Here is a 69,022-nt window from a genome sequence, read left to right on the forward strand (position 1 = left end):
TCCGCCCTAGGGCCGAGGCCATTGGCTGTGGCAGCAACACTGACCTACTGCAATAGACAATGCAGATGAACATTCCTGCATGTTCAGCACACGATGAGCAATTGAGTAATAGATTGCCTCTTACCGCAGTACTTGTGCAGAAAATCCAAGCATAGCTTTCCTATAAAATGGAATGCAGACAAAAGGTTTCAGTGAATCGCTAAACTACAACAGAACATTTAATACAGACTATTGAAACCGCAATATTGTTGATCAACAAAGTAGTGACAGCCTTGCCTAATGTCACGCGTGGTCACTGAATACACGTACTGCTACAGAGGAGGGGCACTTTTCTTTGCTGCATTTATCGACTCCAAATTTGAACATTTGGGAATGACCCGCAATACTTTCAATCAATTTCAGCTTATCCATCAGATGGAAGAGCAGTGAGATTTTCTTAGGCAATGAGGGAGATGCAACCACTCCCCTCAGCGAGAGATTGTTTGAAGTGAAGAAAGACAATAAACTTACATATTGCTGTGTAGCTTCTCATATTCTTCATTTGATTTATCAGTTCTTGCTGTAGATGAATTCATCAAAACATGTATGAGTATTAGCTATAGCCTTGACGGAAATCACACAACAGTGAATTAACATTATTTAATAACTTTAATAACATTAAACGTCATGCGTGCTAAACGCAGTAAATGCAAGAGAGATCACATAATAGCATTTCTCAAACACACTCCAATAGGAAATACCATAGGAAACACCATCTACATTCCATCTGTACATATCCAGAATGTTTAATAGAATTTATGTCAGCTACAAATATTTCCAGTAATTCAGCCACAAACCCCCATGGAAGACTGGCAGTGCCACTGGAGTAATGTGACATGCGTACATGTCTTCCGTGCTGGCCTGTCATTGCTCTCATTAGTCCCCATACAAAGGCTCTACTCGCGTGGAAATGGTCTGGCTTTGCCCACTTGACCTCATTAATGACTTATAACTCCCTGGTATGATGCCTACTCTTCTGCTTTAACACTAGTGCACCTGAGAGCTGTGGATATGACACATCCTGTGAGCATACTCTTACAGTGAAACAAACTTACGGGACAAAAAGCATAATTCATTATTTTTTCTTTTCTTTTTTTTTTCTGAAACACTTCTGCAGGAGACCTTCCATTAAGGAGAGACACATTACATTGTGTATGGTGCTTTACACATCCTGCACAAAGGTTGATCATTTTAATTATTCTCATCTCGTTCTTAGAAAATATTATTATAAGATGTGAAATATATTGAGAGAAAAAAATGACCTACTCACTTCCCCTGAAGCAAACTGGGATGAGCATGAATGAGAGCTGCATGTGGGAATGGAAGGGAATGAACAGCGTAGATCCCGAGGTGATAAATTAACCGAAAATTGATGCATTCATAAAACTTCTGATTATGCATCTGGCAGATAATGACTTGTAATGTAATCAGGCTAGATTTCTTTGAAATCTCTTAGCTTGTGGCAATGTTGAAAAGATTTCACAGGTTGGGGGAAACCTTTACGAGGAAACCTTTATGCAGGATACAGCATGTGTATCATTGTTTGTATTTCAAGGAAAGTAAGCAGCTGTGCGTGTGTGTTTGTAGCTACAGTTCAAACCTGAACACGCGACTGTGTATTATGGTCGGACTGAAAGTAGGTACTTTCACAGGAGTCCAGCATCTTTCAGATACTGCGCGCGCTGTTTTTTCTCTCCGTATAAAAACTCGTCTTTATTCTTGCAACCAGGAAAATCACCGCACGAGCCGCATTCTCCACACAGTAGCCGCTACTGCAAGTATACTGTTAAATACATCATTCTAATCATCAAATAGGTGAGTATACCACTATATACTGACAAGTGAACAAGTGGCAGCAGGGATTAACAGGCAGACTGGTTAAAAGAGCTGGTTTTCCGAATAGATTCGGAAGCATCGAAGCGCATTAAAGGTAACGACATTGACCTGCAATTTAAAGCCAATGATTTAAGAAGAATCAGAAAAAAAAATACAATAAAAGCACAATGCTGATGGACTTCAGAAATACCAGTCAGGGTACTCCAAGAGAATCCTAATTAAGGTGAAGTCAAGCGATTTTTTGAATGAATGTAAGAATAATTCGATGCAGCCTAATCGTTACGTGAGAGGATATTTTGAAAGAAACATTCAAGATGGTATATCATTACAATTTTTTTTTCTTCTAACTTCCAATACAACAGTAACCTACTTTTTCATTTCAAACCTTGACACCATGTGCTGCGTTCGCAAAAGTGTGCTTGGAATATTAAATGACGAATAATTACCAAGGTCGAAAGCAATGAGAATTACATCTTTATTATTATTATTATTATTATTATTATTATTATTATTATTATTATTATTATTATTTACACATCAATAATAAGCAGTTTTTTCCAGATGTTTAAGGACATTCCGAATGTTTACAATGTAACGAAGAAATATTCAAAGCGAGACGTAGCCTACATGAGAATATTACCTTGTACAGCACTTGTAGAACTGTGAGTGAGCAGTGGTCCTCTCAAAGCTGAGTTTTTTTTAAGCACACCAAATGGCAGAGCGGTGACTTGAAGGACAACTCTTCTTTATACATCCGACAAGCACCAGTTCGCGCGTTAAATATTAAATCCGACAACGCAGCAATAATATTCCCAGATATTTTCCAAACTCCGAAATAGGCATCTGTCAACGTAGTTGGAGGGTATTCCTTCCCTCTCTGGTTCTCTTGGTCCCCCGCATTGTGGCTAGTGCTTTCCTGACCGCCTCAAAGCCATGGGAACTATTGAGGCAAAATAACTTTCTGCGCCCCCTGTCGCCGCTTTCGTCCTATAAAATCGTTGTTGTGGAGAGTATCTGAAGGTCATGGTTTCGAATTTCTCAACAAAACATCTGTGCCAGACGCGATTACATTGAAGTGTGTTCGAGTCTGTCTTTTCGAATCCAAGCATCAGCGAGATACCCCTGCTTAGATTTATGAAAACCTAAGTATTGTAATCAAAGATAACTAAAGAGCTGGGACCGGGAGCTCCAAAAATTCCAACAGCCTGAGCCTTATGAAGAGGGGTCACCATTATGTAAGTCTTACAGTAACTCATACTTCCAGAGACAGTCTACAATATAACTACAAGGGAACTGAACTAGGCACCACTTGGCACACCTGATCCTTTTCATTGTGAACCATAGTTTCAGAAAATTTGCCATTGCATGCAGCTTCAGTAGCTGATTCTATAAACCACCGTTCCCAGAAAAATGTCCAGTAAGCAGCATGGGTGCTGACCACCTCTGCCACAACAGAACCCCTCATGGAAAGCACAGAGAAAGCATAAAGCACGGTAGCTGTGTCAAATGTAACGTAATGTAATCTAATATCTGATTGAATAATCCAATTGAAATGAGTTCACTGAGATGACTCATTGCAGATTTTTGTATGCGAGGTAAAAAAACTTTTTACATCGCACAAAATCTCACATTTGGGCTAGGTGAGCTTCATGTCCTCTACACACACCTTCAAGAAACAACAACCGTGACAGCACTGAAGTTGCTGTTGCATTAGTTAAATAAGTCAGAATAACCACTGCAGTTCCTTCGTCAAATGCATACAGCTACATTCACGGCTCATGATTCATGTTATGTGCAGATATATTTTACATAAAATGTTTCCAACACCCAGAGAGTGCTGAGGAACCACACAGGGATGGAAAGCCCTCTCACTGACCCAGGCAGTGCTCCAGGCAGTGGGCTAGCTTCACGGTGCAGTTTTCCACACTCTGACTGAGAGCGTTGTGTCAATTGAATGCCTCGCTCTGCTAGTAAAAGGGAAAAAAACTCCCGCTCTATTAAGTAAAAGAAAGGTTTTGTGAAGGGCCGTAGTGTTTTGTTATCCTTGGCTTGTGGAAGAGCCTAATTTGACTTGATGAATGAAGTCTGTGCTTGGCTGAGCAGGCACCAAATGGCTTACTCTGCAGCCTGCATGGGGGCTGCAGCCAAAGATTTAGCATTTTCCTTTTGAGGTATAGGAAGCTTGACCTTGGAGGTGCTGGAAATTAAATACACATTTGGCACATTTTAGGAAGTCCTAATGAATTGCAGTTCTGGGGAGCACATTCAAGCCACACAACACGCATTTCTGAGGGATTACCGGGACAGAATGTCAATGGACACATAACTGAAGCCATATGCACCGGTGTTGAGTTAACACTAAAGTTTAAAGTTATAACGTAATTCCATGCACAGGACTGAACTAAATTATGTGAAACTATAATATAGAAATATTGTATAGAAAAGAAATGCTGAGACCAAAACAATATCATTTAACTGCTTTAAACTACAGCAAGAGCTAAATTACACTACAGCAAACAGAGTGTTTGTCATTAGCTGATGCGCCATATGTAGATTCTTTCTTGACAGAGCTGAACACAGTGGACAAACAAACACAACCTTCACAACTGTGATATATCCTTGCACAATAAATCAATCGAAGAATCAACCTAAATAGAATCAGCAATATCCTCATACATACAAAGCATTTTGCCTGAATATGAACCAAACCTTCAAAAAACTGTGCAACAGAAAGATTAACACAGTTCAGTGAATTAGATCATCAATGGAATATATTTTCATTGATTTCTCCCCTGATAGATAATACCTCACTGGTATTATCTCACTAATAAGCTCTCTGAAGATGTGGGGCAGGTGTTCTGCCAGGCCCCCTCCCAATAGATATAATCCTGTTCTCTATAATCACAGTGTCCAAGCCCGTATTAATACAGCTAGCAATGCAGGAAGGACTAAAAGGACTAAGGACTCTGAGGACTAAGGACACTAGCCAGAAATAAGAGCTGGGGTTGTATATCATCAGATTGGCTGGGATGTAAGATTTAGGCAGCCCTGACCAAAAACGAACCCGGAGCAAATGGAGAGCACTCGGAAGGACAGACAGGAACCATTGTCATTAGCAGGCAGGAAGTACAAGTATAAACACTGGAAGTGAGTCCCTGGACATCCCCACATAAGCACATAAAATCTCTGTCCTGCAGCTGATCCCTTGTTAAAAGATAATACTCAGGCTAGGTTTGGACCAGAAAAAGACCAGAAAAAGATGCACAACGCTAGTCCTCCTTTGTGCTATGTGGACTGTGGATTTTTAAATAGTCACTGCCTCGCAAGCAAGTGCTTCAGCAAATGATAGACAAAGAATCATTTTGCCTGACAAACAACCTTGAACTAGATAGGATTCTTCTATGGAATCAGACAGGGTTCCTATTGGAGCCATGATGATGCCAGTTATTTCCAAGTAAAGACCTGTTAAAGAGCAGCAGACAGCATGGAGGAGCAGTCTGCATTCAATCTGTTTGGGGTGCCACACCCTGGAGGGGAGGGGTGGTAATGCAGGTAGTAGGTGACTCCGGTACGGTTCAGTTCTCTATCAAACATTAATGCAAGTTTTGTATTGTATGAGCCTACATCAATGGGGTTTTTTTTTTACTCTTGAAACATCACTTCTCCACTGATTGAACATTTCCCCAAAATAAATAAATAAACATCACCTCCTGCTACAGTAAAAAGACCGCCATCACTCTACAGATTCATATTTGTAACTGATTGACTAAAATGATTAATGAGATTAGATTATTTATTCAAATATACCACTGTATATTAAAAGAGTATTTTCCTCGATAAGAAAAACAAGACTTTAACTGGTTGGAGAATGACATTTCAGTTGCAGTTTTCATCTGAAGCAGAACTAAGAATGGCGAAATGGCTTATTAACACTAAAATTGCTCAGGATGACTTATGAACACTTGTATTATCCTCTACTCTACTGGTATTTTGTCTGAGTAGAAGGGAGCATAATGGGTCTTGACTGAAGCCTTTAAAATCTTTAAAGGGATTAATAAGGTTGAACACAGAGGCACTTTCAAGCTGAGTTCTGTCAGCAGAATAAGAGGCCACAGGTGGAAATTAGTTTAAAGAAAATTTCACACTGGCACACTGGTACTAGAAGGAATTTCCTCACACAGAGAGTTATTAATGCATGGCATAGCAAGTCAGAAGCTTGGCTCAATGCTGTAATATTTCTTATGTAAGTAAATTTAATCTGCCTTTTTACAAATAATAATAAGTGTAGTAGAATCAGTGTATTGCAATGAATTGTATCATTATTAACTAGCATATTAATGGATGAGAAAAGCAATGCAAATAAAGTTTGTTTATACACAAGAGGTAGCCATGGCAATGTTAGGGCAAAGTCTTGCAGGGCTATGCCCTGATCAAAATATATATCATACATAGATTGCACTGACCTGTCCTGATGCTGCAGAACCATATGTTGAAAAATGGCATAATTTTTCAGACTGGAGGATATGATTTGTGAAAGGATTAGTCTGTATGTGAGAGAGAAACATTACGTGAGGAAGGGTCACATGCATCAGTCCACACCACTGCACGCACTGTACTATGGGACCTGCACAGCTGCAACAGTACTGCTGGAAAGACATTATAATAATAGATTAAATGTGTTACCTAAACTATAATAGTTATAGAGTTATTTTGGTAAATACAGAATATGAGGTATGCAGCAGGGAACTGCTGTTCTTGCCGAGAATGGCTAGGAGGCAGAGAAGCAGTGACACAGCACGCAAAGTGAGACTGACATTTTACCAAGGGATCAAGAAGTTTCTAGAAGCTTATGAAATATGTTACTACAAACAGCCTTCTCGTCAGTCAGAGGTGGCCCTCAGTCTCCTGAAACTGTAACGATGACTTTAATTCATCCTGAGGGCTTCACAAGGACCCATGTCATAACAATTAGCACACCTGAAGGTGTCAAAATGGCTCACCTCTGAGAAGCTCTCACCAGGAGGGCAAAACTAATGGGACAGTGAGACCACAATGGTATTGTACAAAGTACACAAGGAAAATTCACAGTCCTGTGAAGAGAGCTGATCCTTTTGGCTTTTAAATGTTTTCTTTTAAAAAATAAATGTTGCATACATTAATAAAATGTGGCAACTCTAATTCAAACAGTTTTATGTTGAAGACATTATCAATTCACGATCATGCTATTAATTGAAAACAAGTCAAAGGACAGCTGAAAGCTGTACTAGGTTTACCTAACAAGAAAAAAAGACATAAGTCATTTCAGAGTGGAAAAAAGTGTTATGTGATTAGGTAATAATTTGTTGGCTGATAGTGTTCCTCGTCAAGTCTAAAACCATAATTGCCTTCACAAGGACACCATTGTGCAAGATAACAAACCTGATACCTTAATTGCAGCTCTCATTTCTCAGCACAATTATTCTATTAATTAAATGCTTCAGTGGATATAGCCCAAGAAAAGGGAAGAAGGAGAAATGAAATGTAAATGAGGGAGAGAGGGAGAGGGAGATAGAGAGACAGAGAGAGAGAGAGAGAGAGAGAGAGAGAGAATGAGCAATGTACTGTATACAAATGGAGTGAAAGGACAGGTGAGAAGCCTGAAGTTTATTTAACTGTCAGACACACATGCACACACGCAAGAGCGGGAATATTTACATTTTAAAGAACACCAAATCCAAGCATAACATTCCAATTTACGAACACTAACTTAGGCTAATACTAGTGCATACTACAACCACCAGAGCTTGAGTTTTATAGTAATTAAATGAAACTGTGCTGTTTTAAGAGGCAGCTACGGAAACAAGACTGGTCTTAAAATGACTTCAGTTGAGTATGAGAGAGGGATGGAAGCAAAGGAGGGCAATCCTGCAGGCCAAGACCAGCTAAAATGGTTAAAGACTCAGAGAACATTTTTGTGAAGAGTCAGCAAAATGTTGGTGAAACACTATCTAAGTGAAAACCTGGCTAGATTTGTTTGAAAAGTGAAAGTTTTCTAGTTAACTAGGATGTAGCCAGGCTATATCTGAGTAAAACCTGAGCTATTTCACGGTTACCCCAGTCCATTTTTGTCAGAACATCTCCCAGCCTATATTTCTACAGTTGCTGTTCAATTTGTGTTCTTCATATGTTGTGCGGGCAAAAGAGATCGCCATTCACCTGAATGACTAGGAATGACAGAGACACCCTGAATACCATAGCAGATGGTCTTTCCCATAAAATTCACTCTTCTAGGCAACCAGATGCATGAGCATGTACATGTCCATGGGCACATATGTGCTTGTCAATCAATTAAATATTCAAGGTCTACCATAACTCTAAATAAATTACTTCAAATACATTCATTCATAGATATGGAAAAATAACCTGCAGTGTAGTTAACTGCATTGGATTGTTGACTGTGGAATTGTGTTTCATGGAGCTAACTGTCTGTCCAGTTTCGAGATCACTTCATCAGCAGTCCCAAACAAGCTGAATGCGGAAGAATATGTGCAACTTCATCTCTGACGGAGGTGTTAGAGCAACCTTCTACATTTCCCCTGGGTGGATGTTACAAAATCAATGACAACAAAAATGAGCCATCAACATCAAACAGCGTTTCTGTTTGGATTGTTTTGACAGCTTTGGAGCTTTTCAACCTGACCAAATACAAGCAAATCACTTTCAGGTGGGATAGTAAATATCTCCATAGGTTCTTTTTTTTCCATGTCTTCATGGCATTCAAAAGTTCAAGCCACCTGGAGATTGATGGATTGTTGATCATGCCAAACAGAAACCACTAAATGTTATAGCAGAATAGTTATGACACTTTTTACTGCAGTAGGAACTGGGTCAGGTATCACTAATATTTGGATCCATCCAGGCTGCACGAAATAAAGGGGACATATAAACGAAATGGACAGAGTGAAAAAAAGATATAATATACATTGTAAAAATGTGAAAAGAAACCTAGGCAAATCCCTCAGAGAAGAATGGGGCAGAAAGCACAAACTGGAAGTGGAGGTGTTGCTGATTGTTTTCATATGGAGCTGGTCTTACTTGTTTGGTTTACTTAAGGCCGTCAGAGAATGATGACCAAGGACAACAGAGGAGCTATGCATCATTTACTGCAGCTGCTTTAGGAAATCTATTTCAGGGGACATAACCCCAGACCCCCAGTCCATCTAATAACTCTTCATTACCGTTCTTCACCCCATCTCCTTCAGCAAATAGAGGTTTCATCATATTTCCTTTCAAATAAAAAAAAAAAGATGACACATTTTTCCAGATTTTCTACAATACAGCACTGTACTGTAACGTAATGACCATTCTCAATGTGAATTTTTTGGTTTAACATCTGTTGCACTGTGAACCCTGCATTCCTGTTTCTGTTTCTATTGTAGACATTGACTGACAGCCCCTGAAAGATGAGCTTTTTTTAGTCCAGTGACCAATGGCTTCACCCTCTCATCAGAGATAGACCACCTAGCTGTTGCTTTGTTGCATCTACGGGCAGGAAAGACCCCCTGCAGGTTAATGAGGCCTTCCGTAAACCCAGGCAAGCACTTGTACACACACACACGCGCACACACACACACAAACACACACACACACACACACACGCTCACACATGCGCACACAGACTCACCAGTACTCTGTCACACACATATACATACTCACAAGCACTCTTTGTAACAAGACTGGCAGGACTGAGAGCAAGACACTGAATGCAACACAAATAACCTGTAGTCACAGATAGCCTCAGTAGGGACACATATTCATAATACTGATTCCTTAATCAGACAAAGTACTTGATAGCCAGCTTTACAGTGCTATATTAAATATTTCTTTCTACAGAGAGCAATTTCAGACAGACAGGCAATTTGTTCCAATGAACAGTGATAGTATATGAAAGGGTCTTTACCCATGGAGCATTTCAATTTGAATTGGATAAAAATCCTCTGCACTGGCTCTTGTGGAGTAATATAGGCTTAAAATAGCTGTATAAATATATTGTGGGATTGAGCTGTTACTTTATCTGCATGACTCTCACAGACATGGAGCCATTTTGGTTCATGAAAATAGAGAATAAATGAGAGTAATCCCAATGGAGAGGGAGCTTTAGCGTAATCTGAAATACCGTGTTCTGACAGGAGGTTCCTCCCTGATGACAGGACTAAGCCAGTGAGTGACAGAAGTCCCTTTTCTTAGCCGTGTCGCCAATGTGACGATGGGCCAGCAGCCAGGGACTTCTGCAGGAAAAGCAGAGCACAGGAGACCCCTGCAAACAGAGTAAAACCATATGTGAGGAAGAGGCTACGGAGGCCACTGTGTGGGAAAGCGCCCATTTGCCCAAGTGGATTTAGGTGGAATAAGGTAGGTATTAGGAAAAGTACTGATTTTTCATTATCAGCAACTCTCTTGCTTTTATCTTAATTCATGTTACAGATTGTTGTCGATGCTATGGCCATATTTAGACAATTGTGATTCAGTAGTAAAACACTTCTTTTTATATCCTCTGTGAAATGCGAGGAAAATATTTTGACGCTGACTAACATCATATTCCACAAGCAGCAAAGCCGCACAGGATAACAATGAAACCACTGCCCACATCAGGCTTCTACTGTGGTCTGAGGCGGCAGTGTTTGTAAAAGATGGCTGATCACTAGCACAGCAGAGACAGGTGAGATTTTCCAGATTTTTAAAAGCAACAGTTTTAAATCTCTGAAATATTGGCCGTCGTGGAGATGCTGTGCTTCTCTGCTTTGACGGAGACTATAGCAAGATCTGCAGACTGATTGAAAATGTTGTTGTTTTTTTATCCCTGATTCCCTGAAACCTCTGAGCTTGTTTGCAGTTTGCCTGTTCAGATGTAGAAAAGTAAGACTTCCTTTAATGACAATACCAATAAAACAGTCAGCCACAACTTCCTTCTCAGATAAATATCTAATCACCTACTGCTCCACATTGCCAACAGAAATGGTTTCAAAAATTGCCCTGCTTTGAAATAAGATCATATAGTGAGAAATAAGGCAGTAACACAAAGCAGTACTGTGGGTTTGCTCAGAATTATTCATGTCATGTTATAAGCACCACACCATGAAACAGATTGGGCTCCATCAGGCCCCTAAGGCAATTTTCAGTTGGCTGACGGATTTCACTATATTTAATAGAAATAGAAAATATAACTAAGTGGGCGAAAGACCGTATGTGTATCCCTTCACCAGCTGCTGTTGTTGATGAGTGGTGATGTTGTTGTTGATGAGTGGTGATGTTGTTGTTGATGAGTGGTGTGCTGTTGTTGATGAGTAGTGTACTGTTGTTGATGAGTGGTGTGATGCTGTTGATGAGTGGTGTGCTGTTGTTTGATGAGTGGTGTGATGCTGTTGATGAGTAGTGTGCTGTTGTTGATGAGTGGTGTGATGCTGTTGGTGAGTGGTATGCTGTTGTTTGATGAGTGGTGTGATGCTGTTGGTGAGTGGTGTGCTGTTGTTTGATGAGTGGTGTGATGTTGTTGGTGAGTGTTGTCCCCACATAGACCTGGTGCTTAATGGTGATGACTCTAACATGTAGACCCCTGATCTCCTGGGCGAGAATGTGACCTAGAGTCTGCTGTAAGCTCTGCGGCATTTTGTTTTCACCTTAAAACCAGCACATAATCCAGATCCAGGTAACCAGATGAAGAGACTTAACTGCAAAATAACTGCTGTAATTTATTAAGTGCAGAGCAACAACAACACCCAGAGGAGCCGGTGGCTCTCAAGCACCAGGGTTGCAGACTCCTATCGACTTGCTGGGAAACAAAATAAAATTCCTTTGTGCTACTATTTCAGATGATGGTGATGAGGATGACAGCACACATAACAGAGGACTGTTGAGGGCATGGTGAGACTTTGGGCTACTGGGAAGACTGGACGAGTGTTACCTGTTCTCTGGTTCCTCCTGGTGGTGAACAGGGTTCTCCTCTTAGGGCCACCATGCTGGTGAGGTGGGGAGACCAGTGCCCCCCCATCTCCCTCTCAGAGCTCCCTCCATGAACTCTGTGTCCCTGATGATTGCCTTGGGCTGGGCCTTCAGAGACTGGACGTGGAAGGCCTCTGGATATACCTGTGCACAGGGATAATGTCCCTCCCTGTGCAGCTCCAGCAAGGCCTGAGGGTCCTGCCACTGATCCTGACAATTAGGCAGGGCAGGGCAGGGCAGGGCAGACTCATTCATCACTGCACTCTACAGAGCCAGAGAGCTATGAACATAAAGTAATTAATTCATGGCACATAACAGTGCAGTTAATTTTACTGAAATAGGGTGCTCAGCAGAGCATCCTGTATAGTCCTCACCATGAATAGGACAGTAAACCAATCCTAGCCTCACTGGTTTAACATGGTTTTACATTAGTTCTGTTTACATTAGGTTTTGTCTTTTGCCCACAAAGAAAGCATTAAATCCTTATTACTGCCAGCCACACTGAAAATAACTTGACATTTTCCAAAGCCTCGGAATTCAGTTGAGCCCAGTGCCCATCTCTGGCCTGGCTTCCTTCTCTACACATTCAGCTACTGAGGAAGTCCAGCCCCTGCTCAGAGGTCTCATTCTCTGCTTTCTCAACCAATCACCATCATTCACATTTAAACACACATTCAACCTTCATCAGAGCAAGTCGAGCACATGAGCAATGGGCTCTACACAAATGGAAGTGGCAATTTATAAAAACAAGTTTCATTCCATGATTATGTTTTATTGTGCCAACTCCATTCAGGAGCCTTTCACAACCGTCAATTCCCATCACATCTCAATTTCCAAAAAAACACCGTTTGACAGAGCCAGAAAATCCCTGTCCAACAAATAATTACTAAAAGCCCAAGCTTGTTCTCAGTTCACTTGTCAAAAACCATGCAGAGAGCACAGCTGTCTTTCAATCTGTTAAACAATGTGATACATACCCTTCTCAAATGGAATAAACACAAACAGGCCCCACAGACTCAACCATCTGAAGCATGAAATGACTTAATATATGAACATAGGAATATTATGGTCTCACCTTTAACTGAGCAGTAGGGAAATTCATTGCTGGACATCAGGAGTCTGTGCTTTTGTCCAGGATGTTGCAGAGATTAAGTGGTATAATAAATATGTCTAATGAAGTATGACATGTTCAGGCCTGGGTGCTTTCAGAACGACATCTTTCAAAAACACTTGGACTCTTACAGATCTGCCATATGTGCATTTTTAGTGTTTAGAATAAGTGCTTTACATTCAATGGGGATTGTATCAGTCAAACACCTCTTGAAATGTGGAGGGTTCTGGAACCAGTATTCAGGTTTTAAAATATTGCAGCTCAGAGTCTATATTGCCCATGTCATAATTTCCATGACTACCGCTTGCACAAAGGCACAAAGCTATACACAAACACTCCTTGCACACCAGGCCTGTGAAATAGCAGTGAAGTGCCAACTAGCCCAATTGCGGGCTAGTTGAGGATGCTACAGCATTGTAATGAAATCACAATCACTCCTGGGCATTCTGGAATGGGGGTAAAAATAATTATAAAAAAGTAAGGAGATAAAAAAAGTTTTTATTTCAAGGATACTCCCTGCAGAGTCGTCCTGAAGGTGTGGCTATGATGAGACAGCCAACCCGATAAATGTACAGACAAGAGGCCAGAAAGAGAATTTATTGGCAATTTTGTAAAATGGGAGCAAATGTAAGCTGTTGACATACAGCAATCGACTTCACTTTAAAGCAGTTTCTTGCATCACAGCCTCCTCTTTTTGAGAAACGTTGTCATGTCCTTGGTCACCTTAGTGCAAGATGCTGTGAATAAAAGGAATGTTCTTACAGAGGAGAGGGCGTTCCCCGGGGCCCCGAAATCTGCATCATCAGTAGACACTCATAGTCCCCACTTTGGCTGTGCAAGATAGTACCACGATGTTAACGTTGCAACAAACGTATTGAAGCAGCAAAATCAGTTACCACTAAATAAATTGTTAATTTAATGGACTCTTGACTATAACTGCAGAAAAACGGCAAAAATAGTAAACAAACGGAAAAAAATAATATTTGCCAAAATGTTTCAAAACACGGTTCAAAAATATTCTTTCAGTATGTTGTGTTTCCTGTCCCTTGAGAACTGGAGTTCAGAACCGATATTGAGCAGAAATCTCCCAAAATATCTCCCTGTGGAGAGCATACCAAGTAAAGTATATTTAAGCCATTGCTTATACTTAAGAAATTCTCAAGGCTGAAATGGACAGGGAAGCAGTTGCCCTCTAGCCTATTGCACAAACCTTTGCCACTAGAATACTTTGAAATAAACAATCGCCACTATGTGGGTGGCATACTTCTCAAAGTGCCATGCTGGGTGCTAAAACATGGCACAGCTGGGGGTTCACAAAAATGCCAACATGGAGGCTCAGCAGGAGCAGGCAAAGAGGGCCTCTTCCCTTAACTTCAAACCCAGGATAAACCCGCCTAATCTCGGTGAGAAAGGGGGATTCCGACGCCATGGAAATAAAATCCGCCCTATGCCTGTTATTTTCTTGCATGGGAACATCTGCATAGTTTTGGATATTTTCATCAGGGATCTTTCCCGATTGGCCAGGCGGGCTTGTTTATATCAAAGACAGGGAATCATGGGAAGCAATTAGGCTCCCTGCTAATCATGTGTGAGATAAAGCCACAACAAATCTGACGAATGAAAGGCAAAGGGTGTGAAGCCTCTGGCACTGTGGTCAGAATGCTCCCTAAGCCAGCTGTCACCAGGGAAACCGGCCACTGACCTGCATTTTAGCAAATACATCCTGACCTGCTCAACTGTCTGCCATGGGTAATAGAGGATAAGCTCTGCTCCAGACAGAGAACTGCATCCCACCTCAGGCAGAGCATTCTGTGATCCTGGCAGGGCATTTCCTCACCGCCAAAACATCCATTCCTGTCCAGGGACATTGTTGGATTGAACTAAATAAATTTCAATACAATGGTTTCATATACCACTGCCCAATTAATCTGAATTGTATCTTTTTTATCTTAAGGAAATCTATTTTTTTTGTATCGATAATTCTCACTACTAACAATGCATTTTACTGAACCAAAATTAATGCAGTGTGTGGAAATACAAACTGCATAAGAATAGAGAGACACTGCTGGCCTCAGGCCAACAGGAGGACTGCTGCTGTTCAACTTCTTGTATCTGCTTCTGCAATGAAGATGTGGGCTGATTAAATGCACAGGGCCTGGAATGTAAATATTTCAAAAAGCAAGTACACTTGGTTCCGCTGATGTCCTGATGCTAAAATGTCCAGTATGGGTCCAACTCCACAAAAGACATTATCATTTTGAATATGTATAAATATATGTTTAGTCAATAAATGCTACACATTTACAGTCACTTTTATGTTCAGTCTGTTGTGCGGTTGTTCACAAAATGTACGTTTAAAACAAAGGCACAAGAAATGTACACTCTTCTGTCAAACAATGGTAACAGCCTTCTGTATAGGGATTGGTTCAAGATCATTTGGAAAATATCTTTCTTTGTTGTCTATAGAGCCCCTGCATTATGATTATGAAAGGCAAAACCTTTCAAGTACACCTGCAGATTTTTATGTATAGCTTGTTTTGGCAATGAAAACGTGGCGGTATAACACTATACTGAAAAGGGGAACAGGGTTGGGGGGTGGGGGTTACTCCAACTAATAAATTATGTTACGCTGCTACATATTTCAATTGCAAGTTCTTTGGGAAATAAACACTGGCATGATAAACACAGAGTGAGTTTGTTAAACTGAGGTACACTAGTAGAGAAATATTTACATACCAAAACGCTGTGCAAGGGATAATATTGGGGAATATGAACACAAATAAAGGGGCCGTATGATCAGAACTCTGTTTATCAGACATTTACCACAGACACACGGGAGGATGATTGGAGGATTGGGCAGCCTGTAGCGTAATGGTTAAGGTAAATGACTGGGACACACAAGGTCGGTGGTTCTAACCCCGGTGTAGCCACAATAAGATCCGCACAGCCGTTGGGCCCTTGAGCAAAGCCCTTAACCCTGCATTGCTCCAGGGGAGGATTGTCTCCTGCTTAGTCTAATCAACTGTATGTTGCTCTGGATAAGAGTGTCTGCCAAATGCCAATAATGTAATGTAATGGAGGAGACATGTTGTAGCAGCAGGGATCAAAGACAATGTCAGGCTTTTCTTCCCTTTCTGAATAGCTATGCTATTAGGCTGCTTCTGCAGTTCCCATACATTAGTTCCTTTTCCACTGTGTCATCAGCGGAGAGGAGCAGGGATATCAGTGAGACTAAGCTGAAAAGCAACAGGCTACATAAATCCGCGAAATCCGAGGGAAACTTCCTGTATGAGGACAATGGGCCAAGAACTGCTTTACCCCAGACGCCCCGTCCTCACACACACACACACACACGTACGCATGCACACATACACACCTCGCAATAGCCCAACCCAATGCGAATCCCAGTAGAGCTCACCAGAGGCTACTCCCTAAGGCTCAGAGTTGAATGGGGGCAGAGAGAAGACGATTTCCATCTGGTCCCTTAGAGGAAGAGAACACAGAGAAACGCAGGGTTACAGATAAGAGCTATAATATATGAAATGTAGGTACTGTGGAGTGGAGGAATGTCCGCTCTTTTGCTCCGAATGAAAAACCCTGCCTGTCGCTGCAGCTGTATTTGGCAGAGCGGTTCTCGGCTCTCCCTGAGGAGAGAACGGAGTTTGGACTGAATGCCAGTTTCACTAGGGGAGGTATAATTATACAGATGAGTTCACACTGTGCTTATTGAGCTGTCTACAGCTCCAGGTCCCCATGATGCTCAGGTCACCAAAATCAGTCAATGCTTTTCAGGCCTGACTGCATCTGAGGAGTATCTGTCCACACATTACTTTAAGGACTGAATATGCTGTAGGTCAAAAATGTCTTAAAAGTGAAGTAGTCCAGAATAACTTTGGCCCTGAATTTTTCCTTGTTGCCTTGAAAAACCTGCTATGTTAAAAAAAATATATGACAGTGCCCAGAAACCATATTACAATAAGACACTGAGACGCAGACCTCCATTGAAAGGCTCCGATGCACCCCGCCTTAGAATGAAACCCGAGTGTGGAGCAGGGGTGATGCAGAGACGGCTGTCCGTCTACGCCTGGGGTTTCTGCCACCCCATCATCACTCAGTCTTCCCATGAGCAGGGACATGAGACAGCAGGTTTGCACACTGTATTCACAGAGACGCATCACTCCTCAGCTCTCCAGCTCCACAGCGTGCCAGGTGACGCTCATCCAGCTGCACTGGGAGTGTCTGTACTGGACAGAAACCAATAACGAAAGCCTCTGCGACTGGGGAAAGGTAACAGCTTTGTTATGACTGTTTATTTATACTGAACAGTGGACAGATGTTCCCACTCTGGTGAGGCTTCCTTTAGTTTTGCGATTTGTTTATACGATTTCCACTTTTTACATTTTCACATTATAAATATATACCCAGGGAGCACTTTATTAGGTAGACCTGTACACCAGCTTGTTAATGCAAATGTTTAATCAGCCAATCATGTGGCAGCACCTAAATGCATAAAAGCATGCAGACATGGTTCAGCTATATTTCAGACAGTATGTCAGAATGGGGAAGAAATGTGATGTAAGTGACTTTGTCTGTGGAATGATTGTTGCTGCCAGACAGGGTGATTTGAGTGTCTCAGAAACTACTGATCTCTTGGGATTTTCAAGAACATCAGTCTCTAGTTTGCAGAGAATGGTGCAAAAAACAAAAACAAAAAATCCAGTGAGCAGCAGTTCTGCAGGGAAAAACGCATTGTTAATGATGAGAGATGTCAGTGGAGAAGGGCCAGACTGGTCAAAGCTGACAGGAAGGTGACAGTAATGCAAATAACCACGCATTAAAACAGTGTTATGGAGAAGAGCATCTCTGAACACACAACGCAAACATTAAGTCTAAAAAATAATTATAACAAATACCTAATAAAATGTACACAGAGTGTACAATGCAGTACTTCTATGGCATAACACACTTTACAGCGCATTCATAAATAACACAGAGGAAGGGAAGATTCTGCTGTACAGTTAGAGAAGCTTTGAAGGTGTGCACATCCAAAAGGTTCCTGCAGGTGCTGGATGGAGGATGAATCAGGTAAAGAGGATAATGTCTGCACACTGCTCAGTGCAGACGATAATGTTCCCATCCCCCAGGGATCTCTGTCCGGTAACCTGGGGGATCGAAACGACCTGTCTTTTTCTGCGTCATGTGCACTTTTTTCTTTTGGGGAGCATTAGGCAGTGACTGGACATTATCATTTTAATCTGCTGTAGATTTATACATTACCTATGTATTCCTTTTTAATCCTTTTTAAACTTCATAGTTCATTATGCATTTCTCTCATTTTCATTTCTGTTAACTTATGGCTAAACTTATTAATCTACACCATTATATGAGTATATATTACTATTATAATTTTACAAATTCTTATTTACAAGACGACCTGGCAAGAGGTAATTAACCTTTTGATGGGAAAGGGGGGGATTAAGATGCACTTAATTTTCTTTTTCACCTTGTTTCATTACATCCTGTACATTCGATCACGTCAGAAGTAATAAAACACACAATTCCCCAAAGAAGGTATTCCCTCTAATTCAAAGAATACTCCTGCAAAGCAGAATAGCCACTGGACTGATTTAACCAAACAAATATGCGCATTCATGCTATATTCCACACACTACTTCACACTCTACTGTGCTATTCTCAGTAGCCCTCTATGCTGCAGACTGCAGTTTTACATTGGGAAATTCTGCCCTCTATAGGCAATAGTGCAAATTGAAGACGCATCTACAAAACGGACTGGTGAATTACCGGGTTTGTGCTACTCTGTGTTGAGTATGCAGGAAAGATCGGGGGACAGAAATCACAGAAGACTAAATATATAATTGGGTAATCCATTAACAATTATTAATAGACAACAAACAAATTACTTCAAAGTGCAATGAAAAGTCAGAGTACAAAGCAATAAGGAGATTTAATGACAATACGGTGACATTACTTTTGATGATGGTGATGATGATGGTTATTATTCTTAAATAATCATTATTATTTTGTAGTAGTAGCAGCAATGCTGCTTATTAAGTAAACCTAGAGTATATTTACCTTGGGTTCATTCAGTATATATGTATTTTAATATGTAGAGATGATTCTACTTGGTTAAATGGATTTTCAGAAAATGTATTTAGTGAGACTTAAATCTGAAATACACATACTGTATCCATTGCAAAACTGAAGCTTGCTAATCCAACTTAAACTGTTCTATTCCCTAGAGCCCAGGTACTGCCAAAAACCCTGTGTGACTCCATACTCTATTATCTGTAATCGTTTCCCTTCAAAGTCTTTCAGCAACATACAACTCTGCTGTTGAAAAATGTTAAGGTAAGGTAAAGTCAGATGTTCAGCCCAGTCATGAAACCTGTAAAAATAATACTTTTATTGCACATCTTGCAATGAAGAGACATTTGTGTACTTGAAAGTAGCTTTTCTTTTGTAATACCTTGAGGTCAGCCATGATGTACACTTGGAGGAGGACGTCTGCCACTTTGTGCTGGAAGAAAATTAGAGGGAATTAAAAGCTTTAAGCAGAGGCAAACTAAGGGCAGGTAGGAAAGGAATAACTTCTGCCTTATCCTAATGAGACCTTTTGCACTTAGTGACTACTTTATACTCTTGCTGAGATACAGACTCACAGACTTGACACATCTACTCTTATTGAAGGTTATTTTGTATGCAATCTGGAAGATCTTAGACTCAGGACACACAAGTAAAGAAATGTGATCCATAAAAACCACACAGCTGTGTGTACTACAGTCCCCCAGACTCCCCTGCAGAAAGTCAAGCCAGAAAGGTGTCCCAGACAAAGGAAAGCAAAAACGTCATGTTTCATAGATATGGTCCAAAAACCAAGACTTTGGCAATGATATTCACCCCAGTGGTTTGGGACTTTAGCTCTGCTCAGCACTACAATGGAAGAGAATTCTGGATTTTCCATGAGTGGTTTCGGAGTTCATACATCTGTTGGAACATTTTCAGTGGTGGTTTGTTTGATGCAGCCACAATTCACAGAACATTAGGAGCACCTGAAGCACAGCACAAAGTGTCCAAAAAAAGCAGACAAAATCTGGAGTTACTGTTATAAGTGCAACTGTGAGCACATGTACAGTATGCTTGTACATAAGGCTCACTGTAAGTGCATTAAACTCATAGACACCCGTGAATGTTAATTAACATCTAAAGGACACTTGCCCACCATGATTAAATGCAGTTACTTCCACCATTTTGATTGCTAAAGGCACATTAGTGTCCAGAAAGTCCTGGCACATTGGGTAGTACAGGTGTTAGGGATTGGTCAGCTTCCCCCAGCACGGGACACCACTACAAACCACAGCCATCTTGGAGTAATGCAACCTGCTGAGTAGAAACTATCACCCAAAATTATTTGAATTTTGAATGTGTTTGACAGGATGTATTTAACAGCTTTCTTCTCTTGGAAAAGGTGAAAACATGCCCATGAGCATGCATCTAAAATTTCCCTCGGGATGAATAAAGTATCTATGTATCTATCTATCTATTTTATATTGTATTCAGATTACAATCAAAATGAGGACTTCTGTTCTGATTTTTGGGTATATATTTTCAGATAGATTTTTCTGCCATCTTTTGGTCATTGCTTCACATTGCATGACTTTTAACAATGCTCTTATACAAGTACAAAGTAGTGCTCTATAAATGCATGTGATTTAAAAAAATGGTTTCATTATAGGAGTTCACACATATTTTAATCATTTCAATGCATGCTAATGCTAATAAGAGACCGTTTAGGCTGTTTGGTTCAACCCTCAGAGCCATATACTCTTAACAAAAGTAGCCTACTAGAGGACTCTTATTACATTCTGCAGTGGTTCTGGATATGCAGGAAGTGACTCCCTCAGTGACTAGCATACAACCAATAAAGGCAAATCTGTAGGCTGCAGACTGCATGAGTGAGGAGGGGGGTAATCCCTCACAGTATGGGGCATGGTAAAACTCAGGCCTCAGGATCATCTTGTTTTTCTCCTGGGGAAAGCTTCACGGTGGGGGGGGGGTTGGGGTCATTGTTGGGCCAGAGACTCGGTGTCATAGGTCAGTGCAGCTGTGAGGTGTTAAGGCCCGGACACACCAAACCGACGGTCGGCGTCGGAGCCCCCGGAGCCGTCGATGAGAGAGCTCTCACCGACGTCCGACGGCTCCGACGCCGATTCAACATGTTGGCCGTCGGTTTGGTGTGTCCGGGCCTTAACTCCTCTTACTGCAAGAGGCATATGAGATGGTTCCAACCAAAAATAAGACTTAATGTGATCTCTTTAATAACAGACAGGTAACATACAGCCTTTGCAAACATACTATAGCTGTACAAGCTGCTTTGGAGTTTCTTTGACTGCATCATCTTGCATTAGAATATGAGCCCCTGAATACAACCACTGTAAAACCAGAAGGTCATCAGAAACTTTTATTCAAAAAATACTAAATATCATTAATTGCACACACAACCTGCCATACATCAAAATATCAAAAGAATATACCAGGAAGTGAACTATCCCCTTAAGCGTTTGAATGTACCGACAAGGATGTTCAAGGAATAAAGAGATCTGCTCAGAATGTACCAGTTCCATGGTCGGTCATATAGGACAGATCCCACCACCGGCATCATGAAGCTGGTCCTTATGAAAGCATTTTTGGAAGAAAGGGAAGTCCCTGTAACTGTGGAATGTGAATGGAAAGAGGAGACAATTTAGTTATTATACAATTTAGTGCGGACCAAATACTCAGTTGCCTTGAAGAAGACCTCTTCCCCAAAAATGGCACTCACGCAATAAAGAGCCATAGACCTGCCTACGGACATCACTATGACAGCCTCACCCTCTGCAACGTAGTAACAAACTGTGTACACAGTCACTATTTTTACCAAGAATTCTACATTTCTGAGAACCATTATAAAAGATTGGGTTTCGTGTCAGCACCATAGTGGAAACTATTTAGGCTGGAAAAAGAAGGCTGGATCAAATGTGTCTGCACTGTTCTTTTTTGAGAGTTGTGTGGCTATGGAAAAGCATGAATGTCAATAGTTGTAGTTTTGTGACAGTGTGAAAAATTATGAATGGCAGAACACGCTTTGGCTCATCTACAAGCTATGTCCCTTCTTTTGGTGGGTAAAGGGAGTCCCTTTTCTCTCACTCCCTGTATGCGATTGAGGCGGCATTGCCTCCCATAAGTGCTGGTCTGTACCTAATACATCACGCTTGGATGAGACCTGACAGGGGATAATAATCAGTTCACTTCTGGTGGATGATGTGCCCTCTGCCTGCAGAGGCATGACATCACACACGCAGTTCTCCATGCAGTTTGGCCATGAGCCAAACAGGGCATTGTGGTGCAGGGAATGAGTCATTCCATCAGCTGTGTGCCTTCTGCCAGTGGGGAGGAGACAGCATTTGCCTCAAGATTTGCATGGCCGTTCGCAGCAATTTGCCTGATTTTTGCGACAGCAATGTGGTTACAGTTAAGTCCACATGCGTGACCTGACAAGATCAGGTTTAGGGGAAAACTGCGTTGTTGCTTTGACAGACTGTAAATCCACCCAGACAACTGTTTTTTTTTTGTTTTTTGTTTTTTTTCCGCCAATTAACCGCTGTCATAACTTTATTACTTGTCGAGAAAAATCTACAAACGATATCATAAATGCAGATGTGTTATGCGATTAAAAAGATAATTAACGTAATTCGTTGTTCGCATTACTGCACCATAAAGCGCGTTGAACTGGAGTTTATTGAGCGCTTCTAAAGACTAAATCCTTCAACAGGCATATCCGCCCTAAATGTTAAAGCTTGTTATCCAATTTGCAGTTCGAGAACCTAGCGTGGGTCAGTAGCATTGATTGGCACACTAACCCGCCCCGATTATCAAGTGTTTAACCAAATTGAGAAATCAATTCCCACCTTATAAAACCACCTGTTAGAGGGCAGCCGCATCGCTAAAACAAGCAAACAATAAGAGAAAAAGGAGGAAAATGCACGCGTTGGTCCATACGTTTCTCCGATGTGTTTCTTTGCTCTTGCCTTCGCACTGGCTTCAATTCGGATTTTGCTGGTGGATTGAAGATGAATGCGGAAAGACAATATGGCCCAATCCCAGAGCTCGTTTCAAAGGAAGAAAGCCTCTTACCGACCAGGAAGTAAGCGCACACAACGCTTTCATCCCCTCCTCTTCCCCTGCTCCGAGCTGCATCCCGCTTGCTGCTAGCCCTTCGCCGCCACAGGACAACCCGCAGGGTAGAATCAGGGAGCTGTGGCAATTTTTGGAGCGCTTCTTTGGGATAGCCCTTACTATTCACCAGCACTGGTTCCCAAAGCGTCGGCCTTTATTTGCCCAGTATCCTTTCACCTGCAAATCGGCTACCGACGGCATCGAGGATAGCGCAGTTGCTGCTGAGAGAACCCAGAACATCGTTCCTGCAGAGGACTGTAACGAGCCGAAGCGAAACGAAGGTTTCATTCAGGACGGTATGAGTGCGGCAATGGAGTTGTCTTGTCCCGGAGAATCTATGTCAGATTCAGCAAGACTGATAGCGGTCGATGAAGTGGGAGCGGACGATAAACAGCTGCAGGTGATGGTGACTCAAGTAAAGATAACTGTTGCCATTCAGGCGGCTGAAGACGAGGAACCAGAGGACGAAAACTCCTCAAACCCTGTAGATTTCCTTGAGGGCAGCGGCAGCGACGATGAAGTTGGAAGACACGATAAATCCAGGTAATTTCGCTATAGGCTAGGCTACTAGACCATAAATGAGTTATTCCTTGATTCGTGTCCCTTCACTTAAATCAGCGGAGTTTGTGTTAAACATCGAGTATATTGTACAAGCACGTCCCATTCTCATTATAAGATCTGAAGTATTGATTGTAAAGTCTTGCCTTGACAATTCGCCTGTGTTCAAGTAGGCTTCAATTTAACCTTGTGACATTATCCACCTGTAGTCATTCATTGTAATCCCACTGACGCAAACCCGAGCGACCTGCCAGCGAGAGAATGCATGACACCTTCACGCAGACCTGTTGCTTTAATTCCCTTGCGTCATTCCCTGCTATTTTTATTCTTTGTAATGCCACGGACCCTAGCCCATTGATTAGTCTTTTGTAACGATTTTGACTATTCGCAATGTGACACTCAAATTTTTTTTTTTTAGTCGGTGGGTTATTTGTAAATTTTACTAAACCTTACTGGTTGGTTAACGTTGACATATCCTTATTTTTTACATTTAATATCATGGAAATTAATGTATTCAAATAATATTTTTTGTTACAATTGCTGTTGTTCACTTATTGGCTCTGCTACCACCAAAAACATGGATGATTGACTTTGCCTTAGTGACGCTGGTGTGAGAAGAGGATTAACTGCCCTTGTCAGCACCAAGCACCATGAAATTCCACGCTTGTACAGACTGCCAGAGTAAACTAAATGTATGAAGCAGGTAGTGGTTCCCACAGAGGGTTAAGGGAGGGGGTGATGAGTCATCCCTGTAACATCCTTGCCAGTAAGGTCTTCGTAGGCCTATTAGATGGCATGCATCTGTGGGTATAATAGCCCTATGTGAATTTGGGATTGGTTAAAAATCTAAGTGGTGTGTGGACTTACAAAAATGATACAAAATTTTGCTGAGCAGTTGTCAGGACACCCCATTAAGCACAGCATAGTGCAGTGTAAGGTCACCTGGCAACAATGTTTTGCAGTTAACCATCTTTCTGGAAACTGTGGCTTAGATCTTGCCTAATGCAAGCATCCTTTTTGATTGAATGACTTGTATGGCTTCAATAATGGACATTTTGGATATCATATATATATATGATGGACTCACTCCAGATGTCTAGGTATTTGGCTGTAAGCAGCGTCACCTCTTTCCATTCTCAGTGGTGCAGGTACAAGTGGTGGAGAATTGGAGGAGGTGAGCTGGCAGCCCCCGGACCCTGAGCTGATGGAAAAGCTGGTGACACAGATCGAATATTACCTGTCTGATGAGAATCTGGAACATGACGCTTTCCTGCTCAAACATGTTCGTCGCAACAAGCTGGGCTTTGTCAGTGTGAAACTGCTGACTTCCTTCAAGAAGGTATACTTGCTTGGGCTGCTGGTTTGTCCATTGGTAGGGAGATTTGCCTCCATTGGGTGTTTTTCTTGGGGATTTCTGTGGTATATAAGTGAATGTATGTAAAATTCAGTAATGCCTGATTGTCAAATATTCTATCGGTTATCCTGTTTGAAATTTTCTTGGAGCATTTCCAGGTCATAAGGAGATGATTGAACGTAAGGTTTTAGTTTAGAAGGATGTTGCTGCAATTAGTCATAAGACTACACATTTCCTTAGTTCTCGGAACCAAGACAGGAAGTTCCTTGACCGTATGCCTTGAGCAATTGTTTGGCAACCACTTGTGTGTAATTGCCTGCTTTTGTTTTAACAGGTGAAGCACCTAACGCGAGACTGGAGGACGACGGCGTACGCGCTGAGGCAGTCCACGCTGCTGGAGCTGAACGAGGAGGGGCGGAAGGTACGCCGTCGATCCCCGGTGCCCGTGTTCGCCAGCGAGAGCCTGCCTAGCCGCATGCTGCTGCTCAGCGCGCTGCAGAACTGGCCCGAGCTGGACGTGGCCCTGGAGGGCGGGGCCGGGGACGGCGAAGGCGGCGGCGGCGTCACCCAGCAGGAGCGGCTGATGGAGCTCCTGCTGAAGGGCTTCGGCACCTACGGCCCCATCGCCTCGGTGCGGGTGCTGAAGGCGGGGAAGGAGCTCCCGGCGGACCTGAAGAAGCTGAGCGGACGCTACACCCAGCTGGGGCTGGAGGAGTGCGCCATCGTGGAGTACGAGGAGGTGGAGGCGGCAGTGAGGGCCCACGAGGCCGTGGCGGGCGAAGAGGAGGGGACCAGCACTCTGGGGGTGAAGGTGGTCCTGATCGGGATGAAGCCACCCAAGAAGAAGGTGCTGAGGGAGCGCCCGCGCGAGGAGGGGGGCATGCGCAAGAGCCGCTCCCTGAACAGCAGGGTGCGGGAGCTGCAGTACCTGGACGAGTCCACCTGCAGCTCGTCCGAGACCGAGAGCAACCCCGCCACCCCCAGGCTGGTGCGCAAGACGCAGTCCCTCAACAAGCTGAGCCCCACGGGAGGGGGCGCCGGCCTGCTGCAGAACAATCACCTCAGCCCCGCCCTGTCACCGCGCTCCAGCCCCTGGTCCAGCCCCCGCGTCAGCCCCCGCACAAGCCCCTGCCCCCAGCGCAAGTCCCCGCACATCCAGATGTCTCCCCTGGCCAGCGAGGGCAGGCTCAGCCCGGAGTCGGGCCGCCGCTGGGCGGATTACTCTTCGGACAGCAGCCTGACCCCGCTCGGCAGCCCCTGGGTGCAGCGGCGCCGGCAGGTGGCCTCGCTGGAGAGCAGCCCGGTCGGGAGCCCGATGCTGGGCCGCAAGATCCAGAATGCGGACGGGCTGCCGCCCGGGGTGGTGAGGCTGCCCCGCGGGCCCGACGGAACCCGCGGCTTCCACAACCCCTCGGTGGAGGAGCGGGGAAAGACTGCAGCAACCCAAACCTGATCCAGAGGACCAGAGGGAAAGCCCACGCACCCAGCACGCTCCAGGCAGCAAACCGTGTAGGAGAGGACCGATGCAACCCCCACATACACTGGCTGGGAATATGAACATTAGAATGCCATTTTTGCAATTTGGCCTTTTTCGTTTTCTTTTTTTATCCATTTATAAATTATTTTTGTGACCATTCAAAATGTTATAATTGTTATAAGCTGTTACTACTGCAAGAGACTACTGCTGGTTTCTGTGAAATCCCAAAAGTTGAGTGCTTTTGAGCAGTAAATTCCATACAGCAATGGAGTTTCCCCATATGTGGGTTTATGAAAAGGGGTGGGAGGAACTGGGGTCTGACTCCCTTTTTTTATTTAAAGTGTCCCATTGTGAAACATTTTCAGTGGATGTTGTGAAAGTGGAAATGGTGTGAAGTATAGACCAATGATTCACAGAAAAGGGCACGTTGTGAATTGATCACTGTAGACCATTTGTCTGTCTGAATATATTATACAAAAATGACTTGCTCTTTGTGTAACATGGCCATTTTCATGCTTAGTCTTGTTTTTGTTGTATTGTAGCAAATTGGCTTTAATTTGGTTTCCCCTTAAGCCTCAGAACTGATAGCTAAAGCTGCTAATTTAAGAGATGCTATCCACATTCTGAAATGGTGATTTGTACTGTATAGGGTCAGTCTCTCCCTTGAGAGAAAGTAGGGATTGATGCATTTCCTGTTTGATGTGTGGGAATGGCAGTGTTTGTGTGTGTGTGGGAGGATTGTTTGTGAAGGTCCATGCTCAGTTTGCTGCAGCAATGAAATGTGCATCTCCTCTTGTACAAATAAAGCACTAAAATTGCATTTGCACTTGACCAACTTGGAGTACTGGTTTTTTGTTTTGTTTTTAATAGAAGGAAACAATTTTTTTCTTTACGGCCCACACAAGTATCTAAATTTTGAGAGGTTAAGATATTAAAGTGGGTCAATGCATCTTCAAATTGCATTAGAGAGGGTTTCAAAGCACTTGTCTATCCCTATCCAGTCCTGCATACCTTTTGTTCTTTCATGGGTAAACTACATATCTACATTATTTTGTCCTTACTGTAGCATGACTGCAGTGGTGTAATGTATGCTGTCAGTGAACTGAGAATGACCTTAATTCTTTAAATCCAGTGGTTCCAACAAATAAGGGCCCTTAATGTTGAGCACTCTGAATACTGAAAGCAAGGGGTATTGTATGCAACAATACAAATCCACACACCTCACTTGACCAACATAAAATTGTGATTTGAGAATGACCATCAATTAAGCCAACTCTATATTCTATACAAAGTATATATTTTAAGATCAAAAAGCAGTCCATTAGAAAGCATTCAAATTGTACATTCTTTATTGAATGCAGGTTCAATACTCCTAATTTACAAAATGGAAGACAACTAAGACAATTGTAATTCTGTATTGCCTCTACCATGTTCAGCACTGCAGGAACAATGAGAAATGGTATTTTTGCTCAAGGAACATTCACAGTGAATGCATATTTAGTTCAATAAGTCTGGTGGCCACAGCTGACATCAGGTGGTGGGTATTATGTTAATTTGCCTAGCTAGTTTACATTCTGGTAATCTCTAAACATCATTTTTAATCTCAGATTGACTGTGGGGGAAATGCAGTCAAATCAGATAACCTGATTCCAGCTGTCTGGGATTACCTGGAGAGTTAGGTAACGTATCTAGGTTTGTTAGGATAGGAGAGAACCAAAGTCTGTAAGACAAGTTCTCAAATATGTTTGAAACAATCTACCAACCAATTTTCTAATAAAACTTCAGGACAATGTATCCAAGAGTATTGATGCAGTTTTAAAGGTGAAGTGGTCAGTAAATAGTACATTTTGTGATATTTACAAACTTTTCATTCCATTCCATAAAGTGAAGATGCTTTAAAAAATAAAAATAATGACGGAACGTTTTGAGAAATCACAATTTACTATAAAGAGCAGTGAACGATAAAATCAATATTCATGGCCACCCTTCACCTTTAAAACTGCAACATATATGAATAGATTGGCTGGCAGATTGTTTCAAACATATCTGAGAACTTGCCACAGTTCTTCAGCATACTTTGGCTGTCACAAAAAAAATCTGAAAAGATATATTGCTTAATATGTTAATTCCTTTACTTTAATGAAATGCTAAAATTCTCTCTTTAAATGAATGCTCATTTCTACTGAAAAAACCCCATCTAAAACCAAATTTATATTTTAAAAAGTATTTTAAAAAGACTTGCACAGTACTCTATACTGTGAAAGAGGACGGTGATGATGACAAATGACTGACAAATTCAAAAGGAAAATACTTGTTTTATCCATAAAAATCACAAAATTAATTCCTACTACTCTAAATTTATTTGTGCTTAGTCTCTTAATAATAGTATAAAGGTATAATTGTCATGATGTTTAAAAAACATGTTTTGTGTCTGTCCATGAAGTTCCATCAAACTCTGTTTTGTCTGTTACAAAACCTCTTTATGTCTAATGGTTAGTCAGGCACCATTCTGAACTGAGGCATGTTATACTTCTCTCACTTTACAAAACATTTGTGGTCTCAAGAGGTCTCCAGTCAAAAACCACATGGTCAAGACTCAATCGCTGGAAAATAATTGTTAACCCTAAAGGGTTTCTTGTTCCCGCAAATTCAGGTTTAGCTTCTGTTGATAGCATCTCTGAAGCAGAGCGTAGCGTACAGGGTTATCGTTTCCATCACTCTCAATTTGTCAAGCAACATTGCCTGGCCATAACAAACACCAGTGTCAACAGTATTACATTAAAATTGCATCAACTCGGGGATTTCACAAATGACTTCTACTTAATAATTACAGTAACCCAGATCAATTTTAGGCGATCGTTGAAACACTCACAGAAGTATGCCAAAATAGACTTTCATAAACCATGTCAAAGGCAGTGCTTCAGAATCTGGATCCATCATGTTCTTTTGCACACGGACATTCCCTTCCCTGAGGGCTGAGGGCAGCCATCTGGACATCCGCATCTGGGGCGCAGGTGCAGTCACCGGAAGACCTGGGGCCGGAGGGACACCCACCTCTGGCTGAGCGCTTCCTTCAGAGGACCGGGGGCAAAGCTGCAGCTGATGGCCTGCTGAGAGAGGGTCCACACGGCTTCCTGGCTTAGCCCAAACGTGGAGGCTGCCAGCTGGTACTCCTGAGAGAGCTCAGTGCTGAACACCCCCTTATCATCGGTCTGTGGGCAGCAAAGAAACACACAGAGTTTTGATCTGTAGATAGAAGGGGTTTAAAAGTGGTATGGTGAATGGGATGTGATCATATGTATACTCACACATAGTACACAGGGGTGTCCCAGCTGGTACCAATACAGGAAATGGTGCTTATCGTAGGATGGTACCGATAGACCCTTCACATTGGAAGTCAAGCACAACTCTGCAAGGGATGAGACACAGTTAAAAATAGTCATATGTTGTGTTAAGATTGCCCTGTTTCTTGTGAGAAAATGACTGTGCCAAAACAGCTTACCAAGAGGAATATTTTTCTCCCTCACTTTGTCCACCAAGCTTTGGGACCCACCCACTTCTGGGTGTAAGAATGTTCCATGGCCAATCCGGTCAGGTGGCAGGGTCAAGAGTAACTCTGACTCCTCCTTCTGGGACGGGATCTGGAACAAGACAGGTTTCTGCTGTTCTAGGGGTTCTGCCTGAATATTATTTATTGCCAAGAGCACTGATCTATTTTGTCCAGAATAACAGCATCAGATATGCAGCTGAATACCTCAGATAGATGTAAAGCAAGCTTAAGTCCACAGTTCTTGGCTTTCTGTAGAGCAGGCACAAAGTCCTTTCCATGACCAACCTTAGGAAGGATACCATATCATTTAAGCCCTTCCATTTGACAGAAACGGGAAAACGTGTATACATACATTGAGTAAATGTCAATACAATGTTTTTATTAAAGACTCTAAATACTTGACATGTCATTTAGAAAAGAGCATTGTAGCATATAGTGCATGTGCCTTTATGCATGTTGACAATAGCCATATGCCTTTTTATAGTACTAAACTTCTACATGTGGTCATTTATTGGAGTTAAAAACTTGTGTACTTCCATTTTACAAATGAAATTATGTTTATGACAATGTGACAAAGGCATGAAAATACTTTGAAATAACTGTGTATGGCTTGATTTACTGACCTTCGGATCACCACTAAGATCCAACCCAACCACAACACCATCACTGGACACCATGAGGTCCTCTGCAAGTTTAACAGTCTCCATGGCAACCTGAGGTCCATTCCTTCGGTCAACAGCCACTAGAAATCTAGACAAGAGGTACATACAGCAGTCATTACGAAACAGGTGAAGACACTCGATTATTTGTCCACTGATATGATCAGGCACACAACAATGGTATACCATATACTGTATATATCTCCACTTCAGTTTGTGCATCATATTAGGGTGAAATTTAATCTCTTACCTCACTTCAATGTCCAAACCTTCTTGTTTGCATTGACGGATGCCTTCAATGACTGTTTCCACATACATTCTCTTTGTTAGACCTTATTGGTGAAAAGAAAAATCTAAAATAAATGTTGTACTTACATTTTTTTTTATTCAATACATTTGTGTTGAGTGAGCACAGGGCAAGCTACCCTGCGTCTCCTCACAGGGAGGGATACCTGTTTTCGTCTCCTCACGGGGTGTGCTCCTTAGTTCCAGATACTTCACTCCATCTGCAGCAAACTCACCAATCACAGCTTTGGCAACCTGTCAGTCAAGACACCACTCATTCCCCCTGCCTGTACAATTATGAAACTAGGCAGTTATGTTTATGTTATGATATGATAATTACAAAGCGTAATTATCTGAATGGTGGACTGAATGGTGTTTGCACATAATAATTATTTCCTTTAATCCTAATTTGGTAAAATGAATAAATGACGATATAAAATATCAGTGCCCAAAACGTGATCATCAATAGTAGAAATAAGCAAAGCCATTATGTTCTGTGACTATGTTTAAGTGCCTTCAAACAACTGTCAATATTGCAAAGGTGAGTAGTCCTACTTCTCAAACATAAGCAGCAAAAAACGGTACTGTACCATGAGGATATCCTCTTCCGTGTCTACTAGTTGGTGAATCACTTTGAAAGCCTGAAAGGCTCTGCAAAAAAAGGGAGATTTATTACAAATAAGTAAAATGTTACTAAAAGTATGGTCAAATCAGGCTGGTATAGTAGGATCATCTCTGATAATTAAGCAACTACCCACTGGCCCAGTGTCCTGTGCTGACCCTTGTGGATGGCAGTCATGCTGTGCTGTACATTGAGATGTGGTTTACGGGAAATTAGGTTCTCCATGGTGGCAACACTGATGGAGCCATTGAGGTGTGCATGGAGTTCCTGCAAACATTATCAAGCAAATGGAAATTAAGAAATCACTCATTTTAAATCAGACAAATAACCTGTTAAAACTGTTTATGCATCATTATGAATAATATAATCATATTAACTACAACCGCTGTGTAAATTCTTCAATTATAGTAGCTAGCTTGCAAGTTGCATAGAAACATACGTCGGCAGCTAGTGAGCTAACGTCAGTTTCATCCGCTTAGCCAACTAGCATTAAATACCTACAGCAGCTGTCACTGAAAATGTATTGTAGCGCTAGCTACATGGGAGCCAGCAAGTTTGTTGCCCATGCCATGGCGCTTTGCGTCCATAGAACTGTTTGCGTCAAAACAGTTTTGTAGTCCAAACTAAAGCACGTAACTATAGCTACGAAATTGCGGTAATTTAGATTCAAGGACGGCCGTCGGTCTGACAGCGATGTCTGCAATAAAGCATGGCGCTATGCAACATTCGCCTGGTCTCGGTTTCAGTACGTTTTCGTGATTGCTGCAACTTATGCAATTAATTCTGATTGTAGCCAGGTAACGTTATAAATACATCAAGCAAGCTAGCACTTAACTTACCACTTTTGGAAGCTGTCGATAAAACGAATCTGCTGGCTTCTCCATCAGTGTTGAGAACAAATTAATATAATCTGTAATATATAATAATAGCTTTGTTGTTGGAAACATTCATACCATTTTCTCGTTAGAGAAACATCCCTTTCTAACATCCGTGAGGACGGTTTTAACTCAGTACAACCTCGGTCTTGCTTGTAATGCGTTGAGCTTCAGAGCATTTTCCATTGCACCGGATAATTGCAACCCTCTAACCATTCCCCTCTTCAACCAGAACCCACTCAGGCCAGTTCCTATTACCAGGGAACGACACTAAAAGCTGCACGTGACCATAGGAGGAATGATAAGTGATCTTTCTGACGGTATTTCGGAAACTTTTGCAAAATAAAAAAGGCAATCATTATTAAAAAATCCATAAGAGACTTTATATACATTCGTTTTAACAAATATTTAGTTGCATTACCAAAACATGTTTCAACAGTAGTTAGTAGTTAGTGCTGCACATACTCATCTACTGAATAAGTAATTACTCGTATTTCTGTCAAGTATTACATTATATATACTTTGCACATATATACATTTACTGTACAATAACCTTTTTCCATTTGAAGTTTCAAATTGTGCTACCAATGAAGACAGATGTGGCTTAACCATTACTTCTTATCCATCATCACAATATTGGTCTCCAATGAGCAGAATATATCCCAAGCACCAATGTTCAAATATGTGCTATATGTAATTCATATACAGGTAGCTTTTCTGCACAGAACTTGCAGTAGGATTTAACATATACAGACTGATAATTAAATATCATTCACAAAACAAAACAAAAAGGTATATACAACCATTAACAGTCTGCTTTGCAAAAATTAGTGAAGATGCATCCTGTTTTCACATAGCATGGGGACACCGTAACCAGCAGCAATGCCTGCCTTGCATCTAATAGCCGTTTAAAGCATCAAACAGAGAATTTTTTTAATATATATTTTCCATGTTCCTCTTCAAAATACGTACAATCATTCCATCACACTGATGGATAATCTCAACCACGGAAACACAAAAGTGATGGAAAATAACTGGACATACGGAACACACATGCACAGGAAATTCCTCTTAAACTGCACCTCACATGTCTGGCTCAAATGCTTGTTCCTTGCTCCGTGGGATTGTACTTTAAATTGCACACAGGAATAATAATACAGAAAGGAGAAATACAGTCTTGAGGGACGAGCAGGCCGCCTGACGAGTGCAAACCGAGGCATCTTTGACCAGTCTGTTGTAGGAGGCCGTTTCAGGCAGTGCAGTGTGTTCCAGGGGGAGTTTGCATGTGATAACAGGAATATAATGGTGGGGGCAGGGCATTAAAGTTACACTCATGGGCAGAAAACCAAGCCTGGAGCAACCCTGTTCCGTCCATCCTTCAGCTCAGATGTAGAGAGAGCCGTCTGCGGGACCCACGTAGCCCACTCCAATAAGCAGCACGTCAATCAGCGTCCAGATGCCCAACCCACCAAAGCTGAAGAGCTTCCCAAGACCTTCTCGCCACTGCCCGAGATAGAACCGGTCAGCCCCAAAGCCGCCCAGCGTAATGCTGCAAACGAACAGACGCAAAAGGGTTAGCCTCGCCCCCTCAAGGTCATAATAATGCATAACAGGTGCTCAGTACTATGAGAGGGGAAAGGTACCTGAGGGCCAGAGCTGTTGACCACTTGTACCCTCCTGTCCAGTTGCAGTACAGACGTTTTAGGAAAATTCGATTCCCTGTAGATTAATAAAAAAAAGTAACCTGAATGAATACAGTGTAAAAAATGAGAAAATTGTAAAACTGCCGGTAATGCAATGTAAGATTGAATACAAATTAGACCAACTGGCCTGCCATGAATTAAAATTAACAGGAAAAACTTCTGTGCATAGAACTAAGAGGTGGCGTACAGTGCAAATATCTAAAAATACCTAAAGTGTGTAAATATCTGTATTTACCTAAAACCATAAATGTTCTCGAACGGCATACAGTAATAATGCACACAATATTTTCTTTTCCACAATTTTGTCCCCACATATTGTGTGGCAGGTGCTCACCCAGACAGTGCACATGGTCCAGCACAGTACAGGTGGCATTGTAGCGCTTGCGAGGACAAGCCACCGTCATACAGCTGGTAGAGTTGGTGCACTGGTACTTTGAAGGGTCCAGCTGCCAGCAGAACTGGCAATTCATGGTGAGAGAGAAGTTAGTCACCTGTTGTCCTGACGGCCCCTAAAAGCACAAAGCACAGAGATGCTGCTTACCAAGAATGCCCACCTCTTCTGCCACCAGCCAGATATTTATTTAGTCTTTACTACTGCGACATTGAACATTACAGATTGAGGAGCCAAGAAATGGCTATGCTGCCTTGCAGACTCACAAGGCAGTGGACATCCGGCTTGGCCTCACAGGAGAAGGAGGCAGGCTTTCCGTAGGTGCAGTTGTAAAGTTGAGTGCAGGTGATGCAGTCAGCGGGTAGCTTAGAGCACAGGCCTCTACTCGGACACTTATGTACAGACGGACTTATTGGAGACACTGCACAGGCAAAACAATTTAACGGGTAGACTTATATGAATCACATTTTTGACAGATGTTTCATTGTTATTCATTGCCATTTTCTTCATAGCTTTAACTTTTGAATATAACGGTTACCTGTGGTGGGAGCTGGGACCACTGGGCTTGTAATAACTGGGCTCTGCTGTGCATCTCGGTTGTAAGGGGGTTCCTGGCCCACATGGGGGGAACTCAAATACCCTAAAACACATGGTACACAAAGTGAGGTCGATACAAAAGTCACGATGGTCAGGCTATAGCTTACAGTTCGCTCGCTTCATAAATTAAAACATTGTTTTTAGCATACATATTCGGAGCCAGGTGATTTCGCTTGGCAGAGTTAAGCGCTGTTCATTAGAAATACAGCAGTATTTGTTGTCACTAACGTCACTTGCTTGGTAATGGTAAAATAGCAATACATGTTCAACGTGAGGCTGCTTTTGGAGATTCTCTGCAATCTACACTTAACGTTAGCCTAGCTCCTACACGTTCTTAAACGACGTTAAGCTAAATTAGCTTACTTAAATCTCTTACGGGTGAATTTCTAGCTTGGAAACGTAGCTATAGTATCTTACAGCTCGACATCTAATTTTAGATACAATGGTTTATAGATTATCCTGTCCCACAAAACGTGACTGTCTGATCACGGATGCTAGCTACGGCGTTTAAGCTCCGAATTGGCTAGTTAGCTCGCTAGCACTGCCAAAGTCAAAGATGTCCCTTGGCTAGCTAGCTAGCTAGCTAGCTAGCTAACTTACAAAACAGACAATGGACGGATAAGGAGAATGCCTAATTATTTTCATTTTTAACGTTAGTAGATTTCTCCTACCGTCCACAGATTGGAGACAAGAATCTATGAACAACAGAATCGTGATCCCGTAAGCTTTCATGGTAAAGGCCGCTTTCTTAGGTCCTCGCAACTAACAACAGTTCATTCCCATCCCGAAGCTCGCTCTTTTCCGCTGCACAATTTTCACTTCCTCAATCCTTGGTTAGACCAAACTCCGCCTACTTTCCCCCTTTAAAAGGACCGCACCGAAATAGCTTCCAATTCCGAGCTAGTTTTTCATAATTCTTATTAATATAGGATGCATTTCGAAAAAAACCAACAACGAGTTAAATGTGTCATGTATTAATAATATATAACTGATAATAATAAAGGGTATACTTTATCCGAACAACCTCTTTTCATCACCAGGTGGCGCTAGAGAAAGGTTTCGCTTAAAAGCAGTACTCCAAGGGCTGACTCTTTGTTTTTAACGAACGGAACAAGAATTGAATGTCCACATTTATGAATTTTAGAAGAAATGAGAGGCGCTACGAATTCTCAAAAGCTACAAAAATGTAAGATAAATGTGCATTGTTTTTCATTGTGAAGAAGGTTTTTCAAGTTTCCAAATTACACACACACACACACACAACATGAATTGTATCATTTAAACTTTCATTTAAAAGTAAAAGGAGTGAATAATCGAGAGCAAGGTAAACACCACAGAAGTGTTCTAGGCAAAAGTAATAAAGTCATAAATCAGGCACACAGTTATTATCTGTCACTGATGTGCACCAAACACAGAGCATCAGAAATACTCACAAATGCCACAGAGATTGTTGATTGTTCTGAAGTTACAGGCAAATGCACCAAAATGATATGGCACTTTGCCACTCTTTATTATCTCTTCTAACTATAAGAAGTTTTTTTTGCTGAGGAATGAGATACCACCCACCGAGTATGAAGTAGGAAGATATATGGCATATACACTCAGTGATCACTTTATTAGGTAGACCTGTACAGACTTGTGTAGACTTGCCAATGCAAATATTTAATCACCCAATCATGAGGCAGCAACTAAATGTATACAAGCTTGCAGACATGGTCAAGAGGTTCAGCTGTTTCTCAGATGAAATGTCAGAATGGGGAAGAAATCTGACCTAAGTGACTTTGATCGTGGGATGATTGCTGGTGCCAGGCACGGTGGATAGAGTATATCAGAAACTGCTGATCTCCTGGGATTTTCACACACAGTCTCTAGAGTTTGCAGAGAATGGTGTGAAAAACAAAAATGTATGTATGTATATATTTTTTTATTTAGCTGAGGTTTTTATCTAAAGTTTTATCCAGGGGATAATCTACATGGAGCAATGCAGGGCTAAGGGCCTTGCTCTCGGGCCCAACAGCTGTGCGGATCTTATCCTGGCTACACCGGGACTTGAACAGATAAGGTTGAGATTGGGGATCAGCCACTCTAAGCATATGATTCAGGTACAGAGTAGCTCCTACAGACCTCAGATTTATTGCCTAGAATAGTTTGGCAAAGTGACACCATGTCCCTAAGAAGTCTTTCAATTAACCTGAGTGTGCAAAGAATAAGAAAACAAACAATACAGGCATTGCAAGCAAGCAATTACAATAATACAGATATAATTTTAATTTTAATGGGTGGTGTAAATTATTATACAGAATAATGTTGAAGAAAATAAATAGTTACTGCAGTTAAAGAATCCAAAAGCCCTTGTCTCTTGCATTTACAAGCTGGTACCTGGAGATGGCACCATTTACAAACACAGTTGGGCCTCACAAAAAAAAAAAAAGATTATTTTTAAAACTGTCCAAGCTGTGTGTTCAGATGTGCTATGCGCAGGGACCCGGTATGGCTGGTGTGGGAGAGGACTCAAGGTATCATCCCTCAGTGTGGAGTTTGAGGGGTGAATGAGGGTAACAGTTCCGTCTACCAATGGTTGAGACCAGCGTCCCTCAGAGACCAGCAGCTGCTGCTCATGCTGTTTGGGAATCTGCTCCCCCCATTAAGCCAGGCAGGAAGAGAGACAGACAGGCCAGGTGTGCTGGGGCTGGAACTGCTGGTAGGGACAGGAAAGGGGAACAGCGTCCCAGCCCACGAGTATGCCATTCTATCTCAGTCTGGTTTGTCTTGGCCTCTGTGTATGTGTTACAACAACAATCCCCATGAATAACTCACCGTCTTTTTCTTAACCAGAATAAGGGCTATAATGTTTAACTTCTTCATGTTTAATATCTACTATAGCGACTGTATGTATGATAAGGTATATCTTTAATGAAACTGTGTATGTGTTTACGTGTGCATATATTTGCTTGTGTATTTATCTACTGTATATACATGTGCATGTGTTTGTGCATGTATATATTCACAGGTGCTTGTGTGTGTGAGAGTGTGTTGTCTTGGTACACATCTACTGTTATCTTTCCCTTTCTCCCTAAAGTTATCTCCCTGCTTTGGTTTTAGGAGGAATGTGAGATGGAGTACGTGAAGTACCCAGCTCTGCACCCAAGAAGTCTCGGCACCCTGCACAGATACCCAGAATGGCCTCACTCCCACCGACAGCATACAATCTATAATGTGTGCACCTGCATGGCACCTCACAGTGCTGCTGACTCATATCCTGTACGGATTAGCTGTCCTAGGGGAGCATAACTCCACTCGTGTCATTCCCAGAAAGCACATCTGCAGTGACTGCCAGTCTATACATTGGGAATGCACACTTGACACACAAGGGCACTCGTATGCACCATTCACTGAAAAAACTTCACCCCCCCCCCTCCCCAGGGGGAAATGGGCAGTATGTCAGGGACTACATTACATTACATTAATGGCATTTGGCAGACGCTCTTATCCAGAGCGACGTACAGTTGATTAGACTAAGCAGGAGACAATCCTCCCCTGGAGCAATGCAGGGTTAAGGGCAACGGCTGTGCGGATCTTATTGTGGCTACACCGGGGATTGAACACCGACCTTGCATGTACCTTAACCACTACGCTACAGGACTAAGTACCCCACTGAACCGAACCCTTATTGGTGGAGGCTGAGCAAGGGAATGTGCAGTTGTATGATATGTTGATATAGTCTGGAAACACAGCAGTGGTCTCCCTGCACTTCTAGTCCTCTATATCTCTTTCTTCAACGAGAGAGAGACAGAGAGAGAGAGAGAGAGAGAGAGAGAGAGGCCTCACTCCCCCCCCTCCTCACTGTGGGCTGGCGTTTATTAGCGTCGGCTCCACATGATCTCATCTGGGAGACAGTCCTAATGAGGAGACGGGGTTTTGAGCCAGATGTGGGTTTGAGCTCCAGAGGAGTCCGATGCCAGTGCCTGTGTGTGGTACTCCAGCTCTGCCATCTGGTTCCCATTCAGAGCGATCAGATCATTTTTTAATGTTATTACACATTTGGAAAAAAAGAGAGCACTATTGTCTTTATATTAGAGCAGTGCTGGAATTCTCCCTGCACCCCTTCTCAGACTGAGGGAGGGAGAAGTGCCATGGCTCTTCAGCAAGATCAAAGTGGATCCGTTTCTGTCCCGTGCCAGGCCTTCGGCTGATTAAACACCCAGGATGCTTTGCTGCTGGAACGCAGAGTTTCCTGCCTTCCCCTCCAACACAAACTGACTTTTCTGGGCTCCTATGGAGCGGCCTCTGCTCAGTGACTTCCTGAGTCAGAAATATGCCCCCTGAGCACAACTATATAGAAGTTAAAACGTGTCTCGTTTAACTCGCACTCCATCTGTGAAAAAAGGTATGCATAAGAACGAGTGGAGGCACAGTGACAACTCTCTCCTCCGGCCTTCATCCCTGGGCTCACTAAGTATAGTTATATGAATCATATCAATGGGCTCATATCGATCAGATATACATATACTATCTAAACCTTTACCTAAATGTATTGAACATGAGCTAAAATGTGCTTTAGATTAGTTATCATTACTTGATTTTATTGACGTTCCAAAAATATTTATTGTTCCAGTGGATAATTAATGACACTTTCGAAGCTGAAGCCGCCATAACAGCACAAAGGGAAGATTAAAGACCTGGCGGGATGTGAACCCCCCCTCATTTCAAGTTTTACGGGGGCCTAAATAAACTCAGATGCCGGCGTAATAATCCATCGCTGCACTCAGAAGTATCGCAGATCTGAACCATGTGTGGGTCAGGAGCTGAGCCCTCAGCTGCCAAAGCTGCTCTCCATGTGTGCGCAATGAATTAGCTCTGCAGTCTCCAGAGGTGACCTTACACACTCTCCTCACACTCCCTATGGGCAAGACTAGCTTGTCTGACCCCAGCATCTTTCCATTAATACACGCATACATTTGGTATATCTCTACTTTTAGCTCAGACATAACCTGCCCAGGTTATGTTTCTAGGAGTTGAATGGTTTGTTTGAAAATTCAGGTGCATAATTATCAGTTTTTGCAGATGTGTGAATCTCTCTGCGATTTCAACTGTGGTCCACACGCAGTTTACCTGTGTCCTGTGTACAGCCTGAAGGTTCATCTATACAGCCAGAGGTTTCGCGGGCTTGCCGCTGTAGGGAAACAGTAGGAGGATGGATAATGAGGAGAAACCACAGAGGGCCGGGTTGTGTAGTTGACTATGGCTCACGCTGGGGGCAGCTCTTCTCGGAACACAGCAGTCCCTGTCAGCGGCCTTCCCAGAGGTTAAGCTCAGAGTTGCAGCAGTATTTCTCCTTGCCTGAGAGAAAAAAAAAAGATATATACATGAGCCTCGCTTTTACCGTTCTGTTCTCACTGCGGGAGCGGCCAGCTCTTTGATGTGGGCGCACGGGACAGCGCAGGCCTGCCTCCAGCTGCGCAGCCAGCCTGTAAACTTCACCTTTGGAAAGTGAATCCACATTCTTCACCCCCCACCCCTCTGGACCCCGGACCCTGGACCCCGTACCCCGGCCCCGACGACCCTACCCCCACATCATAAAACACTTAAGAGTTGCAGCGCACTCCGCACTCATAAACTACTTCAGCTGCCTTTTGCCTAACACCTGGGTCAGGGACAGGGTGAGGGGGAGGGAGTGTGCGGGTAGGGGAGCTGTGTGGGGGTGGGGTGCTGGCCATTATGTGGGAAGCATGGAAGGAGCCGGGCGCAGTGGGGGGAGGGGGGAGGGGGGAGACGAGGCTTTGAGCAGTGAAGCAGAGACGGCCCTCCCAGCCCTCCCTTGTGTGCAGCCTGGCTGAGGACCCAGACAGCCTTACTGGTAACTGGGAGCTTTCCGAACACAATCACACAAAAGCTGATCTACACCCCACTGGGTCAAATTCAAGAAGGTGCGTGAAGACGTGCAAAATAATAAATAATAACAGTAAGAAAAATATTGTGATTGAGGGGAATGTTCAGCATAAGGTGCATGAAGGTACAGGGAACATTCTGGGTCGTGCGGTGTGTTTCTAAAGTTCTTGGTGGTCTGGGTGGAGAGCATTAGACATTGTTTGGGGTTTGGCCAGCAGCTGTGCTGAAATACAGAAATCCCTCTCTATGCTCTCCTTCCTGTTTCCCCAGTGACATAGCAGAGCTCTCAGCACCTCACGCACTGCCCTGTAGTTCCAGCACACTGCTGCCTGACTGCACTCATTACTCACGCCCCACTGGCACACCGGAATCACAGCCTCCAGCCACAGCTGCCCCAGAGCCAGGCACTGGGTGAAAAGCTCTTCTGAGGGGAATCCAGTTTATGACCACACTCTTTCAGTCTTAATGCATTGCCACAAACGCAAGACAATCTCGGATCAAGACGTAGCCATTATAACCGATTATGCACTTGGTGTCAGCCGGCTACTAGATGAATACAGTTAACTGTTGCTTCTTTACAGTATTTGAACAAACATCAAATTGCTGATAAAAGAAGCTATCGCAATGTTTACCTGACACATTAAAAATCCAATATTTGATTCATGATGTCATGAAACTTAAAGCTAGCTGTAACTAATCACTTGCTAGTCATGTTAGCTGAAGGGAACTCAATTTATCTGTTTGACTGTGTAATCTACCAAATCTCTCTAAATCTGTCTTAATTCAAGTATTCATTATATAGTATACTCTTGTTCAGAATGAATAATAGCACCAACATTGCAAGATTTGTAGGAATAATTCACAGAAAAAGATGTTCTACCTACGTTTTATGACAAATCAATCACAAGTCAAAATCAGATTAAACCGTCAAACTGTCAGAGTTGAGCAAGCTGGTTCCTCCAAAACTCTCAAAGCTTCATGTCAAATGTAATCAATATGTATGCGGCCTATTACTCATGTAATCAATATGTGTGCTGCCTATTACTCATGTAATCAATATGTATGCTGCCTATTACTCATGTAATCAATATGTATGCTGCCTATTACTCATGTAATCAATATGTATGCTGCCTATTACTCATGTAGAATATGTAATCCAATTAACCTATATCATTAATTACAGATGGGCTTTTGGAAACGCAAGAAACCACAGTGTCAACTGTAGGATATATGTAATCCAATGAACCTATATCATTAATTACAGATGAGCTTATGGAAACGCAAGAAACCACAGTGTCAACTGTAGAAGAAAAAGCAAAAGAATACGTCAGGCTGAAAAAAACCATACTTACTCACTTAGAAGAGAACATTAATCAAATATTAAAGTATGATTAAGTATGCCTGTATATTTTCAAACTGATAAACTGCTCATTTGTGCTAGAAGTGACCCATATGTAACCTGAATTGAATACAATAATGTGTATGCTTAAAAGGAAAATTGGAAAGTACAGAATAGCACCATGTTTTGCATAGTTCATCTTTTATGATTCCTCTTTGTGAAAAAGCAGTTTGCGGGACGGGGGCGTCTTGAACAGCTTGCAGGACAAGGTGTCTTGCTTTGTAAGCTGTCTTTGCCAAAATAGTTTGCAGGGCAGGGTGCCTTGAACGGCTTGCAGGGCAGGACGTCTTGCTTTGAAGACTGTCATTTTCAAGGACAGTTTACGGAACAAGATGTCATAAGAACATTTATTTTTAAGAACAGCTTACAAAGCAAAAATATCTTGTGGGCCTGTGCATTGAGGCGCCACAGAGACCGGCTGATGTTTTTAGGAATGTTTAGGAGGAGTTACATTGAACATGGTGTATAAAATGGGTGTAAAACTGACAATCGAGGTTCAATTCTGCAGAGTTGATCCGGCTTTGTGCACTTGTGCTAATAAAGTCTGATTTTCCTGAAGAGCTTGCTGCCATGGTTTTCCCTCGTGAAGTTGTTTTTCAACAAATTAGAGATTGGACTTTGAATTCTGTTGTTTCCTAGACACGACAGATTGACTAAAAGCCTATCAACGGTTGGACTAGAACAACGCATCGATGAGCCAATGAGGGAAAGACATGAGTTTGGCATGCTCAGTAATGTGGAGTGGAGATCCAATCAGAGCACAGAGAGCTCATACAGGTCTGATGGTTGACTGAAGATGGAAGCCATATATTTGATTGTCCAGTAGGCAAGGTACACTAACTTTATGGATTTGTGTGTGTTCAGGTAAGTGTATTGAAATATTCACATTGCAACTATGAAATGCACAAATTTGAGGAAAGCTAGCCGCTGTTTGCCTCTATATAACACATTTCAGTTCTCAGTAAGTTGTATGTAGTGATCTTGATCACTCCAGCGGCATACTTTGAATTGAACCAAAGGCTCACCACACACCCGTAAAGAGGCGGCGTGATGGTTAGTGCCCAGCGGCGTGTGTTAGCAGCGCAGACGTCAGTCCACGTGCTGTTTGCAGAGACTCCCCAGCTGCTCTCCATTCCTCCTCGCCCCTCCAAGTATGACAGCGGCCCCAGTCAAAACAGCATCTGAGCTGACCGTGTTTATACAGAGACAAGCTGACAGTCTCCTAATGATCCCCATTTCCTTCCAACAACACCCACTGGGGATTACGACCTCCCTCCGCTGCCCTAAGTGCAAGGGCAGGAGACTGTCTGAGTGGGCACTGAGCCCCTCTCCTCACTGTCACAGGCAGGAAGGGCAGGGCCATGTCTTCATAGTCTGGTATAATGGAGGTTTTCTTCGCCTTGCTTGCATTAGCCAAGCATTGCACCACACTAGCTGTACTGGGCCAGCTAGACATCGGTGCCGGCTTGAATTTCCATGCGCTTGGAATTATAGCATACTGCACCTCGCTCATTCAAGTGGAAAAATCCATTCACTCAGTTGTGGCAAAACCCCAAATGGTTTTGTTTTACTTTTAATTGGATTACACGTAAACATTTTTAGGTTGGTTAACCTGCAGGTAAAGCAAGCAATAACAGGATACTGGACAGTTGCAAAATACAGTATGTAATGAACCAGCCTACCTATTGTAACATTAAACTCAATATTAAGTGTCCAAAACAACACAGAACTAAACCAATCATTTCTAATAATTATTAAAAAATCTAACCAATGAATTCAATGAATAGTCCTGGAATTCGAAGTATACTCCATGCACACATCCATGCAATGGCCTAGCAATGCAGACATTTTGTTATTGGATGAACATTTGGCAGTTACACAAAGACCCACAGCCGTGCTCCACTGGACGTCGCAGATTTGTTTAAGACAAACTATGCTTATTGTACCTCCTTCAGTGCTGCACACGGAGTAGGGTTTCCACTTCTTACAGTCCACATCATTGCTGTTCAGACGTGACACACAAAGAATGCATGCTTGGCACTTCACTCTTTCACAAATTTCCATTCGTGTGGCACCACATAGCACTTCAAGAAGCTTAATTAGGCCATAAGTAACACAGTAACTCCAGCCTCTGTAACACAGGGAATAGTTTCAAATGAGAAAAATCTGCTTCAGCGTCTTAATGACATGGAAGGTGCCTTCACTGATAAAGTTTTAAAAGCGATCATGTGGGTCTCACCTTCATCAGGTCTCTGAACACTAAAACTCCTAGCACAGTGGACTTACCGCACCCTCACCACATTCTCCACACAGGAAGCCTGAACTCAGACAGGAGCTGGGTCGTTTCACTTCCACAAGGAGTGTGTTCACACCTTCAGGCCACTCACAAAGACAACATTTTAGCACTTTATGGTGACCACTTGTCCCAGCCCCACATCTCCCATGTTATTAGAGAATTAGCGCAAGGGTAGTTATGACAGTTATAGTTCTTGCTACCAGCAGCAAAACAGCTTTGTGTATCCATTGACAAAACGATGTATAGTGCTACAATTACAGAATTTGCCTACTTCAAAATGAAACATAAAATTATACATCCTAGAACATAACATGGTTTATGACACAAATTGTATGTATACAGAATTGTATCATATATGCAACACTTCTGAAGTAATGAACAATAAACACATCATTCCCAGTATTACTTACCACATATCCAATGTCTACGGCAAGACCAGACATTAAAATTTCACAGGAAAGCAAGCAACCTCAGTGAATTCCATAAATGCTCTCAATTTAATATTATTACACTAAGAATTAATTAGACGCAATGAAAATACTTTATCATTGTATTGTTCAGTGAGAATAAACTTAGAAAAAAGTCTGGTTATTTTCTAAAGAAATAACAATGATTTATTGGGCTCTATAGTATGGGGTTTGAAGGCTTACTTTTAAGAAACAGTCCTTTCCCTGTCAGTTTGAGAAGTTCCCTGCCATATTGCTGGAAGCAAAAGGCACTTGAAAAGCGGTTAGCTGACAGGCCCAGGACAGCGATGAGAACACACAACGGTCCTTTGCATCTGCTCTGGAGACCATTCAGGCTGGGTGCTCTCTCAGGTGCTCCACAGAAGGGCTAGTTTGTAAAACAGGACATATACAGAGCGCCACTATGCAAACCCCCAACCCCACGCTGCCATTGTGGTTTTAATTAGCCTCCATTTCACTCAATCCCATCAAGTGCTCTCGCACACCCCCACACTCCCAGCTTTTCCCCCTCTGGGTCTGTTGATACAGTTAATGAGAGAGAGGTAGAGTCGGACTGAGAACAGTCGAGTTAAAAAGGGGTTGTGTGGGGGTAGGGGTGGGGGGGTAATCCTTAAGGAGCCATGAGCCCCCTCCCCGCACACACACTAACTATTCACCCTGAGGGGACTGCAGTCATGAATAGGACATTGTCCTCATGGGAGACAAAGCCAACCGTCTCCTTTTCCCAGGTTCACAAGTACTCACAAGAGGGGAAAACTAGGGTTTGTTTCAGATATTGGGTAAAATCACATTTGAGAAAGCAGGCAACAGCACACTGCCGTCTCTGTGAACCCCTTCTCTTCTCCACCCGCTGCAGGCTCCTCTGCTAATGTTTATTTTGACTGAGTTCCCAGAAACTGAGTGGAGGGTCTCTGGGCAGCCATTTTTCTCAGGGTGGGGGGCAGGGGTAAAATGAGATGCATGCTGGGAGTTGGAGGTGCATAAATGAGAAGGGCTTTGCTCTGCTACAGTGAACCACACACCCACAACATTATACTCGCTCTTCTCAACCTGCTCTTAAATGCAGCCTACATAGCCTGGTATATCCAGAGGCTAATCAATACATTAAAATGTGCTTGTCCCCCCAAGATAGGATATCATGAGCTCATTCAAAACAAACAGAAGAACCTGCCCCTTACCCTTTGTGGTAGTCTACTTGATAAAACTGAGACTCATTACCCCTTCATTTGTAAAAACCTATACATGGAAATTTCAGAGTCAAAACACAAAAAAATTATTATGTTTTAAGAACAGCTCATCACACACCCACCCCCCTATGTTTACCCTCCATTAAAGCATTTGGGGGGGAGGGGGGGGGGGGTGTATTTGCAGCTGAAAAAGAAACTTAAGCATTCTTAAGCATCCTGTGGAGGGCAGATTTTGTTCTATACAATTCATCTTACACACTGAGATGCAAATAGCCAATTGTAAGGAATTTTAAGAGTTGTGCCTCTTCCGCGTCTTTGCCTACCTGGGGCGCAGACTGTTTCAGAGATCTGGATGCAGTGTCGAGTGAAGATTACCTCAGCAAACTAATTAACAGCACTACGACCCGTCTGTTATCCATGTTATAAAACTGACAGAAGAAATTACAGTTACTGCTGCAATTAAACGGATCGCACATTTTACGAAGTTCGCTCTTTATTACTTAATTCAGTATTTCTTTTGGAGACATAAATATCTATTTCTGTACAGAAAATATTTTGTTGATGAAGTTACACATTTACACTTTTACAAAACATTGTATGTTAATACAAGGAAGAATAACTCATTTACATACACATACACTCATTTAACACATCAGTAAACATAAGATACCAGCTTACTTTCGCCAGTTCAGAAACAACATCCAACGCCATTTACAAAAAAACTAAAACAAAATACGTATGTATATCAGTAAATGTAGGTTGCTGCTGCAAATATGAATATATTTTTTTGTAGATAGGCCTAAATGCTGGTCTTCAATTCCCTTATCTTTTAAAAAAAATTTTTTCTAGAAACACAAAAATCACAAGTGAAAATGAGCAATTCACGAATTATAAATAAACAAAAAAGCTTTCCATATAATTTTTTAAAGAATGTTCATAAATTTCAAGTGTTTGACGGATCAATGTAAATGAATTTCATCTACTCCACTTCAGATAAAAATATATTTCATAGCAACTCTGGTCCGCCAGTGTTAACTACACTGGTAAACACATAGAAGGCAAACTATGATGGCGAATTACGTTCCAAAGTCAATGCGTGTGTGCGTGTGTGTGTGTGTGAGAGAGAGAGAGAGAGAGAGAGAGAGAGAGAGAGAGAGAGAGAGAGAGAGAGAGAGAGGGGGGGGGGGGTGCGTGTCTGTGTGCAAGGGGGGTCAATGGTAAATAAAACAAGGAGAGACTGAGAGTGAGATGGGTGGGGGCTGTCGGAGAGGCACTTCAGTTAATTTAACTACTTGATCCCAGAACCTCGCCTGTTCTCTCGTGGTTCACCACAAATATTTGAAGTGTGATGGCTTCAATGCCCAAGCGCTGGAGTGCAGAAGGGAGAGTAAACACAAATGAAAACGCTCTAATGTTTATCTAAAGTCTTAATAAAGCCACACACTTCAAGGACCACCGACACAAAACAAAGAGGAAAGGAAAGAGGGAGAGACGGAGAAAAGTCAACGAATCCATGTTTTCCGTTTCGCAATAAACATATATGTTTGGTTCACTTCCCATCAAATAATCAGCCCCTCAAGCGTTTTGTTGCAGCATAAGTACCATTATAGCAGACTTAACAACCCGTTTCCTCGGCGCATGAGGACATTCCGAGTGTGATTTGGAGTTGATCATAAGTGAATACAACAGCCTTTTCGTTTTGAGTCACGGATCAAATAAACCAAAAGGCACATCAGTCCAATAGGCTAACATGCCTATCATTTCATTAAAAAGCAATTGCATTCTCCGCAATATTATCGAAAGTCTTGTCGCTTCGCTGTACATCTATCCCTATGCTCTTGGAATTACATTTCCACTAGTCCATCATTGTCTCCCAGGGCCAGTTAGGTGTATGAGCAGTGCTGCACAAGCGTATATTATAGCCCCTATAAAGTTCTAGTCCAACACCATATCAACAGCAACAAACCAGTCAACAAGGCAGCATGAGCAGATAACTTGGACGGGCTGGAGGAAAATACTCCTAAGTCCGGGTGCAAGTCTTCTCCATCGGGTTTCATTTCGTAGTCCTCATCCTCATACATGTCGTCCATGTCCGCATAGGCCGTAGAGACCCCGTGATCCCCGATTGAGCATAGTTTCCCCATGTTCTCCTTCACCACTTCGCAAAAGGGTCGCTCCATGCCGTCGCATACGCAGCGGTTCAGCAGCATACCATTGGGGATGAACAGCATCTGCTGAATTGTAGTCTTGCACGTCGCAGTGCATTTCCTGCCATTGAAAAGCTGTCCACAGTTGGACAGGTAGGCTGTCAGAGTGGAGTGGCAGCCTGGGTCGTCCTCACAGCGCTGGCGGGCCTCTGTGCACCCTATGCCAGCTGCGTCCCCTGGATGCCTGCGAGGAAGGCATGGTTCGATCGCCCGTTTCGCCCTCCTACACTGTGAATCCTGTGCGCAGTCACATGTCTCTAGGTCCGGTCCATTGCGGGTCTGGTTCAGTTTCACCAAGGCGCTGATGCAATGGCTGGGGCACTGTCGCCTGCTCCCTCTGATATTATCTTCGCATGCAACCAGATACTGGTTATAGGCTAATTCACAGTCTTTTTCCTGTTGACATCTAAGCAGGGCTTGCCAGCAGACATACTGGGCATCAAGCACCACAAGTACCCAGCCCAGTAGAGCAACAGCGCTACACCAAGTCTTCATGCTCAAAGCGTAGGCTCCAGTTCACGGATGCGCTCCTGTTTCTCCACTTAACATCGAACGTTTATTTTAGAAATCCTCCGAGTACGCATCCGGGAGTACGGGTTGGACAGCATTGTGTCTTCATGTTTTTAAAAAAGACCAGAAAAAAGAAAGCTTGCTTGCATGAAGTCCAGACGGACTCATTCCTCCCGCCCCTATGGCCAACTTGACAGATTAGAATCACAGAACAGCCTGTTGCTCGATGGGGGAAGGTAAAACTTTAGCCAGCAACTGAAGAATTTCACTTAAGATATACAGGATTTCCACAGCTTTCTCTGACTATGAATACACCCCAAAATGAAAGAAGTAGCAAAATTCCGCTTGACAAAAAGACAGAAAGAAAATAAATCCGAACTTCACCTCCCTCTATCCGGCATTGTCCACGTTCCTGAGTCCTGTCATGAGTAGAAAACATAGATTTGTTTCGGTTTTATGGGATACAAATTGTGCACTTTCTCACCAGGACACGTCCATCTCTCCCTTCTGTTTTTTCTTCTCTCCCTCCTTTTTTCATCTCTCCTCCTCCCTTCACTGCCGCCGTTTCTCCCGCTACCTGTGTCTTTGTCCCTCTCACTGTTACGCTTCACGCTTCGTTTAGCTTTCCCCTATAACCCCTCTACTCTGAAAACAGAAAAGGCAAAGCCCCCACCTCCCCCTTTCTCTCTCATTTACAGTCCGGCTCCACGATTGGCCGTCATTGAGGAGTCAGTCATGGGATTCATTTCCATAGCAACTCCAGTTTTGGCAATCTCCACGTCACATACAGGATAAAATGTTTATAAATTTTATGAAACTCGCAACCTGTGTGGTCTCCCCCAACTTTCTCCTCCTTCAGTTGATTAAAAAAGCTTGGCGAGTGAAGAAGGGGGTGGGGGTTCGGAGGACGTTAGCCCCGAAGCAGACGACAGAAAGCATTCCACAGCTAGAAGCTCACATCTGTAACCCACCGCTCTAAATTAAAGCTCGGGAAAACAAATCTGTTTCTATTTAACATTAAACCGATGAGAAAAACCATAGGAACAACTTCTTGTCGTGAAATAATTGTTAAAAATACTTTTTAAATACAAAAACGGCAGTGCCACCCCCAATCCCTCTGCTTTCTCTTTCCCTCTCACACTCTCTTCATTCGGGTGGGTTTTAAAACTCTGATTGATAGGATTGAATGGAAGAGAATAGTATTTTCTGGCCCGTTTCACCCTTTTGTGTCTGATTGGCCATGCACTGGCCCAGTGTCTTTCCAGGCCCGAAGATTGTTCACGCCTTGCAGCCTGTCAATAGAGAAGGGTTTCAGCATCAATATATTTTACAGCTCTCTCCTTTCACACTACACTTGAAAACTGCCAATAGAGACAGGCCTCCCTGCCATTGAGATGGAAACTAGCTTTATTTTTTTCTGAAAGCGATGAAAAAGACACAGGCCCTTTGGCTATTTTACAAAACAAAGTTTTAGACTTCCTTCTGGGAAAACGGGCCCACGTTCGGACAGAGCCAGATTGCTGGGCGAATGTCACCGACTGAGCTGAACTATTGAGGGAATCGCTAATAATACGGTGCATACGGCCGTCTGCGTTAACAGCAACAATGCTGACAAGGCGATGAAACAACAACAACAACAACAACAACAAAAAACCCACAAATAAAATATTTTCTGCCATGGAGAAAAGTGTAGACATAAACAACGTGACCACCAAATGTTTAAACTCGGTAGGCCTATATTAAAGGCAAAGCCCACACTAGAAGTACAAAATAAATAATCAAATAAATAAACAAACAAAACAAAAAACAGTTTGAATAGCAGACATAGTAAGTAATATTACGGACTATGATGATGATGATTATTATTATTATTATTATTATTATTATTATTATTATCCGCCCCCCGGCACTTGGAAAACCGATGGAAAAAAAACTTTTTACAAAATGTTTTACAAAATGAATTTATGGCCCCCCCTTGTGTTCAAATTAAGTAAAAACCAAACTGTGCCATGATTCACTTATTTATTGTTTTCTAAACAGTCCATTAAATATTTGGTGTCACCAAAATCACAGGATTCTCTTACAAAAAGTAACCAGATGATTAAAGAGGGAGAATTGTGTATTTTATTTTATTTTTTGTGTGTGTATTTTTCAAAATATCTCCATCATGAGATATTACCCAGTTTCAATTTTAAAAAAAACCTTTAAAAACGCAAGCGTTTATACACGGTAAGTAAAGCAAAGTAATATCTGCCCTTGTTTTACTCCTGCATCCTTATGCAGTCAAAGCACCATTTCACACATTACCCTAGTGTGTGCATCTATATCACTCATTTCTCACATCGTCCTCTGGAGAAATAAGAATGGAGAAGAGCTCATTATTTGGTAGCCATCAGTTAGGTCTTCTGTCAGAGAATGAGTACACAAACAGTATGTACAAATGCACAAATATGTACCTTCACAGCTGTGATAGACATGTCCTTCAGTTGCATCCAAAAATGAACGATTTTACTGAATTCTGTATGAACAAGCTACAAGGACACTGATAAACAGCAATACTTTATGTGTGTGTCTGCACTTTAGGTCGTATGGGAAATATTCTCAGCCAGAGGGATACACTCAAAATTTGCACTTGACAACTTAATAGCAGCTATAGTAACACCAAACTAACAGTACAAAATGGTAGCACTGGAGGGATTTATGTGACTGGGAGCCACAGAGAATCATGGGAAAGGTCAGAGGTCAGTGAACTGCAATGGAGACATGGATAAAAAAGAAAAACCACAACCAGATCTTAAATAAAAGACTGGGGGGGTCAACAACAACAGCACATAAACTATCTCTTAACTTTTATTTCACATAACTATCAGTTTTATATTATATATTTCATTTTAAAATGTGAGTGCTCCTTGTAAAATACACTTATTTACCCTGGAGTAAAATCCAGCTATGACCAGCTTCAAATACAAGCTAGCTACTTTTCACAGCAAGGTACCAATTTTAGGCGATTTCACATATGGGTTTATAGCTAGGTTCACAATATTTTATTTTGGAGGATACGGATGCTGATACACTAGGAAATGCACCACGTTCAGTCCCAGAAGCACCCCCTTCCTGTGTGCCCTCCTGAGCTGGCCTTATTACACCAGCCTATGTGTGAATATTCATGCTGCGTGTGCATACTAATTGATCCCATTTGGGAAGAGGCTAAATGTACTATATCTGTCCTTTATGTGGCATCTAAATCGAATCTGTTACACAGCTGATGTGTGACACTGAGTGGTACAACTGTTCTGGAGTGAGCAGGTTACATGAGAGAGCACTTCTCTGCAGACTGCTTAAAGTCCTCCAGGGTGGACTGGGCCTTGTCCTTCAGCTGGTCCAGATCCACGTTCTGGATGTTGGTCAGCTGCCCGATGATGGACTGCTTCTTCTCCTCCTCCTGGTTGTCCTCGGCGATCATCTTGGCCAGCTCGGTGGGCAGCTCGATGTCGTCGCCTGCCTGCTGGATCTGAGAGTCATCCAGTTCATTCTGAGGGAGAGAACAACAGGCCGTAAAACGAGGGGAGGACAAAGACACAAAAGAGGGGAACTGGGAGGGCCAGGAACAGGAAGAAACAAAGGAGACAGGAAGAAATATACAGTATTGAAGCAAGCAGAACAACGACTAATGCAGCCTCCGACAGGAAAAGTCTTTCACTGAACACTTTTTTTAAATATTAAAAATAAGATGGCTACTCACATCTTAGATTACTTGAGTCAATTCCAAGGTGCTTGCATGATCTGTTTATGGTATGATCATATTTAGCCAGAGGAGTCTCAGAAAATGTATTACTTACTTTTGGTAGCCTGTACTTGTCTCGGAAGTGTGTTCTGATTGTTGCACGTTCTGCTTTTTTCTGAGCAAAACTGGCATCACGTTCCATCCTGGGCAAAAAAAAGAAGAGAAAAGAAAAGAACACCATGATTACTGAAGTAAACAAAAACTACACACACTCACACACACACACAAACACACAGCGCACATGTACACACACAGAACACACGCACACACATATACCAGTGTGCCAGTGAGTTTTGATGCTTTGTGTGCATTTGAAAGGAAGAAGGACAGCGGCCCTGAAACCAAAAATAATTGTGAGTGTCAACGGGCAGTTTGTGCTTGCAGCTTAAATCATATGATGAACTGATATTATTTATCATTCCTCTTTCAGGGAAGATTGATGGGGAAGTGAGAATCAAGTGAAATGTGTTTAAAATAGCAATTCCTGAATTATTTTAAATGAATGCATATGGGCAATCATGAATGCAGGTGTGTGTGTGTGTGTGTGTGTGTGTGTGTGTGTGTGTGTGTGTGTGTGTGTGTGTGTGTGTGTGTGTGAAGAGCAACTCCACACACTTCCTGTGAAAATAGTGAACAATTTTGAATGTTTTTAGGCAAAGCCTCTGCCAAACAATAACTACAATATCTACTTGCTACAATATCTACTAATGGATTTAACCTTGAATAAAGCCATGGTGGAGCATTAGGAATGTTAGACCACATGACAATAACAGTGATTGCCATAACTGCTTTTCAATAAACAACAATTTTATATTTCCTTTATATAATTGGAGATATCTGCATTAAAAGTACTTTTCATTAGTACCAGCATTATAGTGCAGGAAATCACTGATGTGGTAGACAGTACTCTGAAATGAGGCAAATATGATAAACCTGGTTTGTCTTTGGTTCCTATTGGTAAGTAGGATATAGGATATCTAAGTATATCACTGAAAAAACCTTGCTTCTACTTGCTTCTACTTCTTCAAGGAGGGATGCTGCCATCTAACAGACCATCATTCTCATCACTCTCTTTCCACCAATACATGGGACTACTCTTCCCAGTATTACACACACCACAGTGTACAATCACAATGAACCAAAAGTGCACTGTGCAGAACTACCCAAGACAACTTAAAGCACAGTAAGGAGGAGCACAGCACAGAAAACAAACAACACACAACTGGAAGGTCACAGCAAAGCCCAGCACAGAGAAACACAGTACAGGGAAACACAGGACAGGGAAACACAGCACACACTATGAAACCACACATCTCTATTTCTCACCTTATAAACCCCATATGTTCGACTTTAAAAAGTGAGCTATTTTATTAATGAATTTGTAATATAAAATAATGAACACTAAGACTGTTTAAAGGTAAAAACGACTGAATATCTCCCTTAATACCCCTTAAAATATCCCTTATTAATATTACGGGGTAAAATACCCCTGGGCAATCCTCATAGCATGTCAGCTTTAACATGACAACACAGTGCAATAATCACTGTGAAAAACCAACTCAAACACATCACATCTCTCAAGCTAAATTTAGAGATCATGCCAGAAGTTTACTATTATTTCCATCACGTTTTTATTAAGGAAAAAAGTTACTTTAATTCTCAAGATATTTCTAGAATTAAATGATATTTGTAATAGTCTGAAACTTAAAAAAAAAAAAAAGTTTAAATGGTTGTCTTTGACCAGCAGAGCGCAGTCAGGAGCCACCATTTCATACACTTTGGCAGTGGCAGAGCAATTAACATCTAAAGAGAGGATGTAGCTTATGTTTCATTGGTGTGCAAAACATTTATAGAGCTCTTTGAACTTTTACTCCATACTCTTTGGATGTTGGGGTGAGGAAGGTTACAGCTGACAGTTTCTTGATTCCAAACCTCACAAATCTGCAAATTGCTATTTTCCCCATCATGCTATACATAATGTGAGAGGAACCAACTCAAGGGCAAGGTGCTGATCGCTCTCCTTATCCCAAACGCCAACGGTGGCTTCTCTCTGCTCTGTTTCTGGCCCATGGCTCATCTGGTTGGTTCTCATCTACTACTGCAATGTGGAAGCACTGTGGACCACGGAGGGCTTTGCTGCATAAACACATTGAATTAAATACAAGCAAGTATTCTGTCACCAGCTTGTATGCCTGCCCCCCCATCTCCCCGTTCTTATTAAACTCTAATACCTGACAATCCAGTTCAGCGTAGGAGAGCATGACGCTCTTGTATTTAACATATGGTTTGTTCTATATATTTAATCCGTGGACTGCATTTGGGTTTCACACAACACAGTGTAGCAGGCAGGAGCTGAAGGGAGATTAAACGTTTTATAGGAAGGTTCCTATGTGATGACGCATATGAAGCTGAAGGTCATTGCTGTACTGAAATATTTAGCGATTTAGTGGAGAGCTGCCCAGCCGAACCTCCCCCAAATTTATATTCACAGGTTGACATAATGTCAAAAGTTGACAGCATACCTGCATGAATACCATTTTGAATAAACCTCTACTTTCGAGTTTACTCTCTTGTATTGAGAGTACAGACCACCCAGGCGCTCCTTGGAGTGAATATAAAGGACTGAAATTACCCACAATAAACCAAGTCCATCGCGTAACGTATGGATATGTCATATGCCGCTTTGTCGTTCAAGAGTCCAACAGTTTTAAGGCTGATAATAACATACCCTACCAAGTTGGCCCTAGAGATTTCTGAACCAATGTTGTTGAAATTATGCGTGGATATTTGTTATAAAATTTATAGAAATATAAGCACTTACTTGTTGAGGTCTATATAAATATTTTGTTAACAAAAATGACAAGACTGAGATAAAACATGGATCAAAAAATGCAATCGAGAAGCCACGAGGGTCCCCCTATAATTTTAATAATAGTTCATTTTATTCGAAACATGAAAGTAGCCTACAGTAAAAGCATAATGAAAAGGCATTTGTGGACCTTCAATACGTCCTTTTGCGGTAATCACACAAGCGATGAAGGAATCTACTAATCTTACTGCCTAACCTTTCAACAGAAATGTAATTTAACTTTTCCACCACAAGTGCATTAACGTTACGGTTAATTGCAGTCGACATGTAACATCTGGAAAAAGTAGCTAATTTTAGAATCCGTATAATAGCCAATATGAGAGTATTTGGTTCTACATAAAATGTAAATATATTGCATGAATTATTGTTCTGGACATTATCTTCAAAAGCATGTTTTAGTGCGATGGCTATTAATGGTGGTCCAATACATTATTGTATGTTAAAACATATGTATACACAATATATAACTATTACCAGAGAAAACATAATTTTGGCTGGACCCTAGTGGAAAAGTCCACATGCGAGCTGAGACCAGATACAACATTTGGAAGCAGAAGTGCAGAGATGGACAGAGCAACTAGAAAAACGTGATTACGGCTTTGGTAATCATTCTAAGGGCAGCCAAGTATTATTCGGATACTTGAAAAATGTAAGAAAAAGATCGAATGTAAAAGTAACGTGTTTTTTCTTACTTCTCCTCCACCAGCTGCTGCTGGTATTGCTCAAACTCTTCTTGAGTCATTCCTTGTGCCGCGGCTTCTGACTTTTCTGCTTCGGGTTTTTCCTCTCCCAAACCCCCGGTCAGGTTCTTCAGTTGTCCCCCTACCACGTGTTTTACCATGAAAGCCATTTTTGCTGTTGCCCAAGTTCCCTTAAATTACACTGTGCTCAAAAGTGGAAATTGGCTGTCCTGTCGTACTGAAGAAATCGGAAATAGCGGAAATCCCACGATGTGGATCAAATTAGCCTAAACGAAAAAATTATGTTAAATTCAACACGGAGACACCCAAAGCAGCTTCTTCGTCTAGCCCCGCCAAAGTAGTCGCACTTTGCTTAATGTTTCAGCACCAATAGCAAAGGACAGCTCCTCTTGGTTGGGCAGGAGGTCAGTCAACAGGTTTGACTGTTTTTCTCTGCCCAGTATGGGTTTTACTCCATCCAATCCGGTGTGCTGCTGGATTAAGTGTTCGCTTGTATGACTCTCCTTGGCGTCCCGTGACTCGCCCCGCGGATATTAACTCGCCATGGATTCAAAGAAGCACTTATGAAAATCGAATGGAACTCGGGCAGTGACGGACGCACGTGAGCTGTCAAAATGATGCCCCAGCAGGTGCGGAGGTCGGTAACCGGAACTGAACTGTGTCACGAGAAAAAAATGTTTTCCATCTGGGGGGGGAACGTCGTCTTATGTATGCATTATGCGTTATGCCACTGCGAAGAACTATTACATAGTCTTCCGCACTGCTTAAATAAACATGTGCTTTGGGTTGGGAGAGGGACGCACCATAGCTGTCTACTGTGCAAAGAACTGTCCTGCAGGCAAATAGAAAAAAATAAACATTTGCAGGCTTCTTTTTGCTTTGCGGTATGGAATGAATGCTACGCCTTTGCGCACAAGGGAAGCTTGAGTGCAAAGGCGTAGCAATGCCCATGGATCAGTTGCCCACAGATCAGTTTCCCCAGACTTTTGGTTATGTGATGGGTCTGGTTATTTCATTAGACTCCTCGAACTAAAGGCCGTTTTAACGTTGAGCAGTAATTTGCTAGTCTGTAGCCTCAGACAACAACTGCTATATTGACAGGCAGATAGAGTGCCTGTTGGAAGTTTTGATATTTCAATCCGTCAGTCCGTGCTGAGCACATGGAAGGGAGGACTGGGGCATCCTTCCCTGAAGAGAAATACAGTGAACAGAGGGTTTTTAATAGAGGGTTTTTTCAAACATACTGTAAAAAAACTGCCCTGCCAGACCTGATAAAAACAGCTCCAGTCACACAGCTCCTGCTCCTGAAGACACACTTGTCACACAGAGATCGTCTCCAGCACATTCTGCTGTTCTTTTTCAGAGCTTTTCTTCAATCTGGCTTTTTCAAACACAGAGGAGATTATACATCCTTAGTAGTACCAACACCTCTTTGCACTGTGCAGATTATAAATCCCCCAAACATTGCTGAATGTCTTCAGAGCTTCATTTTGAATTCAGCTTGTAGCTTGTTCTGTGGGTACATACACAGTAATTCTTCAGAAGTGAGTTTGTGTCAGCTCATATGTGTGGGGCATTCACAATCCTCCATGTTCTCATTTTAATTGGCATATGAGCATATGGCAGTATGTAAGAGCAGCAAAGCATGAACGCATTTGAAGTTACCATCAACCCAGCATTAAGCATGAGAAGTCTTAAGAATGTGAGGAGACATTATGAGTTCTAACTCAGTACACGTGAAAATGAACTAGGAGTACATATATTGTAATTCTCTGAGGTCGTGGACATGTCTAGTCGTGTACATCAGCCATCATGGTCAGGCAAGATGGCAGGTGTACACCAGCTTCTATGCCCTCAACCGTTCCAATTCCTTTCACATCCTGCCTTTCTCTTGCTTGTTCTCCCTCTTTCCCTTTCCCTCCTTTTTCTGACCATCCTGCTCTATTGCCCAACCTGATTTAGAACGGTGGTATAAGGGAACTCGCACCATACGTTAATGCAGACTGCAGCCAAATGGGATGCGACAACCAGATAATTCCTAGGCCCCGCCCCTGCGGAGTGGAGTGGGGCGAACCCTCCACACCGAGGGGCAGGAGACATGGGGGAGCAGAGTGAGACAGGCAGTGTGAGAGATGCACCGGGATGAGGACTGGGCAGTGAACACGGGGAGCAGGGAGGGGGTACCCCAACATAACTTAAATATCAATAAAACATTTTCCAACAACAAACGCTGATCAGGCTCGGTAAGGTTCACACACTGGGAGTATTCCGGGGACGCACCATGTGTGACCCAAACGCTGTCCCCACAAGGCAACTGTGAGCAGCCACAAACAAAGAGTTACACAGCAAACTCATAACAGGAAGCAGATACCTACCCACTGGCTGTAGTGCAGAGATCCTTCCCATGATTAAATGTTTTTTCCTTTGCACTAATTAGATCCTGTCAGCTGTCCGTGGCTTTGAGCTTGGCTCAAGGTTTGATGCCTCCTGTTTGACCTGATGAGAAACAGATACCTGCACTGACAAACACAATCATCCACTCTGGGGAACACTGGGACTTACACAATCCTTCATCAGTCACTCGAACCACATGGAACACCCCACCTCCTCCACAGCACCACCCAATGATAAAGCCGGAGAAGCCACAACATTATGTATGTGAAACAACAAAAAAAAATATATAATTATAAAATTTTTGTTGAAGTGATTCCTGTTTGGATGGTTGAATGGTCTTGTTTGAAGGCACTTACTAAAAGCACATACTAACAAAATGTATTGCAGGCAAGACTTTATGTCTTTCTACATTATTTGACCAAATCACCCTCATATGCAAGAGAGGAAAATCTGAAAATATGCTTTCTTTTTGTCTTAACCAGATCTAATGTGTTTTTGTTTGTTTTTTTAATATAATATAATAGCATTATGGAAGGATAAACTAAATGGAGCCTGTGAGAGACACTAAGCACCTGTAAGAGAAACAGAAACAATTGCAGAGAGAAACAGCCGGTAAAAAAAAAGTGTTACCCAACTCACACAGTAAGGGGGCAGAGACCCCCAGAGGTCTCGGAAAAATGTCCTCGGAAAAATGTTTTTAGAATCTTTTTCATACTGAATTTATTATGATTGTATTATGTATGAATTGTAATTATTAATGTTACAATTTTTCTCAAAGGCCCTATAACAGTGAATGTCTCATACTACTTCCACAAAACATCAATTAAAACACAGGGGCAGGGGCATTTATCTGGGATGGCCCATCTCTCCTCCTTACTCATAACACAGATTCTTCCTACATTCATAACCAAAAACTGAACTTATAACTCACTTTGGTCTCTCCAAAATTATCAACACAAAATCCTCTATAATTCCTGATGTAAAAAATTTAAAGCACCTTTTGTGTAATCAGTGGCCACAATTCCCACAGACAGACAGCCGTTTTTCTCTACATTTTGCAACTATCAACCTTATTGTCATACTCTTCTTTTTTTCTTTTCTTTTTTTTTCTTCTCTCGCCAATGAGTAGCTCTCTAGCTTTAGCTGTGTAGCTTCAGCTCAGTAGCTTTAGCCATGTATCTTTCTGACAGGACCTGTGAGGGAGATGAGAATGGCGGAGCTGCTCCAGGGAAGCCCACACAAGCACATCTCACCTTCTCACAGTCATGAACAGTGCCCCGGCAGGGTAATCTGAGAGTAATTCAAAATCACAGATTATCCAGTCGGGCTGGAAATACGTCACGGTTGATTTAGAGGACACAGATGAATTCAGGCACACAGACAGAGCCAGGTGATTCCATGGTGCAGCTTCAGGAGGGAGGCCAAGCGATGATAACGCCTCCCCCCCATCCACCCTCCCACCTCCTGAAGTGTGTCAGCCCACCCAGAGCAGAGCCACCAGGCTTTCTCCTCCCCAGAAGAAACACACAAACACACAAATAAAGTGGGCCAGCGAAGCAAACACACTCAGACATACTGTCAGCATGGATACATATGGATTACTCATATGCGCAGTCCAGCTCCCCTGAGGTTATCTGTATTCACTGTGCATTACTCTCAGGGGTCCTTACTGCCTGTAAACCTCATCCATCTGAGGGAACACACCCCCACCCTAACCCCTAACTTCCCTCTGCTACACACGGGCAGTTTGCTGAGAAGAACAGCAACCATGTCAGCAACAGTGCTCTTATGACGCCACTGCTAGATCGTCACAATATTATCAGATTGCTCCTGCAAGGTTGGAAAAATGCAACATGGCTGCTGAGCTCTCCTGTGTGGAACCATTACTTGTAACACACAAGAAATGTGGAAACTTGGTCTGGGCAACCACTGAAATTACAGTATTTACTCACAGTTGCAGTAGACATAAATGAGTCATCTGTAAATAGAAACAGCCAAAAGCATGAGACACCTGGATCAGACAGGGTTGGGCCGGGGGTTGGCACGTGTGAGACGGCCAGGTTGGGCCGGGGGTTGGCACGTGTGCGACGGCCATGTGAGATGGTCCTCCTGCGACTGTCTGTGGACAGAGGGGTGAACATCTGCGACCACGCTCTCCTGGGTGTCCTCTGTCAGCTCCAGTGATCTGCTCCTCTCTCAGGGCAGAGAGTAGAGGCTGCGGGACACAGGGTAATTATGCAGCCCAGAGGAGGCCCAACGCTCTCAGTAATGAGGACTTTAATGAGAAAAATCTCCATTTCTCCTCTCACCAGGCGTCCTTTCTCAAAGCGTGAACAAATATAGTAACAGGGAGCTTCACCTTGTCTCTACACTTTAACCTGAAAGCGCAATGTCCAGCTTCGCCCAGTCAGTCTACCCTAAGCTGCGGCAAAGTACACAATCTGCACTGTCAGCCGCAACGTCAAATCCCAGCTGCTCCCTCAAACCTGTGACTGTAAGTTCTCTTTACAGAACAGCAGTGGACTTCTCCCTAATGGCAACTTGGAAAACTCTGTCCAAACAAACCATCGTTCTCCATTAGTGCAGTGTAATTGAGATTTGGTGGGAGACTAATGAAAATGACTGAAGCCATTTGCCAGCTTGACATGAAAAATCAGCCTGTCCCTCAGGGCACTTGAACCGGGATGAGCTTGCACTGTCTCCATTACATCACTGGCCTTTGGAGACTGCTGGCCTCCCTGTGAGAGGAGCTGGGTTTTGGAGCTGTAACCCAGCCACCCCTTGTTGGGACTTGTGTCCAGCTGGAACAAGCTGAATACAGCAGAAGGCCTAGCTGTGTTGTTTCTCAGCAGACAGGTCCATGGTCCTATGTGACAAGCTGCCTGGACATGTTAGCCTCAGGTCAAAGTGCACTGATGCAGACAGACACTTCACCGTCACACAGGACGTGCTCACAGACACACATGACCTGACCACACAGTGCTGTCACTCAAAGTCCCGTCCACCCAATCTCACGTCATCTGATCAAATGGAACAGTTACACAAGCATGCTCACACAAACTTGCCATGCCACACCATATGAATAAAAAGTGGATTTTATTTCCATTTCCACCCAGGGTCTCCCCCACCCTTCTCCCTGATGAGCTTTAAGGAGCTGGTGGAGCAAGGCTCCAAACACATCATCAGTGAAGGGTCAAGACAACGGTGGCAGAAGGCCTTCAGAATCCCTCACATCCTGTGCGCTTATACAGCACCTCTCACAGGCACAGGCTGCTGCCCTTCTCATTAAGGGCTGAACTCCCTCTTCACTGACCTGGTCCGGGGAAGGGCAACACTTGGGAGATTTGAGCAGATGGTCAGCAAATGCATTTGTACTGTCTTTGCAGCTTTGAATGATCAAGCCGCGGCCTATATGCATGTGCTTTGGAGATCCGCACGGCTCCAGGGCTTCCGGGGCAAATCCTTCTCCCTTTTCCCCCACTTTCCGCTCTCCCTCTCTCTCTCCCTCTTCCCCCCACTCCCTCTCTCTCTTCCCCCCCTCCCTCCCATTCTCTCTCCCTCTCTCCAGCCCCGCCGGATGGTGAGTAATTCGGCCAGCAGTCTCAGCCTCTAAGTGAAATCATCTTCATCAGCTGACACTGAAAGGGGTTAGGCAGGACCTTACACGACCCTGTCACCCGTGATTACATGCACAAACACACACAAACACAAGCATGCACACACGTGTACATACACACACACACATACACACAAACACAAGCATGCACACACGTGTACATACACACACACACACATATATACACACAAACACACACAAACACAAGCATGTACACACGTGTACATACACACACACACATATACACACAAACACACACAAACACAAGCATGTACACACGTGTACATACACACACACACACACACACACACACACAAATACAAGTATGCACACACATGTAAATACATGCACACACACAAACACAAGCAAGCACACACATGCACATACACATACACAGATAAATACACAGTGTGCCCACATTAACGCTTTGTCCAAAAGTAAATTGTACAGCCACAGTGAAGTTAAGCACTTCACTGTGGCTGTACAATTTATTTTTGCACCCTTGAAAAATTAGCACACTAGAGCATGGGAGAAATAATAACTGCAATGAATTGTAAGCCGGGTGAATATTATGAAGATTTTGTTCATTCCCGTCAGATAGTCTAGTCTAACAAGGCCATGTAGTGAATGCACAAACCTGCTCTGCTACTAATGCTAACTTGGGTTGTACTCCAATTATCACAGCCGAAAAGCCTTTAAGACAAATCAGGATAGCATAACCGTATATTTGGTCAAAATGGTTTCAAAATGATCAAAGTTGACATCCGGTTCTATTCTTAAACTTGATGTCATATGAGCAAGCAGAAATATATATATATTTTTTGTATATGCGCAAAATGTCTCCTTGCATGCGATTTATTTTGTCTTAATTAACGTGCAACTACTAAGAGAAGCCTGGAGTCATTCCTGTTCATGGTGCAGATGCTGTTACATCATCTTCTTACCGTTTCAATGATGTGCGTACGTGTATTTAAATGCACTCTGAAATGTCACATATTTGTGCTGCAGGGCGGAGCTTATTTTTCAGGTCTCCTGCTCCTCTCTAAGATTTCAGAAGGAAACCTTTGGTCATTTGCCCTCCGTGTCACTGCTTGCGTTTGGGCTACACCTGTCTGAACTGTGTCCTCCCCAGCACTCCTCTCCCAGCCTGCACTGTGTACAGAGACACAGGGCAGGGGAACTCAGAGCAGGGGAACTCAGAGCAGGGGAGCCAGGGTTCACTTCATATAGGCCAGAGGGTTACAGGAGGGCCTGGGGCAGGGCAGGGGCGCAGGGCTGGGTCTGGAGGAGGATGGTCCACATACCATTACGAAGATACGCTACATTTTCTTTTTTTTTGTTGAAGGGGGCTTATTGCAAGGTTATTTTTGATGTAATGCACAAGAATTATAATAACTTGGTGGCCATACATACTGTATATATTTTAAAAAACACAACTTTTTTTCACGCATAGTGATTTGATGCATATTGGAAAGAGCTTGGCACTGAGGCTACAGTCAAAGGGTTCAGACATCAAGCAAAAAAGATTTTTAAATGTATTTTTTCACTTGCGAAGCATCCAGTCTGCTGCAGTATGTGTGTGATGGGTGAAGAGCTCCCGCACATATGGTTTCCTCAGCTCTGACCGCAGGTCGGGCTGTGGGCTGCTAACCCCCCACACGTTAATTAGAGTCAAAGACAGATGCCACACTTAGCTTTGAAATAACAGTGGGGATTAAAATATGAGCTGGGCCAAGTAAGTTTGATTTGACTTGGCATGCAATTAGCAAGGTGTAGTGTGTACAGGAGCTTCTTAAAGCATACAGAGAAATACCATGAGGATTCAGCACAGACAAAACACCCTGCTCTTAATCCTGATTTGCTGGTAAGCTGACAGGCGTCCTGTGTGTGTGGGCGGGATTCAACTGTCAGCGTACCAGCAACGGTGACAATAGATCCAGCGACATTCGCAATGATGGGTTTTGACCCATCCAGGGAGCAGGTTAGTCTCAGCTGGGCCAGCAGCGTTGTGTAGGACAGTAAGTGTCTGTGTTTGTGTGTGGCTCCTCCCAGTACAATCCAGTCCTACTGTGGGCCCAGACACACACCTCTGACTGGGGCCGGTCCCCGTCCAGGAGCAGGGCTGAGAGGGGGCCCATCACACGCAGGGGCCTGGGGGCCACAGAAACAGGCTGACTGAGATCTGCGCTGGCACCGTGCCCCTCCACAGGCGGGCAGGGGGCAGGCGCCGGGGGGGTGAAATGTCACTTACAAAATGCAAATAGAGCCTGACAACTGGTGCAGAAAATACGCTTACTCTGACTGCAGGAGCCTTGATATTTCCCAAAGTCAAACGCAACATGTCGGCCAGCACCTTGGGGCAAAGTTTGGAATATTTAAAGAGACCGAAAATATGGGAGAATCGGTTCAAATTTTAGTGCTATCAGTCTGCTCATGCACTTGTCTTTTTTTCTCCCTCTCTCTGTCTCCCATCTAAAGGCAGAGTAAGACTACAACTCAAAACTAAAAGGAATTTCACCCCGCTCAGATGACTAATTACACCGAAGGCACTAGAAAGGCCATTGCTAATCCTTTATTAATGCTACGCATTTATTCCTCATTTTATCATGTACACATATTTCACCATTTTACTATATAAATATTGACATGCTTTCAGCATTCACCAAACCTGCCGATTGAATTTTTCCTTTTTTGTTGTGGAATCCATTATTGTATTATTATTAAAGCCAAGCGCAACACCACGAGCATGACCACTGGGAGTGTCATGGCCCAGGGAGATAGGCTGCCCAACTTTTACAATCTTTGAGTCTCAAGTCAGGTCAGAAGGAGGAAGTGCGCAGCTACGCGCTGAATGAAACTGCATCTGCGACGCAGATCAACGCGAGCGGGGAGAGAACCAATCGCAGAAGAGACGCGACCTGAAGCAGATTATTTTTAGTCAGTGTGGTGAAGCGAGAGAGCTTCGTAGGAAGCTGTGCTGAACCGCAGGCGTGTGAAACGGAGCTCGGCAGCCATTTTGGGATGCACAGGCACTGTGCAGCACATTCAACTGGCTGTGTCAAGGTCTCTACTTTCAGCTCCAATCACATCACATGGCTTTCCCAGCCTGTACAGGGCCATAACCAATCAGCACTTCTGTGAACAAAAAAAAATCTATCTACCACATGCGACTGCATTCGTCTTCAACGTCATATTACCCATACATCCCCAAGACCTGGACAAGTTGTTGTGCCGCTACTGCAATTCAAATAGAAGACTGCAATTGTCTGTGGAATAAATATACGCTTTTAACCCAGGTCACAGATAAAATTCCCTATCTGATTTTCCATAAGTGCACACTACATGCAGATAATAAATTCTTCTTACTCTAATTAAATTACTAGACAGTATTTATTGTGAAATATGTGGTTTGACCTCCATACAGGTTGGGTATCTGATGCTATTTTCAGGAAAGCAGCAGCAGTGTTAAGAAGGCAATGCAGGATGCTGCACATGTGCTCTAATGCAGAACATATTTCCAGGATCTAAGAGTCATATTTCAGAGTAAAATATTGTATTCAGTATTTTGCAGTGAAATCAATTAAGTAGGCCATCTCCTGTGATAAGACAACAAATTACTGTGAGATTCCCTGCACTGTATTATGGGATATGGTGGTATCTGGGACAAGACAGTTGACGGCATTATCACATACACACTTAAACAGATATGGTGACGATAAATCATATTAACTATCACCGGCTTCCAAGTTATTGCCACTGTATCATATTTTATTGTGAATTTACAGTAAATTATTGGCTACTGGATTGCAGTACTATCACATTATACAATGTGTAAAAGCGCATGTAATTGTTGTAGTTTGGATACAGCTAATTATTGAAATTCCACAGCAACAGACTACTATATCACAGATATTTCAGTTGACACAGTCACACTATGCAGTTGTAATTTTATTGTATTTTACTGTGAATTTATTGCGGTGAAAGTAACACAACTAGTAGCCAGTAATTTACTGTAAATGCACAATAAAATATTTTACAGTGCGGACACAGCAGGGACCCCCCCCACTGCCCACCGATATGCAGCGACTGCAACACCACACACAATTGTATCTGTCAGATGCGGTTGCCTGCCACTGACAAAGACAAGATCCGAACGCCAAATCCCCACGGAGACAACATCAACCAGCAAGCCTCACTAAAATCCACCACAACAGACGCCCACCAGTTATTCCTCTTATTCCTCACGGGTGGCTAATCCCTTCACACATATTCTCATGATTAAGGAAATCATCGCCACAACTTTTGGGCACGGAGCCATTGCGCACTTCCGGAAAAGTCATGGGTGAGCCTGGAAGCATAGTGTACATGTCCAGTGTGTGGGAAACGGAAACGTTGAGCATAAACAGGTTGAGTAATACCGAGAGGCAACTATAATTATCGCCATATGAATTTTTTTTATTCATCATTTCAAGTGTGTCTAGTGTCCATTATGCAAAAGTTGTAAAGGAGTAGCCTCTTAAAATCTAATTGTCCTAAAAGAACAATTCAATTTACTGTGCCTCAAAAACACTTGCAGAAGCACAACACGAGGCAGGAGATTACAATATGAGAAATCATCCCAACCGTCCATATAACAAACAGAATAAAAGATGTGATCTGAAAGAGATCAATATGCATGGACGTCAGTAGAGTAGCTTGAAGAGCCCGTTATCAGAGAGTAAGGACACCAGGGAGAAAATGAATGGGGGAAACATTAGCTGGAAATGGGCATTGTCATAGAGGAGGGCCTTTATCAGAATACAGAACAGGTGAGGTTGGTTTCCAGTGCTCGAGATGGAGGGCGCTGCATTCCTCCATTACAGAGGTAAGAATAGAAACATTTCAGTGCGTTTTTTCAGAGCTGAAGAGATGGGAAATGTGGTCTGAGTGCATTACAATCTTACTGGAAGAGGAAATAATGATTGACTGGAGATTAATATGAGAGGAAGGATTAGAACGGCAGTTCGTAAGAACATGCGAAACCCATCGGAACTGCAATGGGGAACTATCGCCGAGAACGGAGCAGCAGAGACGCAGATATGGTATTAACGGTTAACTCAGCCTGCTTGAGCAGCTCCAGTGACATCCTGCTCTAATCACCATTACAACCCGTCTCATTATCAACCACTTCTCTATCGCAGTGTACCATATTACAATACATACATGCCATGCCATTCAATTTAACACGTTATCATTTACACGGTGGTGAAACATGAAGATCATATAAAGTTTAAATTGTTTTCCAGAAACGGCTTTAGATATATAATTGAACGGGTTCAAAGTACTAGCTATATTGCTCACCGGGACATGGCTATTTTCGGCTCAGCATACATCGATATCCTGTTTAATTAGGAAAGCATACACTGGCACATAGCTCCCAAAGCTTGCACACTAGCATGCATCATCTAGCATGCTTTACCAAGATGACTGTAAGATGGTCAAAAATTATCATAATGAAATGAAAAATGTATGAATTTGGCTAAGCTTTTGGTCCCCAGACATACACTGGAGTTCTTTTAATTAAAAAAAATATTTTTAAACCTTTTTTACAACCATATATGGTGCCTATATACTGAAGCCATTCTTCTAGCCTGGAAATATGAAAGTAAACGAAACATTTTACAAAACGAGCACCCAAATGCGCAGGTACAAACTCACAACTAATTTGTCCCAAAAGTCTGTCACACTTTGTCACAGTTTATAAAAACCCTTGCATAATTACATGACCAATCCCATGGAGTTAAATTTGTTGAGAAGAACACTGGTGGGCTGCTGTGGGTTCAAGGCTTAAGGTATTTTGGAAGTGTTGTGTGTCGGCGCACTCCCCCATGGTTATGAAAAGCTGCTTAAAATGGCGAAGACCTACTCTACTGTAATGCTAAGTGAACGTTCGCTCCATGCGGTGTCCGGGATTACGGTTTTAATGTGACAGCGAGTGACAGAATTCTTTAGTGCCGTCCTTCAGCGATCCGGAGGGCGTCCTTCTGAGATGATGACATCATCGGATCTGCCACCGAGCATCTCTGGATGTTGGGTCATGATGAACAGATGCTGTTGACCAAGACCCTGCAGGGCATGTTCATTTCAGCTGGAAAAAGTAATTTCGCAACTACAAGGAATTGTGTGCCAGTCTTTGTACCTGACGAATTAGAAGACACTGCATTACCGCTGTGACCGTAAACTCGTTATTCATTTTGAGGAACACTGCCACCTGCTGGCAGCATGCAGTTTGTAATTCCTAGACATGGACAAAATCCAACATGAAGGTGCAAATGTCAATTTCACAAACATAACTTCCACAGAAAGGGACTATATATTATCCCTGCGATCCTTATATTACTGCTGTAATCAATTAATCTGACTCCAATTCTGTCCCTGTTACTGTGATGGACAACA

The 69,022-nt window shown here is 42.6% G+C and overlaps 5 protein-coding genes across 6 annotated transcripts; 1 reads left to right on the forward strand and 4 right to left on the reverse strand.

The window, feature by feature from the left end:
* Nucleotides 1-22,950: 22,950 nt before the first annotated feature.
* On the forward strand, nucleotides 22,951-27,417 carry LOC133110996 (la-related protein 6-like). The gene is made up of 3 exons (XM_061221126.1): nucleotides 22,951-23,740; nucleotides 24,896-25,094; nucleotides 25,444-27,417. The coding sequence occupies exons 1-3, from the start codon at nucleotides 23,001-23,003 to the stop codon at nucleotides 26,560-26,562; spliced, it is 2,058 nt and encodes a 685-aa protein (XP_061077110.1). The 5' UTR covers nucleotides 22,951-23,000; the 3' UTR covers nucleotides 26,563-27,417.
* Nucleotides 27,418-27,917: 500 nt separating this feature from the next.
* Nucleotides 27,918-32,811, reverse strand: adal (adenosine deaminase-like). Of its 2 annotated transcripts, XM_061222078.1 has the most exons (11): nucleotides 32,720-32,811; nucleotides 32,542-32,612; nucleotides 31,839-31,969; nucleotides 31,671-31,731; nucleotides 31,248-31,335; nucleotides 31,046-31,127; nucleotides 30,760-30,886; nucleotides 30,341-30,421; nucleotides 30,089-30,227; nucleotides 29,895-29,995; nucleotides 27,918-29,798 (listed from the first exon to the last, which is right to left on the reverse strand). In XM_061222078.1, the coding sequence occupies exons 2-11, from the start codon at nucleotides 32,584-32,586 to the stop codon at nucleotides 29,607-29,609; spliced, it is 1,047 nt and encodes a 348-aa protein (XP_061078062.1). In that variant the 5' UTR covers nucleotides 32,587-32,612; nucleotides 32,720-32,811; the 3' UTR covers nucleotides 27,918-29,606. The 2 variants fall into 2 exon arrangements, with proteins under 2 accessions (XP_061078062.1, XP_061078061.1); XM_061222077.1 differs by having other exon boundaries at nucleotides 32,542-32,800.
* A 124-nt stretch (nucleotides 32,812-32,935) lies between these two features.
* Nucleotides 32,936-36,087, reverse strand: tm2d3 (TM2 domain containing 3). The gene is made up of 6 exons (XM_061222346.1): nucleotides 35,940-36,087; nucleotides 35,210-35,311; nucleotides 34,938-35,092; nucleotides 34,615-34,789; nucleotides 34,221-34,296; nucleotides 32,936-34,126 (listed from the first exon to the last, which is right to left on the reverse strand). The coding sequence occupies exons 1-6, from the start codon at nucleotides 35,998-36,000 to the stop codon at nucleotides 33,961-33,963; spliced, it is 735 nt and encodes a 244-aa protein (XP_061078330.1). The 5' UTR covers nucleotides 36,001-36,087; the 3' UTR covers nucleotides 32,936-33,960.
* Nucleotides 36,088-47,695: 11,608 nt separating this feature from the next.
* On the reverse strand, nucleotides 47,696-49,808 carry si:ch1073-459b3.2 (growth arrest-specific protein 1). The gene has a single exon (XM_061222702.1). It carries the CDS (start codon nucleotides 49,206-49,208, stop codon nucleotides 48,432-48,434), a length of 777 nt encoding a protein of 258 aa, XP_061078686.1. The 5' UTR covers nucleotides 49,209-49,808; the 3' UTR covers nucleotides 47,696-48,431.
* Nucleotides 49,809-52,530: 2,722 nt separating this feature from the next.
* Nucleotides 52,531-56,726, reverse strand: cplx3a (complexin 3a). The gene is made up of 3 exons (XM_061222760.1): nucleotides 56,569-56,726; nucleotides 53,063-53,150; nucleotides 52,531-52,755 (listed from the first exon to the last, which is right to left on the reverse strand). The coding sequence occupies exons 1-3, from the start codon at nucleotides 56,724-56,726 to the stop codon at nucleotides 52,531-52,533; spliced, it is 471 nt and encodes a 156-aa protein (XP_061078744.1).
* Nucleotides 56,727-69,022: the final 12,296 nt, after the last annotated feature.

This window comes from Conger conger, chromosome 15 (genome assembly GCF_963514075.1).
Source record: "Conger conger chromosome 15, fConCon1.1, whole genome shotgun sequence".
Lineage (NCBI taxonomy): Eukaryota > Metazoa > Chordata > Actinopteri > Anguilliformes > Congridae > Conger > Conger conger.

Coding starts and splice junctions, on each gene's coding strand:
- si:ch1073-459b3.2 (XM_061222702.1), bottom strand. CDS start 49,208: ATGAAGACTTGGTGTAGCGCTGTTGCTCTACTGGGCTGGGTACTTGTG.
- cplx3a (XM_061222760.1), bottom strand. CDS start 56,726: ATGGCTTTCATGGTAAAACACGTGGTAGGGGGACAACTGAAGAACCTG. Junction 53,151..56,568: donor CAGCAGCTGGTGGAGGAGAA/GTAAGAAAAAAC, acceptor TTTTTTGCCCAG/GATGGAACGTGATGCCAGTT. Junction 52,756..53,062: donor ACAAGTACAGGCTACCAAAA/GTAAGTAATACA, acceptor TCTCTCCCTCAG/AATGAACTGGATGACTCTCA.
- LOC133110996 (XM_061221126.1), top strand. CDS start 23,001: ATGCACGCGTTGGTCCATACGTTTCTCCGATGTGTTTCTTTGCTCTTG. Junction 23,741..24,895: donor GGAAGACACGATAAATCCAG/GTAATTTCGCTA, acceptor TTCCATTCTCAG/TGGTGCAGGTACAAGTGGTG. Junction 25,095..25,443: donor TGCTGACTTCCTTCAAGAAG/GTATACTTGCTT, acceptor TTGTTTTAACAG/GTGAAGCACCTAACGCGAGA.
- tm2d3 (XM_061222346.1), bottom strand. CDS start 36,000: ATGAAAGCTTACGGGATCACGATTCTGTTGTTCATAGATTCTTGTCTC. Junction 35,312..35,939: donor TTGTCTCCAATCTGTGGACG/GTAGGAGAAATC, acceptor CATGTGTTTTAG/GGTATTTGAGTTCCCCCCAT. Junction 35,093..35,209: donor GGTCCCAGCTCCCACCACAG/GTAACCGTTATA, acceptor TTGCCTGTGCAG/TGTCTCCAATAAGTCCGTCT.
- adal (XM_061222077.1), bottom strand. CDS start 32,649: ATGTTTCCAACAACAAAGCTATTATTATATATTACAGATTATATTAAT. Junction 31,128..31,247: donor CCGTGAGGAGACGAAAACAG/GTATCCCTCCCT, acceptor TTCACCAATAAG/GTCTAACAAAGAGAATGTAT. Junction 30,422..30,759: donor ATCTTAGTGGTGATCCGAAG/GTCAGTAAATCA, acceptor ATCCTTCCTAAG/GTTGGTCATGGAAAGGACTT.